General features: G+C 36.2%; 2 protein-coding genes and 1 long non-coding RNA gene across 3 annotated transcripts; 1 reads left to right on the top strand and 2 right to left on the bottom strand.

The window, feature by feature from the left end:
- Positions 1–5,115: 5,115 nt before the first annotated feature.
- LOC145734364 (uncharacterized) lies at positions 5,116–7,059 on the bottom strand. Its single transcript, XM_081987645.1, has one exon. It carries the CDS (start codon positions 7,057–7,059, stop codon positions 6,601–6,603), a length of 459 nt encoding a protein of 152 aa, XP_081843771.1. The 3' UTR covers positions 5,116–6,600.
- Positions 7,060–16,915: 9,856 nt separating this feature from the next.
- On the top strand, positions 16,916–32,945 carry LOC145734851 (uncharacterized). Its single transcript, XR_014179524.1, has 3 exons — positions 16,916–19,364; positions 19,492–19,690; positions 32,253–32,945. It is a non-coding gene; the product is annotated as an uncharacterized LOC145734851 (long non-coding RNA).
- A 3,841-nt stretch (positions 32,946–36,786) lies between these two features.
- Positions 36,787–38,249, bottom strand: LOC145734848 (uncharacterized). Its single transcript, XM_081988478.1, is given in 2 exon segments — positions 36,787–37,822; positions 37,825–38,249. Coding segments are annotated over 2 exon segments (519 nt in total). The 5' UTR covers positions 38,003–38,249; the 3' UTR covers positions 36,787–37,481.
- Between the last annotated feature and the right edge of the window lie 22,699 nt (positions 38,250–60,948).

Raw genomic sequence — 60,948 nt, 5'->3', positions numbered from 1 at the left:
CTACAGGACCCTCATCCGATTTCCAGGTTCCACGAATTTGCAAATTTGAGAGGTATTCTCTGGACCACCTTGACCAAAACTGTTGAATCAAGTGTACGAGATGTTGGTATCTGCTCAATCGGGATATTTTTATGTTTCGAACTTCTTCTTCTGGTTGACTAAGTAATGAGTCGCCTATGAGGAAATGGGCTGGGGTTAGAGGATTGAAGTCGTTTATGTCATTTGAAATAGGCACGAGAGGTCGAGAATTTAGACAAGCCTCGATCTGAACCAATACTGTGTAAGTTTCTTCGAAGGTTAATGAAGAATTTTGTAAAACACGTCGAAGGTGAAACTTTACGGATTTGACCAAAGCCTCCCAAAGCCCTCCCATGTGAGCTGCGCGAGCTGGAATAAAATGCCAGGAGATCAAGTCTCTAGCCAAAAAAGAAGCTACCGTTTCATTATGTTCTTTGCTATTTAGTAGATCGTATAATTCATGAAAATAATTATCTGCCCCGACAAAGTTCAATCCATTGTCCGAATATATATGTTTAGGTTTACCTCGTCTCGAGCAAAATCGCTTCAGACAATTGAGAAAACTGTGGGTAGTCAAGTCACTTACCAATTCTAAGTGTGCTGCTTTCGTAGCAAAACACACAAAAACACAAATGTATGCCTTAATCAACTTACTTTTACGTAATGTTCCTTCCTTTACGTAGATTGGACCCGCATAGTCTATACCACAGTTAGAAAACGGTCTACTAGGAGTCACTCGTGGTGATGGCAAGGATCCCATTAAAAACTTGCTAGATTTTGGATTTACCTTAAAACATCTTATGCAGTTTTTCACTACTTGTTTGACAGAGTTTTTTCCATTTATTGGCCAAAATTGCAGCCTTATAATTGATAACAAGTTTTGTATTCCAACATGTAAGTGTTTTCGATGTAGATCCAAAATGATTAAATTGGTCAGTTTATGTTTATACGGGAGAATAATGGGATGACGCTGTTCGTAACTAACCTCAGAATTACCTAACCTTCCTCCGACTCTTAGAATGCCACGTGAATCCAAAAATGGATTTAAATTCAGAATTTTGCTACCTTTCGAAGGTTTTTGAAAGGTTTCAAGATATTTAATATCATCTTTAAAGGTAGCTGCTTGTGCTAGTTTGATAACAACATCTAGAGATTCAATGAGTTCTTGAGGAGTTATAATAACTGAGGAAAATTCAACACGTTCTTTCGGTTTTGCCTTGAATCTGCGAATGTATGAAACTACTCTTAATAACTTTCCTAAATTTGAAAATCTATCAAATAAATTAGCTTGAAATTGAAATTCGTTAGAATTTATTACATTTAATACAACACAAGCTTTCTTCGTTTCGGGTAATTCGTCTACATTAAGAGTGTCTACGTCGTAATCGGGAATAAAATTTTTCTTTAAAAATTCAGGACCGTGAAACCACATATCATTTTGTATTAATTCAGCAGGGTTGACCCCTCTCGAGATAATATCTGCCGCGTTTTCGGAGCTCCTTATAAATTTCCAATCAGACACCTTAGAAACTTCTAATATTTTGGAAATTCGATTGGCAACAAACGTTTTAAGTTTGCTGGGTTCAACCTTGAGCCACGACAAAACTATTGTTGAGTCTGTAAAATATACAACTTTGTTTGGATGAAGACCTAAAACGTTTCTTGACCTTTCCATTAATTCAGCTAACAAATGTGCGGCTAACAATTCAAGACGTGGTAACGTTTGCTTTTTTACCGGTGCTACACGAGATTTTGCAGTTAATAATTTAACAACCCTATTTCCGGTCGCGTCAATAGAACAAATGTATATACAGGTGCCATAAGCCTTTTCTGAGCTGTCTCCAAAACCGATAAACTCAATTGAAACAGGGCTGTCTTTCAAAACTTGACGATCAATCGAAATTTCATTCAAATCTTGTATCTGACTCATAAATACAAGCCAAGTTTCTTTCAGTTCATTTGAAAGCTCTTCATCCCAACCGATCTTAAGTTTCCACAAGTGTTGAATGAAAATCTTAGCTAAAATTATAGCTGGACCGATAAGACCAAGAGGGTCGTATATTTGCGAAATTGCAGATAAAACGGTTCGTTTTGTAACCTTGTTTCGGTTAAATGACACATTTATTTTATACTTAATAGTATCGTAATTAGGATCCCAAATCAGTCCTAAAGGCTTTAATTCCTTTTTATCATCTATAACGAGCTTGTCAACATTTTGAAAATTATTTTTTCGAATAATGTTTTGCAAAATTATTTTATTATTTGACGACCATTTCCTAAGGTAAAAATTTGCTTCAGAAAGAACACTTGTAAGTTCGTCATAAACTTGCAAGGCTTCACTTTCCGAATCTACGCTAATCAACAAATCATCCATATAAAATGAATTTTTAATAATGCTTGAAGCCAAAGGAAATTTTTGTTGATTTAGATTAGAAAGTTCATACAAACACCTAGTCGCTTGATATGGCGCACTGGAAGTGCCGTAAGTGACCGTATTTAAATAGTTAGCCTTGATTGGTTCATCTGTATTTTTTCTCCACAATATTTGCTGATAAGGTCTTTCACTCTCATCAATCAAAACACAACGAAACATCATTTTTATATCTGCGCATAAAACGTATCGTTTGAGCCTCATTCTGAGAAGAATTGAATACAATTGATCTTGCATTTGAGGTCCTACCAGAATGAGATCATTTAGTGATATACCCGAAGACGATTTGGCGCTCGCGTCAAATACCACTCGACACTTTGTGGTCTCAGAATCGCGCAAAACAGCGCTGTGTGGGAGAAAAAATGATGTTTCTTGAATTGACGTGTCTTCGTCCAAAAGGCATTTAAATCTCATGTGTTCTAAAGCTTGGTATTCATCCATAAAATCTAAATATTGTTGTTTTAAGTCCGGGTTTTTCACAAAACGACGCTCAAGATGATTCAATCGAGTCAACGCATTCTTTTTTGAATCACCTAATTTGAACTTGCAATCTTGTTTAAAAGGATATTTAACAATAAAAGTGCCATCTTGGTCGCGTTTCGTGGTATTTTTGAAGTAACTTTCACAATATTCCTCTATTTTCGTAAAATATCTTTTATCTTCAAATTCTTCTAATTGCCAAAACTTGTTTAACGAATCGTGTAAGTCTCTGTTTGAAATTTTTGTAAGATAGTTGCATGAAAATCTGTTTAGCTCGTAATTTTTGAAATTAAAATTTCCTGCCACTATCCAACCGAAAACTGTCTCAAATAAAATTGGTTTGTTTATCCCTAAAGATATTTTATTTGTGCCTAAAAGATCATAAAATATACCAGAACCCAAAAGCATATCAATTTCTTTGGGAGTATTAAACCTTTCGTCAGCCATGTTTAAATCTGTTGGTATATTTAGTTCTGCAGTATCGAACTCTGATAATGGTAATTTTTCTGTAAGTACTGGTAGCACAAGAAATGTCAACTCCAAAGTAAAATCGTTAAATCGAGATTTTATTCGTGCCTTTGCGAGGTTAGAAATGTTAGTAGCAACTTTGTTTACCCCAGTAACCGTATTATTAATTTTTTCTAACTTTAATTTTAATTTATTACATAACGATTGACTTATTAAATTGGAATTACTGCCAGAGTCGAGCAAAACACTACATTTACTCCAATTTCCTCCACTGTCCGAAACTAGAATGGTTGCTGTAGGCAAAAGTACTTCCTTTTTGTCGTTAATGTTTCGATTAGCATAAATTTTCGAGTTTGCGTATATAATATTACGCTCGCAAATGTCCTGAGATGTATCGTGACAGAAGCTGTCCACATTTAATTTCGATTCTCCGCGTTTACTCTGGTCCAAAGCAACCATAGAATGTGCGGTGTGCTTACCTCTATTTCCCAGACAGTTACCATCAGTATTATTCAAAACACTGACATCGGCAACAGCGCGCGAGCATGCACCAGCTTCCTCGGCGACAAAATCGCGATCTAGGGGCGCTGGTATCGCGCGGTGTAAGCGCGAACTGCAGTGGACGAGACTGCCTTGAGATTGGTTTTCAACGTTGCCACTGCTTGCAGAACCACCTGTATTTGTTGGAGAATTTACGTGCAGCACACTATTGTGCTTTGCGTTGCATTTTTTGCAACCTCTGGACCTACATTCAGATTTGTAGTGCCCTGGTCTTAAGCAATTGCTACAAATTTTATTTTTCCTAATGATTTCATATTTTTCATTAAGCGGTAGTTGAATAAATTGTGGACACTGATAGATAAAATGATTGTCGTTCTTACAAAAAATACATTTAATGAATTCATGAGTTTGTTGATTTGTCAAAGCGTAAGTCAATTGTTTGTTAGCAGGAACAGAAGAATTAAATTTGGAATATTTTTCGTGTCGATTTCCCGTGTTTTCTCTGTCATGCTTGCGTGAATCATGATTAGTTGCTTCTAAGGCAAAACATTTTTTAGTTAAAAATTCAATTAACTCATTAAGAGAAGGTAGTACATTATTGGTCTGCCTGCCCTCCCACTCTCGTACAGTTCGATCATCTATTTTTTGTAAGATAAGTGGAATGAGCAAGGCGTCCCAATGTTGGACAGGCATTGATAACTTTTCCAAAGCTAGCAAATGTTGATTAATAGTATCAAGCAATTTCCTTGTCTGTACGGATGATTCCTTTGTTGCATTTGGCAACTTGAACAATAAATTGTTAATATGATAGTTTATGACAGCTCTTTTATTCTCATATCGCTTTTGAAGAATACTCAATGCCACCGAGTAATTTTCTGAAATAATTTCAAGAGATTCGATTAACTTCAAAGCATCGCTTTTACAACAAATTCTGAGATATAAAAATTTATCAATATCTGTCAAATCAGATCGTACGTGCACTAACGAGTTAAATATGTCAATAAAACTAAACCAACCTTCAAAATTTCCATAAAACGACGGTAAACCTAAATCGGGCAACTTGGCAACAGCGCTAGACTGCAGACTAATGGATTGAACCTGTCGAGACGAGTTTACACTAGACAAAAGTTTTTCATTTTTGTTATTGTCCGAGATTAATTTTTTAGCTCGAGAAATGACCAAATAAAACCTTGATTCTGTTTCTAGTCGCGTGCTAGACTCCTCAATATTAAAAAATTCGAGTCGTGTTTGAATTCGGTCAAATTCCGAAAAGTCATCCTCGACGCTTTTTAATCGAATTTCGATCTGAAAAACATCACCTTGATCGATATCTAAATAATCACAAAATCGAGACAAACGACTACAAATAACGTGACGTGCGTGTTTTAACTCCAAAATTTCACTTTGTACCAATGTTTCATGCTCAAAATCATCTTGGCTTTGTTTACTTTTGCTTTTCTTTTTCGTGGCCATTTTTTTTTCCTTTTATCGTGAATCGTGCTTATCCAAATTAAACTCACCGTTTATTTCTCAACAACTTACAACTAAATCAAATGACACAACGAGGGTTTAATTTTATTTTCGAGGAACGGGATCGGGTTAAAAAAAGACGGGAGCATAGAACGAACTCACCTGAGTCAAAAGGCCGTGAAGTAACGCCGTGTTCTTTTCCAATTTTTCGAGAATACGTGGAGATTATTGCTTCGTGTTGCTGATCAGGTTCGAAGGACCATGTAGAACGGGATGGTTTCCAAATAACGAAGACTCTAAGTTCACTAAATAACTCTTTACTTCATAAAAGAAAACCATTTACAAAAACGGGAATGTGAGAAATTTTACACACTGGGTCTTGCGACCGCTCTCGTGCCAAGTACGCGTAAAAGTCCTCGACGTCGCCGTCGCTTGCGCTGCTGGGCAAAATGCCAGGATGCCGAACTGCTCCGCTTAGTCTTAATATTTAGGGAAAGTCTAGCAAACACCGCACAACAGTCTCCTTTTTGCAGAATTTGATCGAGCTTCTTTGCAATCAAATTCATGGTTGAATCTGTTTGGTCTTGGTCATCCGAAAATTTTACTTCCCGCACTCTTTCCTTTTTGTAGGAGATATTCTTTGCGGCTTCAAACTCTATGCTGTAGACTACGGCATCAGTCAAGTTCCTAAAACGGCGAATCGCCTGCTGTAGATCTGCTCCTCTGACACCATCGGTAAAATTTTGGACAGCGATCTGGTTCAGAAACTCTTCCGGTGCTTGTGGATAGGCCAGTCGGATTAATCGCTCAATATCAGCTCAAAATTCTTGCAGAGTCTCTGATGACCCTAGGGCTCTACTCTTCAATTAGCTCTGGTATACCTGGGTCAAGTATTTATTCCCGTATCTTAGTTCCAGCGCGTTTGCAGGGGAACAGTAATCTCTTTGTTTACACTCCGGGATGTTCTGGAGGATTACGAGAGCTTTACCACGTAGTGCCAGGACCAGCTCGGTGGCTTTTTGATGTTCGGTCCACCCATTAGCCACGGCGGCGGCCTCAAACTGCTTTCTATACAACTCCCACGACGTTTCCCCGTCAAACTTTGGCACCTTACACTTCATTGTCGCATACGGTCGAACTTTCGGGCAGTTTCCTATCGGAGATACCTCGACTAAGTTTCTCGATTCCTCGCGAACACTCATGATTTCCTTTCGTAAAGTTGCAATCTCTTGTCAAAATTGAGTCTCCATTTGTTCAAATTTGTTACCAAACTCAGTTTGCACCTCGTCTACTTTATGGTCTACCTTTTCGACTTTATGGCTCATTTTTTCCACTTTATGATCCACCTCTTCCACTTTATTGTCTACCTTCTCCAGTTGTTGATCGATATAGGATTGCAACTCTGTTCGGTTTTTCTCCAAAGTTTGCAGAATAGCTTGTCGTTCCTCATCCTGTTGGTAGCGTCTCTCTTGCTCCTCTTTTTCAAGTCGTCGTAGTTCTTCTTCCTCTTGTTTTTCTCGCTGTCGTCGTTCCTCATCTTGCTGGTAGCGTCTCTCTTGCTCCTCTTTTTCAAGTCGTCGTAGTTCTTCTTCCTCTTGTTTTTGCTTTTCCCTCTGTCGCTCCTGTTTATCAGCTCTGAACATCTCAATCAATTTCTTAATTTCGTAATTGGTCGATCTTGTATTCACCATTCACGTAGAGCACAATTCTTCACTCACTTATCCCACTTCTGACACCAAATGTTACACTTTACTGGGTTTGTTTTGATAAGTGAGACTTTGAATAAACTCAACAAACTTTATTTACTAATTACACAACAATTTACAACACTAGAGATCACTTTTTCAACCACTAAAGTCACTTTTAACACTTCACTACTTCGTTCCTTGCTTTATAGCGCTACTGCTATTTCACAACTGTCTGTCCGTCGGCTCGGTCGGTTTATACAGTGCGTTTTTTTTAACGCGCAACATAGGATTTCACGTGTTAAATTTTTAAGCCCATGTTAGACCATGTTATTTTGGAACTACAAGTATAAAACTTGACGGGTGGCTGTTTCGTACCCTGAACCTTAAGTAAGTTTACCAATTCGGCCTAAAAAGTGTTAAAAAGCTTGCAAAAAATCATCTTTTTTCGAAAAGGTTTTATCGTTTCATACTCCCTGTATGCATTGTTGTTCTTTGTTGTTTTTGATACTGGCACGGCAGGTAGCAGGTAAAATTTGGAGTAGAAAGTAAAACAGGGTGATCATTAACTTTATATCAAGAAAGTTAAGAACAAAAGAAGTATTTTTATAAGTGAATTGTTCAAAGTGACCTCCGTTTGAAGCCAAACAGTATTCCAAACAATCATAAAATGCCCTTTTGACGTTCAAAAGATGTCGGGTCGTGATGCAGTCAAAATATGTCACTTTACCTGCTACCTGCCCTGCCAGTATAAAAACAACAAGGAACAACAATGCATACAGGGAGTATGGAACGATAAAATCTTTTCGAAAAAAAATGATTTTTTTCCAGTTTTTAATCACTTTTTAGACCAAATTGGTAGACTTACTTAAGCTTCAGGGTACTAAAGACACACCAGTCAAGTTATAGACTTGTAGTTCCAAAATAAAAGGGTCTAACATGGGCTTAAAAATTTAACACGTAAAATCCTATGTTGCGCGTTAAAAAAAACGCACTGTATATGTGTGGGTAATCAATTCTCAAATGTTCCTGTATGCACAGAATGTTCCCGCTATACGTCCAGTAAACGTTCGTTCGTATCGCGAACATTCCATCCGATGCGCCGATCCAAGTTTAATGATACCGGGACATGTCCAAAAGTAGCTGTTTTGTGGATTTGCATTTTACATGGAGTTAAATGGGTAACTCCCTTGTTTTAAGGCCTAGAGGGTTGAGACTTCGTATTAGGGGGTAAGTTTAGGACATCCCTGGAATGCGGTGTTGCCAAGTTGTGCACTTTTTCCCTAAATTTAGGGAAATTCTATATAGTGACCCCTCGTTTTCCCTTAAATTTCAGGAAATCTTAATCTGGTTATGAGGCCTTTGTAACAATACATATAACAAACTAGCCTTTTTTATTGATTTACCGTTTATTGACCGATTATTCTACCGCCATTAAATATTTTGACTCGGCAACACTGAGTCAACAAAATAATATTCGATTTAATTTCAGATAACCTGAAAATTTCATATTATTTGCCTCATCAAATAACATCAGCCTAAATTTATACTAGGCTTTTGCCAAATGACTGTATAAATTTATAATCATTCTACTAAATAGCAAAATCTTGAAAAAAAAATTGCTTTATTATGTGTCATGGATCTTTAGTAAATGCCTAGGCAAAAGACGATATGCCTAAAGTTGCTCAAACCTGTTTCAAGAGATTGTCAGCACCGGGGCAGTCCATATCCAGGAAATAAGTGAAACGATCTCCGTTTTTCCTGTTGATAAATGCCAAAGAATCTGTGTTGGCAAAAACCAGAGAAACATTAAAATTTTCTTTTAGGATTTTTCTGTGTAAATTAACTTTGTCTGAAAAATTACAAATGTTTGTATCTTTTCCACACTTTTTTACGTCGTTATAAAAATCTTACCTTGACGTGAACAACAGGCAAAAATTGCCACTAATCGTGGCTGGTAAAATCTAAAGCAGCTTAAAATTGACATGGACTGCTTTTGGAATTGAAGGGAATGCGACAAGGAGCAGATAAGCAGAAAAATCTTTAAAAACATGTCACTGCCAAACTTTATACAGTTTTGCGCCTTTTAATGTCTAAAAATGACCATAACCGTGTTTCTTGGAAATTTGAAAGGGAATATTAAATTGCATATCTGCAATTAGAAGTTAAAAATTCAAAACCGTTCACTGTGTTTCTTGAAACAACTGATTTATTTAGGAACATTTACGTTATATAATTTGATAGGAACGATCAGCTTTCAAGTTTTCTTCTTTTACGTGTTAAATACCTGAAATTTCTAGGAATATAAAAGGTTTTATCGTATTGAATTTAAATTGTTTGAAAATTCGCACAGTAAACTTCAGTTTAACAAACAAACTCAGTTTCTCAGATATCGACAGTAACTTAAATTTTTCAAAGGGACCATAATTTTTTCGTTATTTTTAAATACATATGTTATCCTAATTTCGTATTTTTATATCAGTTGTGTACTTTTGTCGAAGTTTTCCTGAAGAAATTTATGATCAAGATTTATTGTTTTCTTAAAAACATTTATTCATTTTAAAACAATTGCAGAGATGGTTGATCAAAATTTGAATTTATGATTATACAGAGTGTTTATTAAGTAGTTGCAGACACTTTAAGGAGTGAATCCGATCAATTTTAAGCAAAGAAGCTCATGTAAACTTCTAGACTTATATAGTGTATTAATTTTTCGAAGAAACCTGAAAAAACACCGTGTGAGTAAAAATAGCATCAATTGAAATACCTATTAAATTCCAGAACCACAGTTTGAAAAAACAGGTACAAAATCGCTTGTAAACTGTGAGAAAATGACTGTTATAACACATTTTTGGAATCCTCTTTAAATTTCTTATCCCATAGACTAAGAAAACACTACAAAATTAGGTGAAATCAAAGTGAAAAGTGGTGTCAAAATTTGAACTTTTCAAGTGCGCATTACAGGCGATTTTGTCCCTGACTTTCTAATTGTCAGACAAGTTTTGACACCACTTTTCTTCCCGATTTTGTAGTGTTTTTTATGTCGTGGGATAGGAAATTTAATGAGCATTCCAACACTCTGCTTAAAACAGTAATTTTCTTACTACAAGTGGGCTTTACAGGCGATTTTATCCCTTACTGTCCTTTCAAACTGTGTTTCTGGAATGTCAAAAGTTGACACCACTTTTCTCCTTGACTTTACATGATTTTGTAGTGGTTTTTGATGTCCTAGATAGAAAACTTAATGGACATTCCAAAAATGTGCTAAGAACTGTCATTTTCTTACTACAAGTGAGCTTTACAGGTGATTTTGTCCCTGACTGTCAAATTGTATTTCTGGCAGATCAAATTTTGACACAACTTTTCTCCCTGACTTACCTCCCTCCTTGACTACTGAAGAGTGTTGAGTGTTACTAGAATAGTGCTTGGATATGTCCAGTAGTTGTTCAGAACGAAAGCGGACGAATAAAGAATCTAGTAAACATTTTATAGGAATGCAACAGAAAAAAAATAGAAATTTCAAATATTTATGTGATTTTGGGACGTACGAAGATGGGATGGACGTACGAATGATGGGATGTACTGGAAAGTGTTTCTAGGAAACCTATTGGAAATGTCCAGTAGATATTCAGAACGAACGCGACCAAATAATTAAGTGTCCAGTGGTCATTTTATATGAGGACAAGGTGTGTTGGACAAGTATTGAGTTTTACTAGGAAATTTAATGAGGATTCCAAAAATGTGCTTAAAACTGTCATTTTCTTACTGCAAGTGGACTTTACAGGCTATTTTGTCCTTGACTGTCTTTTCAAACTGGGTTTCTGGCAGCTCAAATGTTCACACCACTTTTCTGTCTGACTTTACCAGATTTTGTAGTGTTTTTAATGTCGTTGGATAGGACATTTAAAGAGCATTCCAAAAATTTGCTAAAACCCTGTAAATATATAGTTTTCACTATGTACCGTTTTTCATAATTATTTTTTGAACCGGCAAAAAAGCATGTCTTCCTCTCGTTGCTCAGATACTTTTTATGCCAAAGTGTAGTTTATATTCAAAAGTGTAGTCAAAGGAGTTCAGTCAAAGGAAAGTGTAGTTTATATAATGCTTAATAGACCCTGTAAATATAAAATTTTTAGTATGTACAGTTTTTGCGTAATTAATTTTTGAACTGGAAAGACGAAATACAAACAATATCCTCTAGCAACTGTCTTCTTCTCGTTGCCCAGTTAATCTTTATGCCAAAATGTAGTTTAATAATGCTTAAAAGACACTGTAAATATACAATTTTTACTAGGTATGTACAGTTTTTGCATATAAATAATTATTTTTGAACCGTAGTGACAAAATACAAACAAAATACTCTAGCAACTGTCATCCTCTTGTTGCCCAGCTAATTTTTATGCCAAAGTGTATAATATTTTATATAGGTATGTGGGTCTTGTAAAGATTAAGCATCCACATTTTACGTTAATTTTTGTATAGACAAAAAAAGTTTTCGGTAAGTTCACAACAACCTAATGCTATATATTAAAAATCAAAATAATGCTTAGCAACCTAGTGCTAACCGTAGTGGCCGATTCGTATTAGTGCCAATACTTGTTTATTGCAAATTTAGGAAAAAAATATGCATTAATAACTGACCTAGTCTAACCAGGTGCGAAAGTGATTCTTTCACCAATTTTGTAAACAAAGGAAAAAGGCGGCAACTATGCTTTAACCTCATAATTGAAGGAACATTGAATGACATCTGAAGTTGACGTACATACTGTCAAGTATCAGTTATCCTCTGTGAATTATGCGGCGTTGCCAGACGCTTTTTTTTTTTCGTTATTAATATTTAATACTTCAACTGATTTTTATTGTTTTTATTCAGAAAAATATGTTTGGTTGTCGCGACGATCGCGCCCTAGTCGGTTCGCTTGAAGAGCCGGCACCGCCGCTTACGCGTGGGTCCACAGATCGAGACTCTTCGAAGACCCCCGCGGATTGATAAACCTGTAACACCACCCCTTACATCCGACAACACCGCCACTGTACCTGATGCGCCACCTACCTCCAGACCAACACCAGAGTCTGGCCATTTCCGTTTTCCGCCAGTCTACGTCCTACTTACACTAAGACAAGGTGGTGTCGCTAATAAATTATATTCTTTTTTTTACAAGTTCAATATATTAAATATTCGGATTAGTAGTGAGTTTGTTAGTGACCGTAAATTACCGCCTCCTGTCCGCTAATCCCGATCTTAGACCGGAAAGTGCAAACTGAGGTCCCGAAGCTGCAACCCACACTAATGTAAAGGAATCATATGACCCACGAGGAACCAGCCCTTACAAACCCGAGATCTCAACAACATCGGATGATATCCATGAGTTACCGGGTCGCTTCCGGATGTTAGCAGTGCCGGGACCGCCCCGGGCGTCGTACTCCGGCGAAGTGACCCAGTACAGATGGACCCCGTTCCATGTAAGGTTCCCGTGGGATTTAGGCGAGTATTATATGGGTGTGTCGCACGCCGAGGGACGCTCATCTCGGTTTCACCGGTATTATACGGCTGGTCCAAAAACCAAAATTCACGGCTACCACTATTCGGACCGCGCTTCACAATACTCTCTTTACCGGAATGTTACTCGTTTGGGACTTATTAAAACTTTCTGTCAAAACCAAACGATAAAATAATCAAAGAAAACGGCAGAATCTCTTCTATCTATGCTCAATCAAAAAAATAAAATAAAATCAGAATTATAACAACTGAAACAAATATTTTGTGTTACTGAGTTTTACCTCCAAAGGGGTGAGTACGTTGAAGTCAAGGGATGCCAGGTAGTCATATATTTAAGCAATCAATCTATATATGATCACCAATCTGATTGAAAGAATCAGAGATATGAAAATTAAATTTAAAATAAAGAACCGAAAATTATACAAATAATGTAGACTAAATGTATTACTGACAAATATCAAGTTTATTTTTGCAATTATTTGTTCCAGTATGCCATTCCAAACATTTGATGATTTTAATTATGGATTATTCAATATCTCATTAATTACTCACTTTATGACATTAATTACGGGGCAGCACGCTGAGCAATGAGTACTAGAAACAATGGACCTAATGAAAAATGCTACTAACACTAAACTAAGTGTAAAAACGCATAAAAAAGGCAAAACACTAACCTATACCTAATCAAAACGCCAATAACACTAAGTGGCCACTTAAGGAACCAACTACAAATTAAAAATATTCTGCCTTTTAATTAGGAAATAAGGATCAAAACATGTTTTTTTTTTTCGACGATTTAAAGTAGGCAGGCAGATTAACACAAAAATTATTTTGTGCAAATATCCGGAGAAAAATTTCTATGTTTTCTTATACACTAATACACCAGGCTTTCACAAAGAGAAAAAAAATTAGCAGCTGTAAAACCCACACCCTGTATATATAGAGTAAATACTCCTTTTCACCTGTAAAGAACAATTATTACAGTTTCGTGGTTAGTGATTTAACACACGTTAGGTGTCAAAATTGCCTCAGCCTCCAGCAGGAACCTGAAACGAAGTTAAAAACTTTTTCCAACTACTTAAATAGGTTATTGTGAAAAGCCTGGCCCCAACTAACTACCAACTACAATGGCTACTCAAAAAGAAAATCAGTAGCAGACTCCCTCAAGTCTCGGGTACCGGATGCAGGCCTTTGTTTCTTCAATATTTACCCACGTGCTGATTTACTGATTGGAACAAATCACGTAAAAACCCCCATTCTCTTCTATATGACATCGCTGGCATTAATTTTTTCATAAATACGGCGACTCGCTCAGCGACACGGAAAAATAATTAACTGATCACTGAACACTGATCTTGAGGGGATATCCAACCTATTTAATGTACACTTCACTGAGGTTGGTGATGATCGAGAATTTGTTTCACCTCTGGGTGATGCACGTCAATACCCCACAATATTTTTAGAACCAACAGATCAGGAAGAGATTTTCAGGCTATTGATGAATTTGCCAAATAAGTTTTCGGCCGGATTTGATAAAATTCCTGTAAAAATTTTTAAGTACATAGCGCAGTTCATTTCCCAACCATTATCTGATATAATTAATGAGTCTTTTTGTGAGGGCCATTTTCCGGATTGCTTGAAGAATGCTAAAGCGGTTCCAATATATAAAAAAGGTGATCCCTCAAACATAAAAAATTACAGACCGGTGTCTCTTCTGCCCTCTCTTTCGAACGAGCAATTTATAATAGGCTATATAAATATTTTGATACTTTTAGTATTCTTTCAAAACACCAATATGGATGGAAAACCTTGACAAAAATATTAAAATTGCTGGAATATATTTTGATCTGTCAAAGGCATTTAACAGTATCAACCATGCCCTTTTAATAGAAAAACTGGCAAACTACGGTATACGAGGCATCTGTTCTAATTTGCTCGAATCTTATTTGCAGAACAGAAGACAAGCGGTCTGCGTGACACAAAATAGCGAATCGTAAATATCACGGCCGAGAGATATTTCTCAAGGAATACCACAGGGATCCATTTTGGGCCCGCTACTGTTTTTGCGGAGCGGTTGAATGGAAATATGGTCTGCCAATATGCCGACGATACGTCCGTTGTATTGGCAGATCTCTCTGAGAATGCCTTGTCTGCGGCGTGTTCGTTGGCCATCCAAGATATGAAAAACTGGTGCTCCAGACAATTGCTTAAAACTAAACCTACAAAAAACTGGTTTGATTAACTTTAGTAAAAGTAAACCAAATTATTCACTTTATGTCCCCTCTCATGGCAAGGCCACCCCAGTAAGTGAGAGCATAAAGTTTCTGGGAGCCACGATGGACTCACAGTTTGGTTGGGAGATCAACTGTCAGATGCTCGTATCTAGATTGTGCAGCGGTTGTGCTCTTTTACGCAGACTTCGAGATGTTCTCACTATCCAATCAATCCGGACATACTATCTTTCTTGTATCCAGTCATTGATGCGTGAGTGCACCTACACTGTCTTGTTCTGGGGTGCTTCTAGTAGCAGCGCATCAGTGTTTGTTGCACAAAAACGCAGTACTCGTGTGATTTTTAACCTTAAACCCAGGACAAGCTGCATGCCTTACTTTGATAGGCTTGATGTACTTACCGCCCCATCTTCATACTTTTTCTCCCTGGTAATGTTTATGAGAAAGAACCCTCATTTGTTTCCTAAGAACCGTGATCATTACGCCCTAGGAATGTCAATTGAGACTAGAGGTGCAAGTAAACCACGCATCCCTCAACACAGTAATCAACCATTTTTGAGAGAAGTCCATCATACAGGGCTATAAAAACGTACAAAATGCTGCCGCCCGCTGTTCGTGACGCGGGTAGCGTCGCCATGTTTAGAGAGAAAATCATTCACTTTTTAAAACAAAAGCAGTTTTATTGTTTTAATTTTACTAGTTAACATTTTACTAATTATTTTATTTATTTATTTTCATATCATAAGTGTATTTTATTTTCATATCATAAGTGCATTAGGGAGAATGACCAGTCTATGTTTCTTAGAAAGATGTCCACTCAGGAGTTATGTGAATTGTCAGCAAAAATAAAAAATAAGCATAGTAGTGGGATTGACGACCTACCTACTAGCATCATCAAACCAGCTATTCCGGTTGTTAAAGATGTGCTTTGCCATATAATTAATAATTCCTTCAAACACGGTATATTTCCAGAGCAATTAAAGATAGCGTTGATTAAGCCTCTATTTAAAAAAGGAAATGCGGATTTGATGGAAAACTACAGGCCTATTAGTTTGTTACCGGCTTTTTCAAAAATTTTTGAATTATGTATGTGTAAACGGTTGATAGATTTTTTCAAACATTGTAATTTATTGAGCTTAAATCAGCATGGTTATGTGCCTGGAAGGTCCACGCAGACTGCAATATTTAACTTTACAAAACGGATATTAGAAAGTATGGAAAAAGGTAACCTGGCGATTGGCATCTTCTTGGACCTGTCAAGGGCGTACGACTGTGTTGACCCAGATATGTTGCTTAGAAAACTTAAGGCTTACGGTGTACGAGGTCAAACATTACATTTGTTTTCATCATATTTAACTAATAGGCAACAAAAAGTTAAAATATTAAAAAATGGACAAAATTATTTCTCAAGTCTGAAGGAAAATAAAATTGGAATTGCACAGGGAAGCATATTGGGACCTATTTTATTCATTGTATTTCTTAATGACCTGAGCAACATTCTGCTTTCAGAAAATGAGCATGTAACGTGTTATGCCGATGATACGAATTTATTGACAGGGGGAAGAAATGTAGAAAGCCTAGCGCTATCGGGAGAAAACTTATTTTTTCGACGACTTACTTTGAAAGTACCTCATGTACGCTTCCATTTAGAAGCAGAAAGGGGTTATTTGCCGCGCGCGAGCAGAAAGAGAGATTTTCTGCTCTAGAGCGTTTTCGCTTTCTACTAACAATCTACTCACCAACTTTTTTCGGCGTTTCCATAACAACGCTTGACATACCTGTTTGAAATAACCACATTCCGTCAAAGTGATTTATCGGTGACAATGAGTTCGAGCGACGAAAATGATGTGAGTTGTCCTTCTAATCCACCCCACAGCAGTCGTCGAAAAAATATCGTCTATATTTCGAGCCAAAAGTACTTTTGCCGCTTTTACATGATTGCAGCGTTCGGCTTCGCCTCAAGCTGCAAATTTCATGTGCAAGCGGCAAATATATACTTTCCGCTCTTAATATAGAATATACTATTGCAGAGCACAAGATTGGTTTAAAAGTAACAGATTATTACTTAATAATAATAAAACAAAGGTTCTACTCTTTAGAACAAAACAATTCAAAATTGAAAAACCTGGAACACTATCTTTTGGACAATCAAATACAGAGCTCGTAGAACATACCAAATTACTTGGAATTCACTTGGATGAATTCCTAAACTGGTCAAATCATATTTTAGAGTTAAACAAAAAGCTTAGTTCAGTTTGCTATGGCATACGAGTCACTGCGAAATAATGAATGAAAGAACATTAAAAATCCTATATTACGCAAACTTTGAATCTGTGCTCAAGTATGGGATAATATTTTGGGGTTCTAATAGCTTAATGGAAAAATTTTTGTTTTGCAAAAACGAGCACTTAGAATAGTCAAGAAAATGGGATACAGGGAGAGCTGCAGGGGGGTTTTCAAAGCTAATGGCATTCTGACGGTGTGGGGATTTTTGAATGTATAGTTTTCTTTTTCAAAAACAGAAGTATGTTTGATCTGGAGGTACATCATAGTTATAACACTCGAAGCGTAAATGTAAATTATCCGATACACAGATTAACTATAACCGAAAAAAATCCATATTATGCCTGTTTGAAGCTTTTTAATACATTACAAAATGATTTAAAATTAGAAAGAAATGAGAAACTTTTTAAAAGAAAGGTAAAACAGATGTTAATTAATTTAGAGCCATATTGTATCAGGGATTATGTAAGAGACTACTAGGTGTACACTCATTCTTAAAATGACGCTGTTTTCTTTTGTGTTTTCATGTATGTTTTTTGTAGTTACAGGAAATGTATTGTGACCATAATTAGAAATAAAGAAGACTAACTAACTAACTAACTATTTTACTTTTATTACTGCCGGTGTCTTTTATTATTGTATACTGGTTGGTATATCTACTGCATGTTTTGTAACGTTATACATGTATTTAACCTAAAATAAAATAGAGCATCATCAGACCATAGTTTAGATCTTAAGATTATTTGTAAAGGTGTTACAGACACCATTTGTACGTTGACGTTGCTTTGTGATTTGTATATCATTTTGTTGGCAAATAAAGTTTATTATTATTATCATTATTAATTAATTAATTAAGTAAAAGATTAAAATCTTGACAATTTGGTGAACCCCAGTTTCTATATGACATGGTAGCAAAAAAAAATTTGGTGACCAAACTCGTGGATGCTTAAGTCGCATTCGTTTTCGAGCTCCATGGAGCGAGCAGAGCATTTTTGACGTCACGATGACGTAATTTGGCAAAACCATAATTTGGCCAATTGTCAAATTACGTCATTATGACGTCAAAAAAATCTTGTCTAGTCTTGAGAGTTATGCTTTCTGGAAGTTCCACCAAATTATTACTCGTTTTGAAAATGATATACTGGGTTTTATCCATATTTACAGTAAGATGGTTCTGACTAAACCACCTCTCTATGTGCTCGAAATGGTATATACAAAGTTCTTCAAGAGAAACACAACATTATCCTATTCCGTATTTTTTCAGCTTTTCTTTGAGAGGTCTAGAAAAAGTCCACAGACCTTCTCGCCCCTCTCCAAAGCCTCCATTGTAGGTTCAATAAATTCATAAAGTGCGGTCTCTATTGATCTTCCCTTCATAAAACCATGTTGAAAATTATTTAGTAAATTATTGCTAGATAGATACACCATTACTCTAGTGTACATGGCTTTTTCAAATAGTTTGGCAAACGATGATTGGACACTGATAGGGCGGTAGTTTGATACCATTTCTTTGTTTCCTTTCTTAAAGATCGGGGTAACTACGGAATGTTTTAGATCTTCAAGAAATAAGCCATTTTTTATGGACATGTTTATTATATGTTGCAGAGGGGAGCATATTTCATTTATACATTTTTTTAGCAGGAAAATTGGTACCTCGTCTTCACCAGAGCTGTTCTTATTTTAGAATTGTTTCACAATTTTGAGTATTTCATTCGTAGTTATCGGAGGTAAGTAGATAGATAAAATTGCAGAAAAGTCAGGACATGTGTTCTGGAAAGTATTGAACTGTGACCCATTTGAGCACGTTATAAAATATTTATTAAATTTATTCGCCAGTGTCAATAAGTCCCCTTCAGGGATGTTGTTATTTTGGTGATAATTATCATTTGTCAATTCGTACTTAATAAAGCTGAATTTTTAGATATATTGATTATTCATGCTTACCACTTTATAGTATAACTTAATACTTTGTCAGAAGGAAAGTAATACCTTCACTCAGTGGAGGTGGACTTGTTCAATGTAAAGAATAACCCATTGGATTTAAGTTCATACTGTGCAGCCGAGCATCCACTGTGACGTCACGCGACGTATCGCTTTGAGGAAACAAGTTTGTGTTGTCAAGTAAAATTCCCACTTGTCACTTCACTTGTTATGTCAAAAAAACTACCTAGAACATGCTGCTAAATTATGTTTTTATGACAAAATCCAATAATTTAATTAATGAAAATTATACACTAAAATCAAGTAAATGTATGTTTTTTGATAGACATAATGGATACAACAGCTGCTGGGCCCAGGTAAGATTACGATGGCAATTTCATACCTAATCTATGTAATAAACCATGCTGATGCATCATTACTAAACATTTTTGTACTAACATTTTTTAAGGGTGATTCTAGTAACTAATTAGGCTAGTCTTACAGATCTGCAACTGGTATATGCTGCATACATCACTACTTTTCCATGTGGATGAAAAAAGCACAACTTTTATGAAGAAAGTGACTACATTTCCCAGGGACTGCAATCAAGTCAAGTTGAAGACGAATAAAATCCTGTGCAATATTTTAAACTATCTACATTAAGTACATACATACAACAGTGGATTAAAAAGCAAGTTTTAAGGTGAGTTAACTGATTTTAATGATAGTAACATTAAAATAAAAAGCAATGCAGTTTTCATTATGGTTTTACCGAGGGGTAAACCGCTGAGTAAAATTCTGTACACTAATTCGTAATATGCCAGTAATGCCCACTAATTTCTTGTAATGCCCAGTAATTCCTAATAATTAACCTAACCTGACTTCCTGAATTATCACAACTGGATGAGAGTCTAAAAAAAACTTTTTTAATTAAAAAAAGTAAAAATAAGAAAATATGCGTGCAACGATTTAACCGGAAGTAGATATCAACTGCTGCTTATTTTAAATGAGACATCCTGTATACTTTTTAATTTTTGTATTCTACGTCAAATTCTAGACATAATTCGTGTATTAATGTCATATACCTATCTGTATTCGTTTCTGAGATATTTACCATTTTATGTAAAGTTTGATATTTTTGGTCTCCAAAACATTTTTAATTTATACATATCAGGAAAGATTTCTTGGTTTTTGTGTTTTGTCATGTTAGACAAGGTTTGTTCTAGGAACGGGTGCAGAAAAACTACAAACTACAAACTACGTCAAAATATATAATAGAGTGTGGTCAAAAAATCAGTTCTAAAAAAGGACAGAAAGTCAGTTTTCCAAACGGAACACATTCTTATAATTCTGTCTGATTTTCTGTTCAAAATTAAAAAAGTTTGTACTACGCCACATATTTCAAAAAATCATTTTTTAAATTGATACATTGAACCACCCTGTAACTGTCAAAATATCTGAATTAATCAAGGTTAAAGTAATAGTTGTCAACCTTAGTCAAAACTGCCTTTATTGTCATACACAACACTTTGTATAGACTTTTATATGTCAATGGATAGAAAATAAAATGGGCTTTAAAATAATATGGTCATCTGTGTTGATAGGTTGCTTTGTTTGGCCGCCAGAGGGCTCCAAAGCTAACTAAATGTTTTTCTTGACTGTTACCGCTCTAATATCTTTAAAGAATTTTTTTTAAATCGGGTAGGTATGGCCCTTATGTTTGGCACAAACTTAGCACAAATATTGCCAAATTTAGAGTAGTAGCAAAACTGTAGAAATACAATCATTAAGGTCGATTTTCGCTTTTACTAATTGACCAACATAACGCAAAACCCATTAGGATAGTGTCGGTGTTTCAGGCAAATTTGACCCTTACAAAAATTGTCATTTGCAAAAACAGTTTTTCAAAAAATTTCCAAGCTGTACTTTGTGGTAGATCTAGTAAGTCACTTGATCCTGTTTCCTTAATTTTCTATAGTCAAATTGCCTTTAACCAGTCAAAAAATGTTTGTGGCGCATCCTGTCACTAAATCGTAAATAACAAACGTGTATTTGTAGCACTTTGTATATACTTTTATATGTCTATGGACAGCCAATGAAATGAGCTTCCTTCTTCATTGACGTATAAAAATCGATTGGTTAGTCGTTTGCCCGCGTGGGGTGTCTTTTTGTTTATTTCTCAAAAACTCGTGTAATTGCACTATCTTTGGTAGATTTTTATACGTCAATGGACAGCCAATGAAATGAGCTTTCTAAAAATATCCCTATTTGGGTTGACAGGTTAGACGGTTTGGTCGCTAGAACGCGTCAAATTTGACCAATTTTTTATCACTTTTTTGGTGCATCCTTTTGTTTAATCCTCAAAAACTCGCTTAATTGCACTACTTACAACCGGGGTTAATAGGTTGGACGGTTTGGCCACTAGAGGGCGTCAAAATTGATTAATTTTTCATGACTTTTTTGGTGCATTTTTTTGTTCAATCGTTAATAACTAGCTTATTTGCTACACTTTATATAAGTTTTTATATGCCAGTGGACAGCTAATGAAATTAGCTTTCTATTGAGGTATAAAGGTGATTGATTTGTTGTACGGTTTTGCCGCTAGAGACAGTCAAACTTTTTCAAAGTAAAATTACAAAATTCATAATTTTTCCTTGTTTTTCAATGGATTTCATTGAAATTGCCAAACTTTATTAATTTTATTTTATATTTCAATGGTAGATGTATACAAGAAATATTGTATGATATTTTTTTTATAATATAATTTAGACCTTTTCAATTTTATTAATAATACTAATTGAATGCCCAAGTAATGCCCACTAATTCTTACAGTTTGTACACTGTAATGCCCCAGTGGTTTACCCCTCGGGTTTTACCTTTAAAACAATAATCATCATTGTACACTTTGTAGACTGCATTGTTCAACCTTGAGTTAATATGTATTATATGTAGTATATGAGGCAGGGTTTACCCAAGTTTTTAGTTGTAGTATTAATAAATTTACTTATTCTCCATATCAACCGCGGGGTAGAATGCCGAGGTAATTTGGTGTACACACTCGAGGTAATTCGAGGTATTATGAGGCACTTTTTCATTACTACAAAGCGTTGTGAGGTATTACAAGACATTACGAGGCATTTTGTGATATTTATAAGGCATTTGAGAGTAAAAAAATTGACTGAAAATTGAACATAACAGCATAGGCACAAGTAATTATTATGGTAAAATCTTTCTTACATGGTATTGAGTTGAAACAATATTCATTACAAATTATTATAAAAATTGACCAATTTTTCAACATTTAAACTACATTTTTAAGGTCACATGACAAAATTGTATTATTAACGTCACACAACGTGTATTTTACAATTTCAGCCTTTACAACTGTCTAAATTTAATTTACCAAATGATCAACATTTAAATTACATTTTAAAGGTGACGTGACTAATTTTGACAGATGTCAACTGACCTTTACAGTGTTGCAAGAACATGCAGAATTGCATTTTCAACGTCACATAACGTGTATTTTGCAATTTAAGTTTTAACCACTGTTTAAATTTAATTTACCATTTTTCAAAGTTTAAACTGCGTTTTGAAGTTCACGTGACTGTTTTTGACAATGTCTGACTGGCTTTTACAATGTTTCAAGCTCAAAAATTGAATTATCAAGTCACGTGACCTATAGTTGTTACAATTGTAGTACTGTCTAAATTTAAATTACAATTTTTTCAACTGTTTCTTTTAAATGATGTGTCTTTATTTGACACGTGCTAACTTGGTTACTTTGACAGTTAGAAGATTCGTGCAAACGTCAAAATATAGCCCGTAATTTCAGACAACCGTACAAAAAATATTTTTTGTTGGTCAGAGTTTGGAAAAACAGTCTCCTGACCTTAGAAAATCAATTTGAAACTTTCGGCACAAGGATAAATCAAGTGTCAAAAATAAGTAGTATAAGTATTTTATTTGATTTTCAGAATCTACGAATTTGAGCAATCAAAATTGGCTTGGGAACTGCTAAATGATCAAGTTTTAGAATCCATGGGTGAGAAATTATCTAGCTCATACAGGATGTCTCAAAATTTTTACCCAATAATTGCAACCTTTAAACTTTAACAACTTGTCAAAATCAAATTGAACACCACCAGTTTTATGGTTAAAGTAGATGCAAAATTTAATTATCTATCGAAAATTATTGAGGTCTAATATGACTAACTGTTCGCGTTTTCACGTTCGTCAACATTTGTTGCTGAAGGACTCAAAAACGGAGTAGGTATGTTTGTGTTTGTAGTCGAATTGTCTGCGTTTTAAACATTTTTATGAATTATTTTTGTTTGAATGAATTATTTAATTATTTCTTATAATTAGAATTACTTGTATAGCAAATTTACAAAGTATTAAGCCACTATTTTATTCTAAGCTTTACTTAGATTAGAATGATAGATATGTAATTCAAAAAGATACCAAGTGATCTTTGAACAATATCAAAAATCAGTCAGTCAGCTCTACTTTAAGAAATGTCGATTTTCCAAGAAAACGTTAACAATTAGCGGTATGAAACCTTAATAATAAGGTAATTAAATTTTGCATATACTATAACTGTGGTTCCATTTGATTTTGACAAGTTTATACTACTTCAAAATTTTAGTTTTTGATTACATTTTTTGAGACCCCCCTATGTGAGCTAGACAATTTATCACTTTTGGATCATGAAACTTAATCTGTTATCAGCGCCCAAACCAATTTTGGTCAATGAATCTCAAAGGAAGGTTGAATGTTTAAATGTTAATATTTGTTCTACATTTTTACAAATTAAGGAATATCTGAGAAACTGTGAAGTTTAGACCTATCAAACATCAATGAAATTAATTTTGTACTGTGTTATAGCGAATTTATAGTAAGCGAAAATAGTAATTTGGCATACCAACAGTACCAACTTCTTTGTTTTTTTTGGTTTTACTCACCGACATTTTCTTAGAAATGTTGGTGAAATAGGAGTCGTCAGCTGGAATTCCACACTTTTTCATTTCGCATAGGGTAGCAGTACTCACTTTTAAAGCTTGTGATGCTCTATCATAGACATTGGAATAATCAATTGGGATGACATCTGGAAACTTGTTTCTTTTCGTACTCCAAAAAAATCAGCACATTTAGAATTAGCATTTGGGCTTGCTCATTGTAGCGCAGCATTTTTATACCTTTGATATTTGTTTATATCAAAGTGACAGTAAATGTCAACGTTTTCAATTTGACAGAATGACAAAATCAATAACGTGCATTTTTTGCTAAAATTGTTTATTTCACATGTTTGATATGCGAGAAACAAAGATGTAAAAAAATGACGTCATTCTCAAAAGGTAAAAATCCAACTATACTATTTTGCAGTAGCTGATAGGAGGCGCTATCTGCAACCATTTCAGCTGCTTAAAAGGACTTATACTTTTTTTACGCAGCTGAAACGGACATACGAATTCAAAATATTATTCTACACCATTTTCAACCAATCATATCGGTGTGTACCGAATGATGCGGCATTAATGGTGCTGTTACTAGATTTGGGAACGCCATCTGTACTTTCTAACTCATAGAGTTGAGTACAGATGTCACCAGATGTTGCGCAGCAACTATCATTTCTGGCATCCAGTTGACTATACTGGAATGAAGGTTTTGTTCATCGGTTATCAAGCTCTATAGCCTCTCTGATGAGCCGTAATTCGGCGAAACCGGTCAGAGGATTGGGATTGATAAACAAAAAACAAAACCTCACCATTTTCAATTATTCTAATATGTTTTCTATTTAAAAAAAAGTATACTAGTTTTAGATCTTAAATGTTGACCGTTTACGAGATATTTAATGTTTTAATAATGCATTTCTAATACGGTTAAATGGTAAAGTACATTTACGTAATTCATACAAACCTTAAAAAACTAATTGGAATACCTTTTAGCTAAATCACACAACAAAAAGATTGGTAAAAATAAATGAAAAATTCATACGTATTTTCAGTGATTTTGGTGAAACAACTTACACCACAAACCACTGGAAATTAAGTATTAACATTAAAAAAAAGGTTTCTTTTGGACAACAAGTATTCTACAAAGGCAAAAGAAAAACTGACTTTCATAAAAAAAATATTTACTAGTTTGACAGTTGCTAGATGCAATATCAAAATATTGGATATAATGTTGACCGATGATAATGTTTGATTAAAAGTTGACCGTTTTTGAGGGTCAACTTTTAAGATTTAAAACAAGTATACCTTTTTCACGTAGAAAACATATTAGAATCATATTTTGAAGTCGTGTGTCTGTTTCAGTGGCGTAGAAAAAAGTATGAGTCTTTAAGCAGCTGAAAAAGAGGCAGGTAGCGCCTCCTATCAGCTACTGCAAATAGATGAAAGCATCATATTTACCGGCTGTCAAAACCTCCTTATACACAGTTTCAGTAATTTATATCAAAATTCCTAGATGATATTGTTACGATTTTCCCGTGGGTTCACACAAAGTCAGTTTAACTCAACAATTAATAAATTTATTTACACTTCAAAACACTCCGTACAATAATTAACACAGCTACTAAAAACACTACTACAATTCCACAATTACTCCGCTATTTAAACTTTACCGCGTTCCCAAATTCACTACTACTCTACTACTCTCCCTCGACGCCGCTTCTTTTATATTCACAAACCACGTTCTAGAATGACCGCGAAACGCTTCGCGATTTGCTTCGAATCTTCCAGGTGTGGCGCTTCCTAACTGTGGCCTACTTTAATACGCGCCCGGCCAGATATTGCGGCGCATCGGTTTCATCGAGTATCGAGCATAGTAGGCCCAAACCGTAACAATATGATAAAAAAAACAAGATCAAAATTTTCTGTTTCACACCCTGTATCTTTCTTAATATTAACTTTCGATATAGGACAATTTAGCTAAATCGTATTATTTTGATGTCTGAAATATGCTGTAGTTCTACCTACGGTTGACAACACCTGCATTTTTAGTTTGTCGTAAGCTAGTTATAAAATTAGTTTAGTAAAGAACACTAAAATCGAAGTTAAAAATTAAAAACCATAAATAAATTGCAGTCTACTCAGATTAGGTACATGGCATACATAAAACCTATCAGACAAAATAAATAATGTACAGGGTGTTCCATTTATAAAAGTCGAAATTTCTTAAATTGAATTAATTAAAATACATTTTAAAAAATTGAACGTCCTGTAGCATCTAATGCAAGTTTATTGACATAAATCATTTTTATCGTTCCTGTAGAACGTTCGTACCAAATATGAGTATTCTTTTTAGAAACAATGGCAATATAGTCAATTACAATTACATCATAGTAAAAAGTAATATTTTTATGGAAAAATTAAAAATTAAATAATCTGACATTTTTAACAGAAAAGTTTTAAATTGTTTTGAAGAATTTAATAGTTATTTACGAACGAGTGTATTAATGAAAGCGATTAATAATCGAAATGGTTTAATTTTAACTAGTTTAACTAAAATTCAGATTGTTAAGTTATCAGACTTATTAATATAAAAGTTGGTTACAACATTTTTCCGTCAACTGTAGTTTATAATAAATGTTTATAATCCTACAAAGTTTGAAAAAAACTAATTGTCAGTTGTATACGCGACACTGCAAACCTAAATCCGATGCACCCTTGACAATGACAGTTAGTTCTGTCAGTAATGTCAACTAAAGAATGTGTGTTTATTTCTCTTTGTTTCATACAAATAAAAAAGGATAGAACTATACTATGAGCAATGAGTATTTAGTTGCCTGATAATATCATGCATTAAAGTAAAACAATTGAAAAATCATGCATTAATGGGACTCAATATTGAACGATTTTGCATTTGTTATCGTCCATTAAAAAAAGGGTATATTTAAAAAAAAAATGTTTTCTGTCGTCTTTATGAACCTGAATATCCAAAAGTAATTTTAAACTATAAACATCAATATTCTCTAAAACTTTTGTATTTAACATTATTTTTCTATTTCTCAAATCAAACGAGATAATGAACTTTATCATTGATTCACCTGTACAGGGTGTCCGGATTTAGAGTGTTTTGACAGGAAAACCCTATTTTCCAGCTAGATACGGTGTTATAGCAAAAACCGTATTTCGATAGCTTGTCAGTTTGCGGCGCTAGAGGCCGTTTTTCGAATTTTGCCCATTTTGAAAACTTTACCCAACTTTTTTGTTTATTAAAATATCGGAGTGAAACACAAACATTTCTAAGGCACTTTTTCGATGTGATTTCAGTTTCGTGCTTAGTTTTTAGCTACTACATTCAGTTTTCTCAAGAATTGACATAACTTTCTACTTTTAAATGGAATTCATAATCAAATATAGTTTTAAAAAATGTCTATTTTTAATATAATATGTAATATAAAGGGTGATTCACGCTGTTGGTATATTAGAAGTATCTAGAGAACGACTTAATATTTTTCGGGGGTAATATCCCTAGTGCATTTATTTTTTTTATTTTATTTTTTATTGCTCGTCTTCGACTCGGATTTTTAAAACCACTCTCGCTCATGCTATTTGTTAAAACAAATTACTTAGAAACGAGTATTCCAATTTTTCCACAGGAAAAATTAGATGCACGAGGGATATTTGGTAAGATTATTTCCTAGTTAAATAAACATTTTTTTTTAATTAAAACAATAAGAACAATAACTTTCAAGCTAGAAAGGGTAATTACTTCAAACTCATTTTAAATTACAATTAATATAAAAATTACAATTATTGTAGGTTACAGGAGTATTGTTAGCCATATCGGTTAGATTGTTTTTAATTATGTTTGCAGTAGCACTATTCTCTATGTTGCTTTGAGGAGTGTCAAACGATTGATGGTGTTGGCTCAAAGAAGTGTCTATTTTCTGTTTTTTCAAGGGAGCTTCGAAGCTTGTAGATAGTACATTATTTTGGACGGTTCTTAAAGCAGTGATGATATTTGAATGATGTTGACTGTCCATTTGTAGATATGGTTGGATAGACGCAGCTTTAGAATGCCCTGTAATTTTGATGAGTTGCTGCTCGGCTACACCGGCCTTTGCAAGATTAGTAACAGCAGTTGATCGCATAGAATGGTTAGATATTTTAATTTCTTTCGTGTTCACACCTGTTTTTTGCGCTGCGTCTTTTGTCCATTTTGATAGTTTCTTTCTTCCAACAGGAACGTTTTTAAACCATCCAGTGTTACGATTGGATTGCCATGCTGAATTTGGTGTCAAAAACAATCTATTTGTTGTTATTTTAGACGTTCGTTTGTTCAACAGGGATTTGTACAAACGTACCAGACAAAACTCAGGGTTTTTTGAATTAGGAACAAGCCACTTGTTATCGCACAGATTTTTTGCACCACCTTGTGCAGTTTTGCTGAAGATATAATAAAGAAGATAATGTCCATTTCTTTATATAATGAAGTATATATACTGAATCCTTCCTGAAACAAGGGATACATAATTTAACTTAAATGTCAAAATATCTTTTGTAGTGTGATTTTAAAGTAGATGTATGTAGCTTTTAATTTTTTTGGAAAAGCAAAAGGAATTTTTGTGGTTATATATCGTTTTTGATTTTATTACAAAAATAGTATAGCTAGCAAATTTTGGATGCTAAAAAATGACAAACGTGATTTATACAAGGTATTGCAAAAAAGACATTAAAAAATTGCGAAAACAGATTTTATGCCAAGATAAAAAGTATGCGCACATATTTTGTTTTGATATAAGCGTTTTTTGTGCCAAATTACAATAAATATTTACAGATTTTGTTGCAAAATTAAAAAGCAATATCTCACCTGTTTTGATCTCATAATTATCAATTTCTTCTTTAAAATGTTCTGTTAAGCAACGAGCCGCTTCTCCGCCTCTCCAAGCAAGCTCAACTGCTGCAATAAAGTAAAATTTACGCTGCAACCCGGTTGGAGTTGTCTCATCCCATAAGGACACCATCTTGTAGTACTCGTCCATGTTTAAAGAAGCTGAACTTGTTTTCCTTTTTCCTTCCTGTTTCTGGAGACTTCTCCTTTTCGCATTTCGAGCGTCGCTAGCTGGCTTAAAGGTAATGTCGTGGAATGGGTCGAACACGATATTAAATTCTTGAAAATATTTTTCCTGTAGTTTTTTGGCAACGATATTCCACATTACTTTTACACACAGTTCTTTATAGTCTTTTCCATTAGCTTTACGCATGTCCCATGCCCAGTCCTTGAGGATTAAATTTAGCTGGCCTGTAGTTGTTGTCTGGAGTAATTGGTAATTTTTTGCTTGGCAAAATTCCATAAATTGCTTCCAGATCGATTTGTGAGTCTTCTGAGTATTTAGTGGAACACTATTTTCAACAGCCGCGTTAATTTTACTTTCGAAAACATTTCCAAACCGATTCATTTTGAGTTTCAGTTGAAAAATTAATAAATTCGTAAGCGTCGTTTGTGATTTTTGTTGTTGGTAACAATACATAGCAACACAGCATAGAAACCATCAAGTTTGTTTTTACAAGGCAACTTGTCAAACTTGCATGAAATTTTTTCGAATTTTTTTCCGGAAAAACTGCTGACAGCTAAGTTGACAGTCGTTAAGTGATTTTTCTGCTTAAAATTTACATTTGTTATACTAATTCTTGATAGCGATTGGTCAAAATTGATAGGAAGGAAATAATCGGGGGTAATTGCACAAGTGCATAAAAATTACCGATAATTTTGCGTGAAAACTTGTTATCTCTTAACTGCATGAGTTTATTTTCATATTTTTTTGGCGAAAGAGCCCGACACCGAAGGTGGCTTTTTTATAAAAAAATATGAAAATGACCGAATGCAGTTTGCAAAGATAACAAGTTTGAACGCAGAATTATCAGGTCATTTTTAAGGCACGAATGTAATTTTGGGGAATATTTCCCGAATAAAGAAAATGTTTTGGTTTTGCTGCAACTATAGATTGCTCAATGAACAAGTTCCAAACCGTTCATTAATTTATTGTTGACATCGCGTTTGACATTGTTTGGTTATAAAAAGTCAAAAAACTGCGCAAAGACAACAATTAGTATACTAGCAATAGGCTCTACAACAATGCAGTCGTTATAGATACGTACAGTGCAATTATCGAAATGCAATTATCACTTTAGAATGCAATTATCGCTGTCATTCTGGTGAAAATGCACTGCTCATATGGGACATTTAACACATGAGGGAAATATTCGTTGAAATTTGGAGTGTAGCCTATCCAAACTCTCTATGTAAATTATTTTGGACTTTGCAGTGTTGCCATATCAGTCGGAAAAAACACCAATTTTTTATTTTCAAATGGAAGACACTGTTTCTAATCTCATTTTTGAATTCCTCGCAAGAAGGCTAGTAATTAATGTTAATACTTCGCTATCCTATCCTATTCCCTATCTTACACCGTTTGTTAGATATTTCATAAAAGTGGTGGATTTGTCAGCAAAATGGTAGTCTAAACATTTATTACATTTTCAAGTCCTGAAAGGTTTGCTGGTGTGATCTTTTGTTCTCAGTTAGACAATACCACATGGTTGAAAACCCCAAAGACGGAAAATGACAAAGATTTACAGGGTGAAAAAAAGAACATTAAATTTAGAACAAATCTATGTGTACTCTTCCTCTACCTAACTTCAACCGTTTCTGACTTCATAACAGTTTTTCCTTAAAGTGCGTATAAAATCGTAATCCATACTAATCTGAATACGGACCCCTGCTTGTGCTAAGTTTGAACCAGTTTTGTATTTGAAAAATATCTGTCCAAACATGTTGTCGTTATAGAACCGACAACTTGTCATTAAGGCCAAGCAGGTGTCAGTATTCAGATTTGTATAGATTACGATTGTATGCACCCTTTAAGGAAAAACTGTTAATAAGACAGAAACGGTTGAAGTTAGGTAAAGGAAATGTATACATGGATTTGTTCTGTTTAATATTATGTTATTACAAACCATAAAACACCGATGAATCCAACTTTTGGCAATTTTCTGTCTCTGGGCTTTTCAACCATTTGTAGTATTGTCTAACTGAGGACTAAAGGTCACATCGGCAAGCCTTTCAGGACTTGAGAATTTAATTAATGTTTAGACTACCGTTTTGCTGACAAAGCCACCATTTTTATGGAACATCTAGGAAACGGTGCAAAATAGGTATAGGGAAGTATTAAGAATAATTACTAGCCTTCTTGCGAATAATTAAAAGAAAAGAATAGAAACAGGGTGTTCAATTTAGAACTTTTCTTTCCTAGGGAGGAAAAGTGCCACCGGTAAAAGTCACACTGTCTACAAAGACAGACAGAAACAAAGACAGTTTGTCACTTTCTTGACAAATTGACAAATATATCTTTAGTAACAACACCTTCTTCAACCAGGTATTAACATAATATTTAACTGCTGCTTTTAATTATGCGCAAATAACTATTTTATACGACCACTATAGAAAATAAAAGTTTGCTCCCTCATTTGAGAGATGAAAATATCACTTTCACTACCTAGGGAGTAATTAGAGAATTTTAAACTAAAGCCTGTCTGAATATTGTGGACTTTCTTTCGTTGGTTATCTGTTTAATGACTTTTTAATTTGCTTGAGCATTTCATAAAAAGGTTGGTGCAAGTTAGTATTCTCGCTCTACACATATTAATTACCTTTAATATTTTACAATTATTGTAAATTAATTTTGCAGTGTGGAAATGTAACTTTACCGTATCCGGTGCGGAAAAGTACGCTTTCCCGCACTCGAATAAGTGTGTAAAAGTGCATTTACCGCACCTGAGTAGGAAAGGTTTTTTTCATTATTCTTACTAGTCTGAAAACTATCTATTTTTTGGTTAATTCGTTTGAAAAAATGAGGACGCTGGAAAGTGCCCATTTCCCGTGCGCTGTTTTTAACTGGTGGGTTTTCTAGTGCGCTGACAAATACGTGTTTTGAATAAAATCTATTTTTTTTAAAGTCAGTAACTTTCTGACATTATACGTTCAGTTACGTATACGAAAATATGCGTACAGATGTGTATGGTAAATACCTTCTTCGCAACTTTGCGTATAATTTTCATACGTTTCTAAACTTGTTTATGGTCAGAAATAGATCACATGTGTGCTAGATTACCATTCAATGTGTAATGAATTTCTATACTGATTTTATGCTGCAATATAAAATCAAGCTCCAGCTAACGTTGGTTAAAACCGAGTTAAAACTTAAAACACATTGACACTTCTTATATTCTCGTGGTAATATTTTTTTTTTGTTTCAGATATTCTCCCGGTGAAGCGAGAAGCAAAAAAAAAAGTCATCCAGGTCAATCTTGGATTTTTATTTTATTTTAATAATAAACTAAAGATTGGGGCGCGGGTGGTGTGTAGTTTTATTTGCGATTTCGATTTGCTGTTATGCCATATGCAGCATTGTACTATCCACAATATCTGGCCGAATAATTTTCATTTAATTTCCAACTAAATGCTGAAGTATTAGCAATATTGTCATTCCTTTGAATGTCAATCTACGCATGGCGAACTGAGTAACTGTGCTGAAGTTGACATTGGGAGTGAACAAGGACCAGCAATCAGTCACTCATATCTATCTAACGTACAATTTATTTTCCAACTGATTAACATCCTACAGCAAATTTAACTTTTTGTGTCTGCTCAGCTCCTATTTATATCGAAGAATTAATGCTTATCACGTGTGTTTTCTAAGAACTATCCATAATGCCCAAACGGCATTTGGACGTCGAGCCAACGTTCGATTAACCGACGCAACGTCAGGTACCGACGTTGGGGTGACGGCATTTCTACTCGTATTTGCACTATTTTGGGGAATACAAATTTTAGTCGATTGGACATCGGGTCACGACTAATACGGTATATTAACCCTTTCAGTCATGACCCTTCTGAAAACATTTTGAAAAGATTTGGCGTTTTGAGGGAAAAATATAAATTTTTTTATGATTTTTCGTAAATTAGCCTAATTAGTTTCCTACGGCCGTGACGTCATGTCGTCGACGAAGGACAATATCTCTAAGTGAAAAAATCATATAGATACGTTGAGGACAATTTGTTTATTAAAACTCATTTGTATAAAAACAGTTATTACCCTTAAAGCAGCACAAATGTACTTTTACACATTAAACATGTGCTTTTGAAGAACAGCCTGGCAACTTGCACCTGGTATTATTGGGCTTGTCATTATATAATGGATAATAATCAACTCCATCTAGTCTTTTTTCTTTTACTGCTTTACTTTCAACTTTTTGCCGTTTTGGAGAAGGTTTTTTCATGCCGTTTTGTAAGCTTAGCGCAATATACAAGTTTTTCGGTAACCTCATGACGAAATTGAAATAGATCGTAAGTTTTGCTTCTTCTTATACCCAAAGATTCGGCTTTTTTCCTATACTCTAGCCAAGAGTTAACAAGTACAACGTCAAATACATGGGAGATCATTCTAAGTGTCCATTTTCTAGATCTTGCAATTTTTTCATCCATTTTATGTCTTCCGTTTTAGTTAGATCAAATTGTTTATACAAATCGCATTCCCCTACATCCTCAGGTAACACGTCATTATCAGCACAAACATGTTCATTTTCGTGATAATTATTTGAGTCCTCTTCCGAATCCGATTCGTTGGTCGGTACGGTAGCATTTACGGTTTCATTTTGATCTGCTGTTTTTATATCAGGAATAGCATCAAGTTCACCCCAACCATCCAAAATCCAACATAAACCCTATATCAGACTGATCGCCATTTTCCAGTGCCCAGAGAAGTACTTCTTCCGTCAAAGCGCGAATTATAATTCAGGTGCCGAAACTTGTTTTTAAAAAATCAACTTTATTAACAATTACTTATTGAATTAGACTAAACTACATGACAGTATTCTTTTGAATAGCCCAGTCGCTGGTTTACATCCCTTTAAATAGGGCTAACTATGCAGATAACAGTAATGGTTAGGGGAGACCGGTGTCAATTGTAACAAAATTTACATTTCCATTTTTCTTTAGTTAACCTTACTTTTTGAAAAGTTGAATTTACTTTTTTTAGAATGTGTACTAAGTTGAGTTTAGTTTTTCGGAATTTAATCTTATGATAATTCTGCTATTACAAAACTAGACGACTTGTTACCTACACTTCGACAACTGTTACAACTGCCACCAATCTGGTGTCAATAGTAACAAGGGCGGTGTTAATTGTAACGACCATATCTACAATGATGCAAGAAGTTAAGAAAGCTTCATAAAAAAACAGTCGAATTGAAAATCAATTTATTTTTGATATACAATACAAAAACGTATATATTTTATTTCAAAGCGAGATAATAATAACAAAATCAGCTACATTTTTAAACAATAATAAAAATTTTGGTTTTGTTATTCGTCATCAGAAATACAGTTTATGCAAACGTAAAATAGGCTTTTGTTTGTGCAGTTTAAATGTGCCCATTCTTTACATGTTCTGCATTGTATCCAATCCTCGGTGCTCGCACAATACGGTCCAGAACACACTAAGCAGAAAGTCTCATCATCATCCGAAGAATAATTTTCTAATGGCTTTTTTTTAACTTGTTTCACTCGTTTGCCCGTAACTTTATCACTTTTGAAACCTGCGGAGTTTTTTGTGTCCTTTTGTTCAATTTTGCGTTTTACTGGAACTTTTTTCTTAAAATGTAGTTCTTCAATTAAGATCTTCTCTGGAGTATCGGTCAATATTGCAGTTTTAAGTTTCCTTCGTCCCCCTTTCCTGGTTTTAGAGACATCTGCTTTAGGTAATGGTTTCAGAATATCAGGTGTAATGAATGCTGTCGGTTGTGATTGTGATGGACTAATGTCCGTGGCCGTCGATGGTCCTGGTTGAGGCGAAGGAGTAGTGTCTCTGGCTGTCGATGGTCCTGGTTGAGGCGAAGGAGTAGTGTCTCTGGCTGTCGATGGTCCTGGTTGACTTTCATTTAAGTTGGCAGGTTCAACTACTGTTGGTGATTTTATTTGGTATTCATGCTCGTTATCTAGTGGTCTATCGGTTACTGTAGATGGTAGAAAATCACAATCTTGGAATATTTCACGATTAAAAGGCGAAATGCCGGTGCAAGAGAAACCAGCTAGAATATTTGATGGCGTAGTAGCTAAAGGAATTGATGCTCTAACAATTGAAGGTAAATCATAGATGGTCATGCGCTTCCCTGGGTTATTCTTCATCCATTGATCTGCAGAGTTATTAAAATACTTCTTAAAAGGACCATATACTCCTCGATCTAGTGGTTGGAGTCGGTGCGAGGTGTGTGGGGGAAACGACAATAATGTAATAAAATTAGCTCTGCAATAATCTATCAAGGAAATGGATACATGTGAAGAGTGATTGTCCAATAAAACTAAAACTTTATTAGTCTCGCTGGGTTTAACGTGTGTCACAAAGTGTTTCATAAATTCCAGAAGCTCCTGCTCTTGCATCCATCCTGACTTATTTCCTACCCCTATGCATCCAATAGGCCCATCCCTAATAAAATGATCCTTGAAATGTAACCGGGGAAATATAAACATTGGCGGAACTGCGTTTACAGCCACACACAGCGTAACCAGTGTTCCACGTTCTTGAGATGCCACTGATCCTACTTGTTTGGTCCCCTTTTTAGCTATTACCTTGGTTGGATTTTGAACCGTGGACACACCAGTCTCGTCAATATTGTAGATATTTTGTGGTTCAAAACTATGTCTCTCCAATACAGTTGCCAGTTTATTAAAAAGTTGGAAACGTTTTCTCTATTGAAATTCATGGCTCGTGCAAGGCTAGTTGCTTGGGGGGTGCGAAGTGTTAAACGAGAATTTCTTCTCAGGAAAGCTGCAAGCCAATCTTCACTAGCCTGTTCTACCTCATTCCATTTTTGAGGATAGTTAAGCCGGTTAGCAGATGCAAACTGAAACGCTAGTTTACGAAGGTCCTTGGTAGTGAGCCCAAAGTACAAATCGACCGTTTTTTCACAGTATTTGACTAGCTGTAATTCCTGCTCAGCAGTAAACACCCTATTGTGAGGGTTGTATCCCACATTAGGCTGTAAATTGTTACGTAGAGCATTCACGAAGCGATTTAAAGAAACATGGCACATTCCATAATCCTTAGCTACTTTTCTAACAGATTGTTCATTATCAATCACCTTTCTTGCTGCTTCTTCATAAATAATTTTAGGTATCAGTCCCCTTTCCGTCTTTCTTGGTCTAGGTTTTACCATTTTTCAATGTGCTGTAAACAAGAAAATTAATTTGTAACGCGTAGGTGTCGATTGTAACACGTTACTATCGACACCGTAGCATTTGTTACTACCGACACCTCATAACCTTAAACGATATCGTTTACGTTTCTGTATTGTTTGGGCAAAACAACGAACCCACTATCCACCAAAAATAAAGCAAAAACTACACTAAAACCTACCCTTACCTTGAAAGACTGCCAATCTAAACACTTCGAGCTTCAACAAACAATTTGTGTCGACATTATTTACTTTTTCGGCAGTTTATAAACTTTTGTCTACAAAACGAGCAGTGCGCATGCGGGATGAATTTAAACTAAATACCACACAGCCGGATTGCTTTCTGCTTTGCCTCACCCGCGCATTTCAATATAATTGAAAAAGATGGCAGTGTTATCGGTCGTGTTACTTTCGACACCTGTTACAATCGACACCGGTCTCCCCTACTTCATTATTATTATATCTAAATGACAACTTAATGATTATTATATTTAACTAGAGGCAATTACAATCTAATGATTATCATATTTAAATAAAGGCAATAAAGGTTTGTTCTGAGAGGCCTAAACCTAAAGATAACCAAATGGCTTCTAACTAATTATATTTATTCAAGATAACTTCAGTCATCTAGGGTTTAGGGTCGATCCAGATCCGTAACTCCTCCCCCCTTAGAGTTCTCACCGTCCTCGGTGACTAATTTCTGGAGTAATTTCCTCGACACAGAGTTCCTAATTCTTAGTTTATAAACTGTAAGTGTAGTGACAAAAATAATAAAAATAATTACAATAATACATCCTGTAATGAAATGGTTACAAAAGTTTTGAATGAAATGGTTACAAAATTATTGTTTTTACTTACTAGGTTTCTCTAGCTCGTACATTTTAAAATTTATATGTTTTTTTGTGTTAGAACTTAAGCAGAGCTGTCAGCGTTACTCTAAAAAAGTAACGGTTACTTTTGCGTTACTACCCGACGAAAAAGTAACGCGTTACTCAAAAAAATCGTTACTTTGACAAAACGTTCCTCGTTACTGTATGAAAGTAACGCGTTACTTCGTTACTTAACGAGTAATGTCCTCTAGTGTTTTTCAGTGTTTCAATTATTGTCTTGACACTACCTTTTTTAACCCTAGAGTACTAATATGATTTGATTATTTTGTAATAGTAATACGTCGTAAAATTTACAACTTTTAATTAAAACAGAATTTAAAAATGCAAAATATATTTTCCAGCAAAAATAACAACAGTTTGTGTATTAGGACATAGAAAATGGACATTCTGGGCAACAATTTCTGTTGTGTTGTCCACATATTGCTCGTTCACACTGTACACAATAGTTGGTTGTCATTCTTCTTAGACGGCTAGGGCAGAAAGAGCATACTGTCCGCTTCTTTTCCATTGGGTTAACTGGTTCAGGAATAGGTTGTATGTTTAGGATTCCGTTTATGTCCTGTCGAATATTGCGACGTAAATTAGGGAGGTTCAATCTTGGGCGCATCCATGGTTCGGCAAGACTTTTGCCTAAATCAAACATGAACTGGTAGCGGGAAGCAGGCTTCGTATTAGCTTTGTGAGAGTTATGGCAGTATATTAAAAATTGATGGTAGCTATGTTAATCATTCCATAAAAAATACACATAGGCCATCTCCGTGTTTTTCTGGAGCAAGTCATATTACTGCACAGTTGATCAAAAGTATCTACTCCTGACTTGGTTTCATTATAGTTTATAATTATATCAGGTTTTCCAATTTCAGAAATGCTTGCACCATCATGCATAGTGGGAAGTAACAAAACTATTTACATAACTAAGCATAACAATCTTTATACCGTACTTTGACGGTTTGTTAGGAATGTACATACGGAATGAGCCCCTTCCTCTAAATCTTAAAAGCTGTTCATCGATGGTGAGATAAGATGATTGAATATAGGAACTTCTGCACACAGCCATTAGCATATTGTCACGACTAGCGTGACGTGTTGAATTTAATTCAACTTATTTGCCTGGGATCTCGTTTCAACGTGAAAATAAATTAACCTAACAACTCCTATCTTACTAACTAATGAACTGACCGGTTTCCTAATCCAACGAAAACGTTGCTAACTTCCAATAAGATCATAATCAAACAGGCGTAAATCAATACACAACATAATAGTACAATACTCATACTTACACCTCTAATGAAGACAGAATCTTGGAGAGAGGCTTGTCACTTGGAGCGCGTTCACGAATAACTTTACTTGAGAGTTACTGACATGTCTAATAAACATTTGCGGTTCGGTTTTCGACGTGGTGCACAGCAAAACTGGACTGGCTGGAATGAACCCCTCTCTAGGGTACAACTTCCTTCTTATAGCATTCCAAACATTGGTTCCACCAATCAAAAACTCCCAGACCTGGTCTCCTCTAGCCGACAAGTCGTGACCACCTTTCGACCTTCGGTACTTGGAAATATTCCGCAACCCAGCGTCCGGTCAAACTCCGGTGCATAGTTTAGCTATTGCACCGGACGGGCATAAGTGCAGTTGCACTCTGACCGCATTCCACAATTTTAATGTTTCCGCTCAAGTAATATAAATTCCACATTTTTTAATGTTTCCATTCAAGTGAAATAAATTTGATTTATTTCCTTCGTGACATTTGCCACTCCTCCATGAAACTGGTCCTCCAGTTTAAACTAAGAGAGGTAACTCTTACCTTTGACAATGCTAATTATGAATCTAAGTTAACGCTAACCTTATATAAAATTCATCCTATTATAATATTATCAGAAAAATGGAGTAAGCGAAATTTTGATTTTAAATTTATTTTTCGACGACTGACTTTGAAAGTACATCATGTACGCTTCCATTTTAAAGCAGAAAGTGGTTATTCGCCGCACGTGCGCAGAAAGTGAATCATTTTCTGCTCTAGAGCGTTTTCGCTTTCTACTAACAATCTACTCACCAACCTTTTCGGCGTTTCCATAACAACGCTTGACATACCCGTTTGAAATAAAGCCATTCCGTCAAAGTGATTTATCGGTGACAATGAGTTCGAGCTACGAAAATGATGTGAGTTGTCCTTCTACTTGAAAGCCCTTTGTCCTTCTAGGTCGCAGCTATTTGAAAGCACTATAGATCCAGTAGGATTTTTTCAATAAAAAAATCGCTAATAAAAATTCTCCATTTTCTATCAAGAAAAAGTATCGTAATATGACCTGAAAACTGAAATAAATATTTAAAATTTTCTCCCGTAATAGACATTTCATTCCTAATTATTTCAAAAAAAAAATCATTGAAATCGGTTAATAACCTAAAATTTTATAGGGGTGTTTCCATTCTAAATGGGTCACACTGTAGATAAAATCTAAATATACAATATAAAGGGTGTCTCAACAAGAGCGCCGGATTTAATATTAAAAAAAACACATATTATTTTAGAATTAAGCAAAAATTTATATTTAAACGTTAAGAGGAATAGTTGCGATTAAACATGAAATACGACATTTGCGATACCGCGCACCATTAACATTTATCGCATTTCCAGCCGCATTTTCAAAAAAATACGGTCCAATCACTCCGCCAGCCCAAAATGCGCACCAAACAGTTACTCGCGGCGGATGCATTGGTTTTTCCAGTATAATACGGGGATTTTCAGCACCTCAAATTGGGTAATTCTGCTTATTTACATACCCGTTTAGCTGAAAATGTGCCTCATCGGAGAAAATGATTTTCCTCGAGAAATCAGCATCAATTTGGTGGTGCTCCAGCACCCAATTAACGAATCCACGGCGCTGCGCATGATCCCTTGGCTTGAGTTCTTACATCAGTTGAATTTTGTATGCGTGCAAATGCATGTCTTGTCAAAATTCGTTGTAGAGAGGGTCTCGTAATGTTTAATTCTGGGCCACGGTGGCGAATGGAAGTGCCTGGAATCTCGGTCACACTCGGGGACCGGCAAGGACGGCGGCGCACAGTGCTCTTTTCATCCATCAACTTGCATTTTGTTTCAAATTTTTTAATTAAACGGCGAACTGTCGATTCATTTGGCGCATTGTTGCGACCGAAAATTGCACGTAATTTGCGAACTGTTTCCGCGAAACATTCCCCATTTTGTAGTAAGTTTTCACAATAATTAAACGCTGTCGAACACCGCTCCATAACTTTTAATCGCGAGGTCAGTACATGACAGTTGTCAAAAAATAAATGTCAAACTAGTCGCACAAAAAAAAAATGGCGGCAAATTCAAATCCGGCGCTCTTGTTGAGACACCCTTTATAATATAAGGGACGTTTTTAATTTCAACATAATTTTATGCTGTGGTGAATCAGATGGAAGTCCGGTGCTACTCTGATGATCTGTCAATTGATTGTCAATAGATGTGATGGCATCAAAATACCGTTGAAATAACAAACGCCCTTGAAAACCACCATCTTCCATCACCTCAAAAATTTGTATTTTTAACCTAAATTAACTAAACCCGTGCCTAAACCTAAACATTGTTTTGTTTTGTTTGAGAAAAAAGCGAAAAAGTTTACAGAAAAAATGGAACACGTTGCTGCAGTAATGGCAACACTAAGAAACGATTCAGATATTTCAGATTCAGATTATTCTTTAGATGAGCTGTTGTTGATTGCATCTAGAGAGAAGCACCATAAAATAGATGAATACATAGAGAATGTTGTTTTGTTGTTTATAGGTACTCATTAGGTAGATGATTTTACATCGCAATTTCTTCAATTTCTTCTGGACTAAGAAAAGTCTGTATTTCGACTCCTTCATGCTCCAATGATACAACAATCTTTCCTACCATGTTTTTCGATTTTCTTAGTAACGAAATAAAAACCAAACAAAACATAACCAATAAATTACAAATTCAATCCACCAACAAATGTCATTTCGTTCCACCGACTTCAAAGTCCGGTTGCGCCCGGTTTACATCACTGGTTGAACGTTAGTTCAACGGATGAAAATACGAACGCAAAAAAGAATCCATCATATCTATCGGAAATTATTTACGAACGCTTTTGGTGCCATCAGGTTAACCGGTGTAACAACAGATGGAAATAAAAACGTGCCTATAGATATAATACATTGAACAGTAACTGTTTCACTTGTCTTGTTCGGTTTGGGTCCCTCCGGGTTTCGCCTGATCAGTGTTCAACTGGTTTTCATTTCTTTCTTCACGTATAGGCACTTGATATGGTGCCGTACCACCTACACGTGTATGATTAACTGGCGTGTTTGCTCCGTTTGCTGTATTCGGTGCTGGCACAACGGGGTTCCAATTCGATCGCCAAGTCACCCTCGGCACTTCAACTAACGTCGGTTCACGTCTTGATGGCACCCTAAATGGATGTGACTCCCAAATGCACTATTCCTGGTCGCTGAATTTCCTGGTGTAATTCCCATAAATGGTATAACGCCATGTCATACAAATGTAACTTGAAATTTATGTCCGAAACACATCGGGCATAATATAGAAACACCACTATCCACTCCATTTCTTATAAACTTTCGATCTGCAATTTTTCAAGGAAACGGACTCGCGGTACTATTACGGTACTTCGCTAATTAAAATGCAAATCACAGCGATGTGCTATTTATATACTTTTTTCGCCGATTGTCAGTAAACCTGTCATTTTAGTGCCTAACGACAGGCTGGAAACAACCACTTTTACTGCCTAGGCAGTAAAAATTTTTTACTGCCGCTAATCACACTTTTAAACTTTTAGATGTCAATTTTGGCCTATTTAAGATGTCTATTTAAGATCGTAATCATAGCAACCAAACAGGTATAATTATTGTTGTAGGTACATCATAGGTGGACAATTTTCATTATTAGAAATAGGAGAGGTGTATTCCTACTTAAATATAAAAAGTTAGTCTGATTGACAATAATCGGCGAAAAAATTATGTGTTTGACTCGGCGAAAATGCACATTTACTGCCTCATCTTTCTTCATGGCCTCGTCTTCGACTCGGCCATGAATAGCGCTGCGGCAGTAAATGTGCTACTTTTTCGCCTTGTAAAACAAATAACTATTAATTTCATGTCAGCACTTTTACGGGACGCATGCGGTCGCATATTATTCATTTGATGCACTTTATTTTGACCGAATACATTATGCTGGTATTCACAAATATCCAACACTGTCTATCCCCCAATATCACATACCCCTGACATTTATATTTATTTAACGTCCCTCGTATTTTTGTCCAAGTATGCCATTTTAATTATATCATTTTTCCACTGTAGTCAAATAACTTGTAACACTCGCGCTTAAATCATCATTTTACACACTTCTGGTGTAGCTGCGGAAAATTAGACTAATATCCGTTCGTGAATTTTTCAATTGCGCATTAAATTCAGACGCGGATAAGAGAATACAAATCCCTGAGCTCAGTAACTTCAAATTTAGGTACAACTCGGTATGTGAAGTTTGTACACAACAAACGTAATATTTTTATTTCAACAAAATTAATACTTTGTATACAAACTGTTACAATCTTCATGTCAGTGGGATAGACGGTGCATTATTGTAGTTTATTTATTTTACTTATGCGGCACTGCATTCACAGCAGTTTTGTCATTTTATGGACGAAACGAAAACTTTTTCGTCTCATTTGGAAAATTTTCAACTGAAATTATTTTTTTATCTGGAAAAATCCCATCTTTAGAAATTGTGTATTCAAGGATATTAATTTTAAATTTTTTCCTTTAGATATTCGCACTTTTTAGGTTTTAGCGTTAAACCTGCGCCTGTCAAACGATCAAAAACTTTGCGTATTTTTTCCAAATGTTGACCTATTGTTTCTGAAAAAATTATTATGTCATCCATGTAAATCAAAATTTTTCTCCATTTTAAATCCCTAAACCCAACATCTCCAAGTTGCTGAAAAGTAGCTGGGGCGTTGCACAAACCAAACGGCATTACATTAAATTCCCATAGACCATGTCCAGGAGCCGTAAATGCTGTAAGTGGCTTACATTCTTCCTTTACTCTAACTTGCCAATAACCGGATGCGTGTCCATCGTACATGTCTAATGATGAAACATATTTTGCATTTCCCAAATAAGTCAACATGTCATCTATATTCGAGCTAGACCAAGAATTTTTTATAGTGACATTATTTAACTTACGATAATCAACACCAAATCGTGTTTCTTCCGAATTTCTTCTTTACCAACACTACTGGATTTGACCATGGAGAATTACTCGGTCTTATTATGTCATTCCTTTCCATTTCCACTATTTGTTGATCTATAATTTCTCTTTCTATAATCTCTAATTTCTTTTTGTGAAACGCGATAAGCCTTTTGCTTTATTGGTTTGGAATCCCCCACGTCAATTTCATGCTCAATAACGTCCGTTTTTCCCATGTATTTTGGCGATTTCGAATAAAACATTCCTATATTCCAAAAGTAATGTTTCCAATTTGTCACGTAATTCCACATCGTCGATGTTGTCCAAATTATGGTCATCTATGCTTACCAACTCGCTATCTCTTTCCTCCTCGGATACGCAATAGATTGGTATTTTTGTCATGTCCATTTTAATTGTTTTCTCGAGATTACCAATAGTGGAATTTTTTATTACAAAAATTTTACGATGACCGACATTTTTAATCCTTATATAAAAATGTCCATTCTGCAAAAACGGCAATCCTACGCAAATAAGACCTCTCGGTCGTAAAAAACTTTCTCAATAAAACAATATTCTGCTAAGTCGGACGGTCGCAGGTTCAAGTTCAATCGAGTAATTATACAGGGTGTCTAAAAAGTCTGGAATATTGCAAATATCTCGAAAACTGCTGATTTATTTTTCTCAAAATTTGCGTCTTGTTATAGTAAATAACAGCGCATGACGTGAGGGTGAAATGAGGTTCGCAAGTATACAGGGTCAGTCACAAAGTATACCAACTTTCTTATTTCAAACCTAACACACTGTATATTATTACTTCAGATTTTAAGAGTACTCATAAAGGCCAATTCAATTTTTTCTTGCCGAAAGGGAATCCTATGTGAACGATATTAGATTTCTTAGTGGCCTTTAAGTGATAAAAGTAATTAAAAGGGCAACCAAACCTAATCGACCGAAAAATAGCTTAATTAATATGACAGATTTATGCGACAACTAGTAATAAGGAATATTAAAATATTTGGTTAAAGATTACATTTTAATAGGGTTTATCGCACTATTCTAAAACTATTAGGAACAGTGTTGAAATCAATTAATGATAAAAGAAGGCCTACGTGACGGTCCTAACATCTCCCCCTCTAAGTGTTTTGCTAACCATCTTTTTATTAGCTAAACACGCAAAATTCTATCAATTTAAATACCTATATGGTAAGAAAGAATATACAGTAAAAATTACAGAAATATAAAATATACCTAAGAATATGTATATAAAATGATTTTATATAAGTTTCATTAAATAGAGGTAAAATAAAAAATAAAAAGGAAGAGGTAAGTAAAAGGTAAAAAAGTATACAATAATAAAAATGATAATATTGGTAATGGTAAAAGGTAATGTATATAAATGTATATAACAAGTAATAGAAAAATAAAGTAATAAAAGTTATTTATTTATTTTTTTTCTTTTTTTTTTATGAGGATCTACCTTACGGTTATAAGATGATTATAAATAAACTTTTTGCGATAATTAGAGTTTAAACGCTTTTCCTCTGAGATTCCTTCGCGCACTTTTTACACTTGAGTCTAGACTTTCACTTAATTTATCTAATTCGATAGACTTCGTATTCGTGGTCTTCGGGAGACGTCATCATCAACGATTCCCTCGGGGTTGGAATCGGCGGTGGTTTTGGATACTTTTCTGTTTCGGATTGATGTATGAATCAGATCCTAGACTGCTATGACTGATGTTGTTATGGCTGTTAATGCACACTAAGGGGTCAGTTGGAACCACGACACATCCGCGTTAACCAAGAGATTAATGGCCATCGACATTTTCGGCAGCAACACCAGCAAAATGAAAAGATTATTGCAACTGCAGCTATTATTCCAAAGAGATCGTTGTACCATTTGGATTTAACGACATACAGGGGTTGGTTAATCCTTTGAGTTAGCTCATCGTCGAATTGTTGAATTTTACTTTGAGCATGACGTAACTCATTCAAGTTCAAGTTTGATAGTCTAATCGGCTCCATTTCTTCTGTTGCTAGGTAGTCTTGTTCCATTATGCAGCAATTGTCTTTGGTGATGTCGATAGTCGGTATATAATTGGAGTAATTTCCGATCTGATTGGAGGTGGATGTTAATAATGTCGATGTAGTATAGCATTTGCATCTAGGTTATAACATGAAAATTCCAACGCCTTGTAAGCTGATATCATGGACTTGTGGATTAGAGTCGCAATTTATGGTTCCTATGGTATTCTGGCTCACGATGTATAACCACTGGTTGGGTGCCAAATTCCGATTTTAAGCTAGGTTCCCTTGCCATTTTTAAATTTATTTTGCATGTGGGTCGTTCGTTGACTAGATGTATGACGGCTCTCGTGCAAATAAATTCCATCGATGAACTTTGATAGGTCGTTGAATTCACTGTAGTACGTCCTCGTAGTGCTCAGTAATAGGTGAGATATAGAAGGATTGATATAGGACTAGACGTTTGGTTGTTTCGTAGGTGCAGGTAGAGGAATTAAATTAAATATTTGATAAGTTTCTTTGGTTACAAGTGGAATTTTTATCGCAAAAATTAAAATTTTGTTAACGTATACTGCTGATAATTTACATAAGGCAAAATACTTATATGAATTATCAAAGTCGTGTAAATCATAAGGTAATTCCAAATTTGATACTAATTTTAATTTTGTCAACTCATACTTTAAGTGGCTTGGGGTAATTATGTTTGGATGCAATATATATATATATATATATATATAAACAATCTTTATTTTCAACAGAAAAAAGGCTATCGACCACTTGGTCTTTCTGCCTATGTTTACAGTGGGATTTTTTTTATAGTTTTATCATACATGTTAACTTATTCTAATTATTTACAATTTATTTACAAAAAAAAAAGTAGTCTTAGTTAAAGTGCTCTAGTAGGGTGGCAGTGGGAAAGAGGTAACGGGATTGTCTGGTTGGTCTTGTTATGCACAGTGGGTTTATTATTGTCCAGTTGTTTGGATTATTTTTCCATTTGTTTTGTAGTTGTTTAAGTCTCTCTGTTATTTTGGTCATGTTTGTACGTTCGTAGAGAAGTTGGTTGGATGGGTTGTGTAGTGGGTTTTCTGGGTGTCTTATTTTGGTTATTAGTCTTAGAGCAATCTGTTCCGTAGTCTGAGAATATCTTTTAGTTTTGTCAGTAGCGTTTGCTCTAAGTAAGTGTCCGTAGTCTAGAACTGGTCTACAGATGGATTTGTATATTTGTGTGGCGGTTTTCGTGCTAATACCTTTGTTTTTGTATGTCAGTGATCTAAAGTGTTTTGTCCGTTTAATAGTTTCAGTTCTTGCATTTTTTAAGTGTTTTGTAAATTTTAGTTTTTGGTCCAGTATTACGCCTAAGTATTTTACGTCATGTTTGGGTGATGCAATATATTTTGCTTTGAAAATAAGATTGATGCTATCATTACATCAAATTCTTCGTTTAGTTCATTGCATAATTGACTAATTAAGTCGAGATGATCAGTAACCGTTTGACTGTAAGTTAAGGAGTTGATTCTTTTTACAGTATTTTTAGAGAAATTATTGAATTTTAACATATTTTCATTAAGTCTTTGTTCGTTAAATTGGAGAGTAGATGCAGTTTTATTATAATCACTAATTGCTTCAGACATTACGTGAACTTGTTGTTTCATCAATAACTGCATGTCGTGATTTTGTTGAGCGACGGCTTCAATGGCTTCTTCATCAGGAGTTCCAAAAAGCCATTTGATATAGTTGGATTTTTACCTTTTGAGAATGACGTCATCTTTTTACATCTTTGTTTCTCGCATATCAAACATGTGAAATAAGCAATTTTAACAAAAAAGGCACGTTATTAATTTTGTCGTCCTGTCAAATTGAAAACGTTGACATTTACTGCCAGTTTGATATAAACAAATATCAAAGGTATAAAAATGCTGCGCTACAATGAGCAAGCCCAAATGCTAATTCTAAATGTGCTGCTTTTTTTTGGAGTACGAAAAGAAATAGTTTCCAGATGTCATCGCAATTGATTATTTCAATATGTATGATAGAACATCACAAGCTTTAAAAGTGAGTACTGCTATCCTATGCCAAATGAAAAAGTGTGGAATTCCAGCTGTCGACTCCTATTTCACCAACATTTCTAAGAAAATGTCGGTCAGTAAAACCAAAATAAAAGCTTTTATGAAAAAGAAAGAAGTTGGTAATGTTGGTATGCCAAATTACTATTTTCGATTTATTGTGCAAAGCACAATAACACAGCACAAAATCAATGAACATTAATAATATATTATGTTATTAGGAGTAGAAGAGATCTTTAAGATCATCACCCATTCACTGAATGAATGATGATTAAACTGAAACTCTCATAATCATGTGATTTTCAAGGCACTTGATCACATCATCACTACTGAACGCACTAATTTTTTAAAGCATTTAGGTTAAGACTTGTGATCTAATTCCAGACATGCGTGTTTTTTCACCTGCTTGACGTCATTCTCAAAGGGTAAAAATTTGACTATAGTATATGAAACCCCGTCGAATAATCCGCGTCTAAACCTTTTGACGTCATCGTGACCAGTAAGGTGGCAAATCGAATCGAATTTATCATTTAATTTATCAATATGATGCTCTATAAGTTCTAATGATTCTTTACAAGCGAATTTTAGATTACTGCTTTGGTCTTTAGTTTTATTACTTCTTTTACTATCAGTTTTGAATTTTTGGCACAATGGTAGAGATCAGTATACATGTAACTGATTAGATTGAATTTTTGTTCATAAAGACTTATATTAGTATAGGACAATAGAGTATATGAGTCAAGTGATATTCTTGCGTTACCAATGTGATGGAAAAATATACCTGCCGAAGCATTTAAGGGTTGGATGGAATATGGTTTTGGTTCGTCACAAAGGACAGTATGTAGGAGACTAAGCGCGATCAATAGTATCATTTTGATCATCTGAAAAGAAAGGTTTCAGAAGATTATGATGATTGTTGCCGTTTTATTATTATTTAAAAGTATTTTTACAGTTTGATTATCATAAACTTTTATTACTTTAAATAGTCCTTTGTAATTTGGAAGTAATTTCTTGTTCATTCCTTGTTTTACTGAATGGTTCTGAACATACACATAATCACCTTTATTAAATTTATGAATTTTAATCTTTTTGTCATAATGTGACTTCGATTGTTGTTTTGATTTTAAGATGTTTTCTCTTGCAAATTCGAAACTTTTATTCACTTTTAAGGTTATTGTAGTAATCATCTTAAATTCTGGTTTGGAATTTAATGAATTTGGAATACGAGCTTTATGACCAAAAAGTATTTCAAAAGGTGTGTAATTAGTGGTTTTGTGGAAATGTGTGTTATAAGTCAACATTGCTTGGTACAAATTCGTCCCAATCATTTTGTTGCGAATTTATGTAATGTTTGAGATACTCTTTAAGAGTTTGATGTGAGCGTTTTAAAGCTCCATTGGTTTGAGGGTGATATGGGCTTGATAAAATATGCTTGACTTTAAATAGTTTGTTGACGTCTTTGATTAAGGCAGAGGTAAAATCTCAACCATTGTCTGTGAGAATAGTTTCGGGAATACCAAATTGACAAAGAAATCGATCTGCGATAGTTCTGGATTCGTGGTTTGGGATAGGTATAGCGTAAGAATACTTTGTTAAGTCATCTTGCATAGTAAGTTTAAACCTATTTCCATATTCGGTTATCGGTAAGGGTCCTACTATATCGAGGGCTAAACGTTGAAAAGGTCTTTCACTTGTCGTAGTAATTTCCATTGGTGCTTTAGGATTTTGTCCTTGAATTTTATTTTCTTGGCAGGAAGTGCAATTATTTACAAAATTACGAATATCAGATTTCATATTAGTACATTTATAATTTTCCTTTATTCTTGTATAAGTTCTTCTAAAGCCTGAATGTCCAGCAATTGCTGATTCGTGATTTTCTTTGAGAATTTGATTGGTTTCACTTTTGTTTTGAGGTTTTATTTTCGGCCTGTTGATAAGGATTACATCGATTTCATGTTTCGTAAATAAAAATTCAAGAAGTTTGCAAAATAGATCTTGCTTTAAATTAGTAGATCTTTCTGTAGGATTTTTGATATAAATTTTGAATGTTTTTGATTCCAATAATTTAGTACGTTGTGACGCGTTTTTTTAAAATGGTGCAAATCACGGCTCTAAACTCGGGCGCCACCTACTGAGTCGTTACGTGCCAGTAGGAACACGATTGCCTTCGGGCGGCTTTTAAACAGTGGAGAACGAAGTTTCTGGGTTTGTGAGCTCCGCAAGGATGAGTAAAACAAACTGGTAACAAAACAACTCTCTTTATTCGGGAAAGTTACCATACGGTGAAACTTAAAACAAACCTAAAACTCCGCACGGTGCAAGAAACTTAACAGTACCCCTTAACCTTAAACTCCCGGTCTTATCCTAGCGAGCGCATGCTTAACCTACGGTGCCTAAAACTAACGCGGCAATGTTCAGCGGCCGTCTCGCTTTGGTGAGAACTACCTTAAGAAAGAACAGGAGACGGTTTCCGACACTACGCCAGGACCCAAAGGACGAACGACCGTACGACACTACGCCATACTTGGTTCGGGACAGGACCACGTTCGACCATACGCCAAAACGTGTTACGGTGGGGGAAATGTCATGCGAACTACGTCAACACGACCAGGTAACCCTGCGATCCTACGCCAACAGGGGGAACAGGAGGGGAACGGATGTGTTGAGTAGCTTCGAGACTGCCGGCTTAGTGCTACGGAGCTGCTTTTATACTAATCGCCGGGCCCCCACTACAATGACGCGTCGGAGGTGGGGGGCCGCCGCCGCTCAACACAGGAGCGCCACAGTTCCGATCGGTACGTTGCTCGAGGCTTACCCCCTCCACAATTTCGTCAAACCGCACACAGAAGCGTATTTACAATAATCTACGGTGGTTTTGCGCTGGGCATCCCTGCCGGCTGTGCCCATGTTCCCCGCAACGCCAGCAGGTGTCCGGACCCACCGGGATGAATAGAGCAGCCCGACTCAGCCTCGTCCACTCATGCCGGAGTAAAGTAAACGGTACTGGGCCAATAGGTTGGTCCGGTATCGTTTTTAATAGATCTTCCCCCTCTACAGCCGGTTTTAGACCCCTGGGCAGGGCGACAGCCAGGACCTCGGCCAACTCCTGGGCTAACTGCTCGGCGGTGCTGGTCATGACGGTTACCTGCGAACAACACACTATAATACCCGGAATACCCCATTCAGCTTGTTTTCACAAAAGCGAGGCGAAACGGTACTAAAATAAACTTTATTCAACAGAATCGGACGTAAAACAACAACTTAACGGTATTTACTAATAATAAAAAAAAAACAAAAGAAACCAAAAGGACAAGGGAAGGGGATTTAGGGTTTTGGGAGGGTTACACGGACCCAACCGCCGCCGGACACGGGGAGCTTGCGGCGTACTCGGCCTTCCACGCCCTGTGGCCTCAACGCCCGTAGGGCCTCGACCACCCATGGTTCCCAACCATCAGGGTTTGGGTGGCCCTGGATAAAATCCCCCAATGCCGTCGGGGCGGCTGCAGAATTGTCCCTTTCCAGGACCTCGTCCGGGACCGGTTGGCGTGGTGGGGTGTCCGGGATCGGTGATAACATCCGGGGTATAGGTGATGGCCACCGGATAGGTGACCCTTCTGGAGAGGGCCTCTTAGGGGCCTGTTTCCGGGCCGGCGCTGGTCGGGTCGGCACCCGCTGGTAAGCGGCCGTGAGCAACTTGGCCTCCCGGACCAAGATCTTCACAGCCCTGGTACGCCTCGCGTTCTGCTCGCGTTTATGGTGTCGGTCCAACACCGGGCGAGCCAGCGGGCCAGTTGTCGCTTGTCTGGGCGGAACGGTAAAATCCTTTGGCATCTATAATGCGTCATACTTAACTTGTAAATAACGGTACAGGTAAACAAAGTCGTAAATCCCAGAACCACTAAACAGAAAAAAAAAAAAAAAAAAAAAAAAAAAAAAAACGAAAAAAAAAGAAAACATAACATCGTATTCCTCGAATAACTTAATTTTAACGGATCGGCGACGGTCCGGTTTGCCCAAAAAAAAAACAAAGCGTCAGTCAGTATCATGCGAAGCTGGTATGGTATCCGAGGCAACAACAACAAACAGAACCACTTTCTGGGCTGCCATCCCTTTTGCAACGGAGTTGGAACTCGGGTATACGGTCCATGGACAGCCAGTCAGTTCGGTTCAACGGGTGCCCCTGAAAAACGTTTAGAAAACCTCGCCTGACTCTCCAAGATGTCCCGGATATCCTCCAGGAGTCACCGACAAGGTCCTCCAAGGTACTCCCATGTACCCACCAGGAGGTTTACGGTCCGTCGGTTCTCCAAGATATCCCATCTATCCTTACAGGCACAGTCAGACCTGACCTACCAAGATGCCACGGCGCATCCTCCAGGCACGGTCAGTGGTTTACTTCCGGACCTCACGGAGCTCTAAAAAACAACAAACTAACGACTCACGCCAGTCTCGGATACCTTTTACAACAGGAAAGGAACCTCTGCCATGTTGGTGGAGTCACTTCCGGCGGACGGGCGGTAGGTTCCTGCAAACAACTGAATAAACTGCAAAAGACTACGAACTACGAACCGGGTACAATCTGGGCAATGACTAACTACGGACTCTCTAATCTGTCTCTGTGCCAGTAGGAACACGATTGCCTTCGGGCGGCTTTTAAACAGTGGAGAACGAAGTTTCTGGGTTTGTGAGCTCCGCAAGGATGAGTAAAACAAACTGGTAACAAAACAACTCTCTTTATTCGGGAAAGTTACCATACCGTGAAACTTAAAACAAACCTAAAACTCCGCACGGTGCAAGAAACTTAACAGTACCCCTTAACCTTAAACTCCCGGTCTTATCCTAGCGAGCGCATGCTTAACCTACGGTGCCTAAAACTAACGCGGCAATGTTCGGCGGCCGTCTCGCTTTGGTGAGAACTACCTTAAGAAAGAACAGGAGACGGTTTCCGACACTACGCCAGGACCCAAAGGACGAACGACCGTACGACACTACGCCATACTTGGTTCGGGACAGGACCACGTTCGACCATACGCCAAAACGTGTTACGGTGGGGAAAATGTCATGCGAACTACGCCAACACGACCAGGTAACCCTGCGATCCTACGCCAACAGGGGGAACAGGAGGGGAACGGATGTGTTCCGACCATGCGCCAGAACACAGGGTAAAGGAGCATCGTGCGACATGCGCCTGCACGACCAGGTATCCCTGCGACTCTACGCCAATAGGGGGGGAAAGAAGGGTGAAGGACGTGCTCCGATCATACGCCAGAACACAGGGTAAAGGGGCATCATGCGACATGCGCCTACATGACGAGCAAGCCCGGCGACACTACGCCACCAAGCCACGGTACTTACGGTTACGGACGGTCGGAACGGTTCGGATCGGTATATCAGAGAGAGAGTCTTGCGAAGGCGGTGCGAGACTGCCGGCTTAGTGCTACGGAGCTACTTTTATACTAATCGCCGGGCCCCCACTACAATGACGCGTCGGTGGTGGGGGGCCGCCGCCGCTCAACACAGGAGCGCCACAGTTCCGATCGGTACGTTGCTCGAGGCTTACCCCCTCCACAATTTCGTCAAACCGCACACAGAAGCGTATTTACAATAATCTACGGTGCACAGTTTCACCCGTTCGGTGGAATATTAGTAACGAATTTAAACGCTTCGTTACAACGTAAATTTTGGAGAGAATAAAATAAATCATTGTATGTCAACTTATCAAAATGGTTTAAACTGCTAAAAATTAAATCAGTTTCTTGATTCGAATCATTTGTTAAGTTTTGACATCGTATAAATTTATTTCGTCGGAATTTAATTTATTTATGTCTTGATGAGCGATTAAATTAGAGAAACAAGTATGGTGTTCATCTAAATCTTTGGAGAAAAAGAGATGTCTTCTCGTATTATTTCTATGTTAGGTAGATCTTGATTTTCATAATGAAATTTTGTAAAATCGCTCGATTTAATCAAATTCATAGCAATTGGATTACGAGATAAAGCATCAACATTTGAATTAACTCTACCTGGTTTATATTGGATTTCGTAACTATATTCCTCAAGTTTGAGTCGCCATCGAAGAAGCCTACTGCTTGGATTTTTGCAATTGAAAAGCCATGTAAGTGGACGATGGTCGGTCAGAATTAAGAATTTTCTACCATACAAATAAGGACGGAAATGTTGTACAGCCCAGACAATAGCTGTAAGTTCTTTTTCAATTGTCGAATAATTACATTCAGCTTTATTTAAAGTTCTTGAAGTATATGCTATTGGAAGATTCTTGCCAATTTCACCTTGAGAAAGAATTGCGCCAATCGCATAATTGGAGGCATCGGTTGTTAAGATGAAATCTCTATTGAAGTAGGGGTATTGAAGTATCGGAGTAGTTGAGAGAACATTTTTAAAGTACTCGAATGAACTTTCTTGTTCAGAAGACCAAACAAAAGGGGTATCTTTCTTTAACAGATTAGTTAAGGGTTTCGCATGTTTGGAGAAGTCTTTAATAAATCGTCGGTAATATCCGATGAGACCTAGAAATTGTTTGATTTGTTTAGGGTTTCCTGGACGTGGATATTGTTGAATAGAAGAAATTTTATTAGGATTTGGAGATGTGTTCATGTTCACTTATAATGTGACCCAAATAATTAAATTTATATAATAAATTATAATAATTTAATTTAAATAATAAATTCGCATGAATTCACATTTATCGGGTTGAAGGAGAAACGTTCAAAAACTTTTTCTAATTTCTTGGAATGTTCTTCGAGTCATCATCATCATCAGTCAGCCTAGCTGCGTCCACTGCTGGACATAGGCCTCTCGTAACAGTTGCCACGTATCTCTATTCTGTGCCGCTTGCATCCAATTTGACTCGACGCGCCGTATGTCATCCGTCCATCGGGTCGGTGGACGCCCTCTATTTCTGTACGCCTCCTGCCTTGGTCGTCACTCGAGGATGTTCCTAGTAGATCGGTCGTCCGTTCTTCTAGCAATGTGCCCTGCCCAGTTCCACTTTAAGGTGGCTATTCTTTCCACTGCATCAGCGACACCGGTCCTTCTCCTTATTTCATTGTTAGGGATCCTATCCCTAAGGCTTATTCCCAGCATTGATCTTTCCATAGCGCGTTGCGTAACTCTGATTCTTTTTATTGTTTTCTTTGTTAATGTTAGCGTCTCTGCTCCGTAAGTCATTACAGGAAGCACGCATTGATCAAAAACCCTCTTTAAGCATACTGGTATGTCCGATTTAAATACGTCGCGAAGTTTTCCAAAGGCTGCCCACGTTAGGCTTACTCTTCTACAAATCTCCGCTGTTTGATTGTCCCTGCCCAATCTGATCTCGTGGCCCAGATACTTGTATTTTGTTACTTGTTCAATGTTGTGGACTCCAACATGAAAGTTGTCGCTTACTACTAGATTTGTCATGAACTGGGTCTTCGATGTGTTGATTCTAAGCCCAACCGTTCTCGAGGTTCGGTGAAGATGTTCCAACATTTTCCTGGCCTTATCTACACTGTCTGATATTAGGACAATGTCATCGGCAAATCTTAGGTGATTTAGGTCTTCTCCATTTATATTTGCCCCCATGTTTTGCCAATCTATTTGTTTACACATATATTCCAATATGGCTGTAAACAATTTTGGAGAGATAGTGTCACCCTGTCGAACTCCGCGCTGCACCTCAAATCTGCTCGTATCTTCATGAAGTCTAACGCACGCTGTTGCAGTATCGTAGATATTTTCAATGAGGGCGATGTAACGATGGTCAGTTCTACAGTCAGCAAGTGCTAGCAGCATTTTATGTTGGTCGATGGTATCGAATACCTTTTCGTAGTCTACAAACATAAGAATTTAACGGCTTATTGTACTCCACACACTTTTTGATCAGTGATTTTATGACTTGCAGGTGATCATTTGCTCCGTATCCGGAGCGGAAACCGGCCTGCTCACAGGGTTGATAGGCGTCCAACTTATTCGTAAGTCGCTTTGTTATGATCTTAGTGAAAAGTTTATACACGTGAGAGAGCAAGCTAATTTGTCGGTAGTTTCTTAGATTTGCGATGTCACCCTGTTTATGTATTATGGTAATGACGGCATTGTGCCACTGATAAGGGGTTCTTCGAGTGAACTAGCAAAAATGACAACATCGTCAAGTTAAACAAAACCTTGGAGACCTGTAAGACAAACGTTCATGAACCTTTGAAAAGTACTAGGGGCATTTTTTAGACCAAAGGGCATACGGAGGTATTCATAATGACCACTAGGAGTCGAAAAAGCGGTTTTTGGAATATACTTTTCACTCATTTGAATTTGATGAAATCCGGAAGCTAAATCGAGGGTTGTGAAATACTTTGAATGACCCAATTGATCGAGAATATCTTCGATATTTGGTAGAGGATGAGCATCACCAATAGTTACTTTGTTTAATTTTCTATAACCAACTACAATTTGCCATTTTTGTTCGCCTGAGGCATCTAATTTTTTAGGAACAATCCATAATGGACTATTATAAGGTGAAACTGATTCTCAAATGATTCTTTGTTTTAGCATTTTGGAAATTTGTTTGTCTAATTCTTTTTTATGTACTTCAGGAAATTGTAAATTTTCTAAGTTATTGGTGTAGGATTTGTAACGTTAATTTCATGTTTTAGAACATCTGTACACGTTAATGTATCACTAGGTAAGAAAAATATCTCGTTATATTTTGAACATATTTCTAAAACTGTATATTTTTCTTCTGGATTTAAGTAAGATTTTGTTCTAAAATTTTAATTCGTTCTGAGATTGGAAGTACTAAGTCTGAAGTAATAACTGAAAATAAATGAAGAAATACCCACTTCCACATATTTTGGACAGATATGGAAATCACTGTTTCACTTCTAGGTTGTAAATAAGTATAATTTAAATCTGCATCGCCATGGTTCGTTGAATCGGAAATTTTTATTGGATTAGTTAGACATTTTAGATGATCCCGTCCCGTCGAAGGGAATATTAGAATTTGGATCGCATATGGAATTTTATTCGTTTATATAAAGAATTAAGAATATAAAAAATTTATATAAGACTTCATTATTTATTAATGAAAGGATTAATAGACAGCTTCCAGCTGTATTGATGGGCATATTGGCTCCTAGGCCTTTTAGGACAATTTTATCGTTTCAATCTTGGATCAATCATTTATTCAGATTCCAAAAACATAGATAATTACTCACCTAGGTACGGTTCGGTACCAAAGACTTAGGTCTAGTTAGCAATTCTGGTTTAAACGTACCTTCTGGACATGTTGAGTTGAGTTGAAGTGACAGGCTTTAGGTCAAGCGGCTACGTGGTTTCTTTACGAGAATTTTGGAGGGTTTTCCAAACACCTTAGTTTCACAAATCTTGCACACTGAAGAATTTTGGTAGAACTTATTTTGCACTACTGAACAGGACTAGAACTTGACCCCATTAGGTTTTTTTTTTTTTTTTCTAAATCCATGATAGACTCAGAACGCACTTTTTGTTGTCAGATTGAGAGGGGTTATCCTTTCGAAACCCTTTAATAAAGTCTGGAACACTAACAGAATTCAAGCTGTCACCTGGAACCCCTGTGAGGAAATTTCCTATTTTCCTCCAAAGATCAGGATTCATGGGATTTTTGATCACTTGATGAGAAGTGATTATCCCATTAGAATTGCACCCAAGAAGGAGGTTTCCAAAGTTTATGCTGGTTTCTGGAGGTTTAGTGGAGACAGATGATGCTGGTGAGGATGACTTTAGTGTTAAGGTGGAGTCAAGCTTCTGTTTTTCAAGTCTATTTAAAGTATCCATAGTCTGTCTTAACACATGCATACAGTTCTTTTCATTATCACTGGACTGCCTTAATTTGTCCAGTGCTAGAGTTAGGAATCCCTCTTGTTCTGCAATAAACTTTTGCATCGCATGTTCAGTATCTCTGGAACTTTGAGCCTGAGCCCTTTGTTTCTCCATCCTCATGCCTCTCAGCATTCCGAGAGCTTGGGACTCAGATATCTCATTGGATAAATACTCATATAAAGTTATGTTGAATAATCCCTTATCTATAAATCCCGTGTTCTTAGAGTAGTCCTTGATGAGTTTCCCACCTAGATTGTTTCCCTTAGCATACTCTATCAATATTTTATAGGACTCATCCACATTTTCCAGGTCGACTTCTGGAATTGAATTGGAGGCTTCTTCTGTCAACAGCATTTCATTCCAATTGGGAGTTGTTAGGGTTTGAAATGGATTAGCGGCAGGGACTGTGATCACCGGGACCCCGTCAGATAGTGTTGGAATGATTGACATTGCACGATCTTGCTCTGGACTCAGCAGTGTTTCAAGACCGGTTCCTTCACCGGATCCCACCACTGTTTTGATGCTTGTCGTTTGCACAGTTGGGATGAAGGAGGTCTTGGGGTTGGGCATTTTAGATAGCACCCCACACCTGACACCAAATGTAATGGCCCAAAAATGCCTTCTTCCAATTTTGGGTCTTACAAGCTTATGTTTGGGGTTCGAGGGGTAAGCGCTATACCCTAAATGACACAACCACCAATCTTGGATCAATCATTTATTCAGATTCCAAAAACATAGATAATTACTCAGCTAGGTACGGTTCGGTACCAAAGACTTAGGTCTAGTTAGCAATTCTGGCTTAAACGTACTTTCTGGACATGTTGAGTTGAGTTGAAGTGACAGGCTTTAGGTCAAGCGGCTACGTGGTTTCTTTACGAGAATTTTGGAGGGTTTTCCAAACACCTTAGTTTCACAAATCTTGCACACTGAAGAATTTTGGTAGAACTTATTTTGCACTTCTGAACATGACCAGAACTCGACACCATTAGGTTTTTTTTTTGGACTTTAACCGACTTTTCACACTTGTCTTCGACTTGACGACGTTTCAGTTTTGACTGCCCGTTTCTGACTGACTGTTTGCCAAAATGGTGTGAATATGTATACTACGAAATTTACATCATTCTGTGAGCAGGAATGCGACAGGTCAAAAGGTGGAATTTCAAAAACATGTCGCCGAGTGCAATAAATAATATTAATTTTTTTCCTGCAGCTGCAGGCAATAAATCATTTTTGCTTGGGGTCAAAAAGGTGAGAATTTGTGGCGACAGTATGACTTGGAAAAATTCCTTTCCTTATAAACACCTACTAATAGAAATATATCCCCGCTTCTGGATTAACGACGCTGGCCAATTAAATCTCTTAGAGGTTTGTCTTAGGATTTAAAGTCAGATTTTTCTTTCAAACTAGTCTTGCATTTAAGTGTTGTGTCTAATAGTGTTCAGATGTGCCTCAAACTAATTCCGTAAGTTTTAATTTTGATTACAATTTTGACTTTGAAAAATAAACAAAAAGAAAATTGCAAATATTTTCCCGGGGCATCACCTACCAGCCACAATTTTCAGAAAAAACTTAAAATTATGTTAAACTTTATCAATAACTCTGCAGAAAAACTTTAATGTTGTTCTTGCGAACTGCTATTTAAGGCATGTATTCATCTTGTTTATTTTTTAAACTAAAGCATAACAATAACAGAAAAATAAACACATACAGCAGGAAAAGCAGCCATATTAGTATATCGATCGTTTTTGATTAAGCTCATGATAATATTATAAAAGAGGTAGATACAGTGATAAACCAGTTGGTCGTTAAAATAAATATAATACTAAACAATAAAAGTTTTATGAAGGTCCTCCCCTTATAGGTAAACCTTTGGGAAACAGAGGATCAATTAGTTATGGGAGTAAATGTTTCTCATAAAATTCTTTGAGTTTTGGAACCATTCTCCATTTCCAAATTTCTTCGTCGTATATTATTTACGGAACAAAAAAGTTAATATCAAAAATCTGTGTTTAATTCGATAACACAAGAAAGGATTACATTTGAAAAGTTTCAATATTTTATAGTAAAAAATAATTTAACCAAAAGTCACCCAAAACTGCATATCCTTATTTCAATACCAAAAGTAATATAAAAACTCGTGCAACATAATTACTTTTTGAAGATGTGATCCTTTTTCACATGAAGAAGTTCAATTCACCTTTTCTACCAACATTCCACATGGACTCCATATTATAAAAAAAACAATATTTTCTTCCAGTAATAGCAAGTTGACCGTGAACTTGATAGCTTGATAGCTTTCTTTTCAAACAGGTCGTTATTATCATTACAGGTCCATAATTGTGCAAACTTTATTCATCCTTCCGCTATACCCTGTCCCGGAGAGATTTTGAACATTTTAAATGAATGTAATTTACAACATTCGGAGCTTGGCGTTGGTCGTTATCAGTTTTGTCCGAGGTCTTCTTACACAACTTGCTCTACTGCATCAACCGCAGCATTATTAACATGTTCAGGAGCCCTTGAGGAAACAAAAGTGTTAGGCGACTTGTTCTTGTGATGATTCGCTTCTTTCTGATAGGAATACTCAGATTGGAATCACACACTAATTTTTTGGCTTGATTGTTATAATCGTATATTATTGATTGATAATAGTATTGAAGCTACACATTAATTGTCGTGCTAAAGATTCTTGAAAGGAAAAATAGACTTTCAACGTGCTTTTTAACAACTTCTATTTATGATAGTTTAGTAGACAAAATTGTAAAAATTGTAAGGTTAATATAATCTTAATAGCCCGCGCGGTCGCCATCATACCCCACCAAGCTAGGTTAGGTTCTGTCTCTTCTTAACAAATATTATTAATTTATACCACGTTGATGGCACTAACTACGGAACATACCGCCCGCCTTGAAAACCCACAGGGTTTTAAAGTTTGATAGTAACATAGAAACGCGTACACGAACCACAAAGCTCACTTTTCACTGCTCCATTCGTTGCAATCAGGTAAGACACACAATTTGATGGCCGGGCGCTTGTAAGTACCAGTGGGAGTACGGACAGTGGCCGCTCTTGTTACACCATCTGATCCAGGGTGAATTTTTTCTACAACGCCACATTGCCATTTTAGTGGTGGTAATCCATCATCCTTCACCAAAACTAGACATCCAGGCTTGAGTAGATGAGGTCCCTGTTGCTTCCATTTAGAGCGTTGTTGTAGTTCAGAGATGTACTCCTTTGACCAACGTGACCAGAACATCTGCACTAAACGCTGCAATGACTTAAACTTGGTCAATCGATTCTCAGGAACTTCTTCTTCTTCCGGAATGCTCATCAAACTTCCACCAATTAAGAAGTGCCCAGGGGTAAGAGGTTGAAGATCGGAAGGGTCAGTGGAGAGAGGGGAAATAGGTCTTGAGTTTAAGCAAGCTTCCACTTGTGTTAGAACAGTACAATACGCTTCAAATGTCAATAGAGTGTTAGATAAGACTCTTTTTAGATAAAATTTGGCTGATTTTACACCAGCTTTCCAAAGTCCACCAAAATGAGGAGCTCTGGGAGGGATTACATGCCATCTAATTCCTTCATTACTTAGTTTTGAACCAATGTAATCATTATTAGCAGTCAATAATTTTGAGATTTCGTTTTTTCCACCAA

The sequence above is a fragment of the Ips typographus genome, linkage group LG10, assembly GCF_016097725.1.
Source record: "Ips typographus isolate SLU linkage group LG10, UJ_Ityp_2.0, whole genome shotgun sequence".
Taxonomy (NCBI): Eukaryota; Metazoa; Arthropoda; class Insecta; order Coleoptera; family Curculionidae; genus Ips; species Ips typographus.
This window is presented reverse-complemented; position numbering and strand designations above follow the sequence as displayed.

Bases quoted from the DNA above. Each gene is read 5' to 3' on its own strand.
- LOC145734364 (XM_081987645.1), bottom strand. From the start codon at position 7,059: ATGGTGAATACAAGATCGACCAATTACGAAATTAAGAAATTGATTGAG.